The sequence below is a fragment of the Raphanus sativus genome, chromosome 7 (assembly GCF_000801105.2).
Source record: "Raphanus sativus cultivar WK10039 chromosome 7, ASM80110v3, whole genome shotgun sequence".
Lineage (NCBI taxonomy): Eukaryota > Viridiplantae > Streptophyta > Magnoliopsida > Brassicales > Brassicaceae > Raphanus > Raphanus sativus.
In genome coordinates, this window is record NC_079517.1 from 18,574,274 (window position 1) to 18,646,030 (window position 71,757).

General features: G+C 33.6%; 7 protein-coding genes, 1 long non-coding RNA gene and 1 other non-coding gene across 12 annotated transcripts; 5 read left to right on the forward strand and 4 right to left on the reverse strand.

Moving 5' to 3' along the window:
* The first annotated feature begins 777 nt into the window (after nt 1-777).
* LOC130498162 (small nucleolar RNA R71) lies at nt 778-884 on the forward strand. The gene has a single exon (XR_008937084.1). It is a non-coding gene; the product is annotated as a small nucleolar RNA R71 (small nucleolar RNA).
* A 13,288-nt stretch (nt 885-14,172) lies between these two features.
* Nucleotides 14,173-17,641, forward strand: LOC108816382 (uncharacterized). Its single transcript, XM_056991510.1, has 3 exons — nt 14,173-14,358; nt 14,639-14,959; nt 17,238-17,641. Exons 1-3 carry the CDS (start codon nt 14,292-14,294, stop codon nt 17,396-17,398), a joined length of 549 nt encoding a protein of 182 aa, XP_056847490.1. The 5' UTR covers nt 14,173-14,291; the 3' UTR covers nt 17,399-17,641.
* A 6,099-nt stretch (nt 17,642-23,740) lies between these two features.
* LOC108816817 (F-box protein At1g53790-like) lies at nt 23,741-25,060 on the forward strand. Its single transcript, XM_018589380.2, has one exon. It carries the CDS (start codon nt 23,813-23,815, stop codon nt 24,962-24,964), a length of 1,152 nt encoding a protein of 383 aa, XP_018444882.1. The 5' UTR covers nt 23,741-23,812; the 3' UTR covers nt 24,965-25,060.
* Nucleotides 25,061-25,840: 780 nt separating this feature from the next.
* Nucleotides 25,841-28,497, reverse strand: LOC108814576 (phosphatidylinositol:ceramide inositolphosphotransferase 1). 3 transcript variants are annotated; one of them, XM_018587176.2, is made up of 11 exons: nt 28,045-28,492; nt 27,851-27,940; nt 27,569-27,655; nt 27,426-27,494; nt 27,271-27,351; nt 27,127-27,198; nt 26,989-27,049; nt 26,795-26,897; nt 26,562-26,704; nt 26,369-26,483; nt 25,841-26,275 (listed from the first exon to the last, which is right to left on the reverse strand). In XM_018587176.2, the coding sequence occupies exons 1-11, from the start codon at nt 28,075-28,077 to the stop codon at nt 26,257-26,259; spliced, it is 873 nt and encodes a 290-aa protein (XP_018442678.1). In that variant the 5' UTR covers nt 28,078-28,492; the 3' UTR covers nt 25,841-26,256. The 3 variants fall into 3 exon arrangements, with proteins under 3 accessions (XP_018442678.1, XP_018442677.1, XP_056847287.1); XM_018587175.2 differs by having other exon boundaries at nt 26,374-26,483; nt 28,045-28,491; XM_056991307.1 differs by having other exon boundaries at nt 26,374-26,483; nt 27,127-27,351; nt 28,045-28,497.
* Nucleotides 28,498-38,949: 10,452 nt separating this feature from the next.
* Nucleotides 38,950-39,378, forward strand: LOC130497995 (small acidic protein 1). Its single transcript, XM_056991314.1, has one exon. The coding sequence runs from the start codon at nt 39,012-39,014 to the stop codon at nt 39,198-39,200; it is 189 nt and encodes a 62-aa protein (XP_056847294.1). The 5' UTR covers nt 38,950-39,011; the 3' UTR covers nt 39,201-39,378.
* Nucleotides 39,379-45,293: 5,915 nt separating this feature from the next.
* Nucleotides 45,294-47,067, reverse strand: LOC108830231 (uncharacterized). Its single transcript, XM_018603827.2, has 5 exons — nt 46,682-47,067; nt 46,330-46,608; nt 46,024-46,246; nt 45,883-45,936; nt 45,294-45,790 (listed from the first exon to the last, which is right to left on the reverse strand). Exons 1-5 carry the CDS (start codon nt 46,988-46,990, stop codon nt 45,687-45,689), a joined length of 969 nt encoding a protein of 322 aa, XP_018459329.1. The 5' UTR covers nt 46,991-47,067; the 3' UTR covers nt 45,294-45,686.
* Nucleotides 47,068-55,221: 8,154 nt separating this feature from the next.
* Nucleotides 55,222-57,118, reverse strand: LOC130497594 (uncharacterized). 2 transcript variants are annotated; one of them, XR_008936600.1, is made up of 4 exons: nt 56,925-57,118; nt 56,549-56,666; nt 55,878-56,468; nt 55,222-55,607 (listed from the first exon to the last, which is right to left on the reverse strand). It is a non-coding gene; the product is annotated as an uncharacterized LOC130497594 (long non-coding RNA). The 2 variants fall into 2 exon arrangements; XR_008936599.1 differs by having other exon boundaries at nt 55,878-56,666.
* Nucleotides 57,119-65,950: 8,832 nt separating this feature from the next.
* On the forward strand, nt 65,951-67,440 carry LOC108830230 (universal stress protein PHOS34). The gene is made up of 4 exons (XM_018603826.2): nt 65,951-66,221; nt 66,303-66,412; nt 66,498-66,616; nt 67,239-67,440. Exons 1-4 carry the CDS (start codon nt 66,047-66,049, stop codon nt 67,312-67,314), a joined length of 480 nt encoding a protein of 159 aa, XP_018459328.1. The 5' UTR covers nt 65,951-66,046; the 3' UTR covers nt 67,315-67,440.
* A 1,974-nt stretch (nt 67,441-69,414) lies between these two features.
* On the reverse strand, nt 69,415-71,212 carry LOC108814737 (probable proteasome inhibitor). Its single transcript, XM_018587359.2, has 7 exons — nt 70,973-71,212; nt 70,735-70,897; nt 70,498-70,653; nt 70,308-70,388; nt 69,992-70,171; nt 69,794-69,862; nt 69,415-69,706 (listed from the first exon to the last, which is right to left on the reverse strand). The coding sequence occupies exons 1-7, from the start codon at nt 71,148-71,150 to the stop codon at nt 69,628-69,630; spliced, it is 906 nt and encodes a 301-aa protein (XP_018442861.1). The 5' UTR covers nt 71,151-71,212; the 3' UTR covers nt 69,415-69,627.
* Nucleotides 71,213-71,757: the final 545 nt, after the last annotated feature.

Genomic DNA, 71,757 nt, shown 5'->3' on the forward strand with positions numbered 1-71,757 from the left:
GCTTTTGCTTCCTTGGGGTTTTGATCAGATTTTCCAGGTAGAGATCCTGGCTGGCGATTCTGGTGGGTGCTCATGGAAGCAAACTGATTCTCCAAATTCTTGACAGAAGAAGCAAGGTGGGAGAATTTGTTGTTGAGCTCATTGTAGCTCCCATCAATCTTGGAGTGAAGGTTCTTCAGCTCATAGCCCACATGTTTCTCACTTCTAGTCTGAGACTCTAAGATCTGTTTCAGTAAGGCATCAGTGCTGCTCTCTTGAGGGGCAGAGGAGCTAGGAGAGGGGTTTTGCTGAGGCTGATAGTTGCTCTGCTGGTTGTTTCTAGGCTGATAACCACTCTGCTGGTTGTTTGAATAGGGCTTCTGTTGGTAGTTGTTGTACTGAAAGTTGGGTTCCTTCTTGTACCAGCTACCATTGCTGTTGATGAAACACAATTCTTCTTGCCCTTCCAAACCCTCAACCTCATTGACAGTAGGAGGTATCTCCTGTTGTGGGTTACCAACAAAGTTCACCTGCGCTTGTGTGGCCTTATCAGCAATGAGTGTGTCAATCTTCTCCTGAAGAGCCTTTATCTCATTCCTTGTGTGCTTGTCATCACCTCTACTGCTTCTGTCATGGTCTCCACTGTAGACTGCATCACTCTTAACCATGTTGTCAACCAGAGCCTCTGCTTCTTCCTCAGTTCTCCCCAAAAAGAACCCATTGCTAGCTGTATCCAGTCTGGCTCTGTACTTAGGAAGAGCACCTCTGTAGAATGTGCTCAGCAAGCTCTCCTTGGAAAAACCATGGTGTGGGCACTGAGCTTGGTAACCATTGAATCTCTCCCAAGCTTCACTGAATCCTTCCAAGTTCTTCTGTTGGAAGCTGGAGATCTCGTTCCTCAACTTAGCAGTTCTTGAGGTAGAGAAGAACTTCTCCAAAAATGCCTTTTTGCAGTCTTCCCAAGTAGTGATGGAGTCACTTGGTAGAGACTTCTCCCACTGACGTGCCTTATCCCCCAAAGAGAAGGGGAATAGCTTGAGCTTTAAAGCATCCTCTGACACACCATTAGTCTTTGACATACCACAGTAGCTGTCAAACTTATCCAAGTGATCAAATGGGTCCTCCACAGCCAGACCATGATACTTGTTGTTCTCTATGCAGTTGAGCAGCCCTGACTTGATCTCAAAGTTGTTAGCAGCCACAGCCGGTGCTCGGATTCCCAGTCTAGGGCCGTGGATGTTGGGGCGGTCATAAGTGCCAATGGGGCGAGCTGGTCGCTGTTGAGGCCCTTGTGGTTGAACATTGTTGACTCCATTGGGGTTCTGAGGATTTTGTTGTTCTTCCATTGCAGCTTCCAGTGTCTGCAGTTGAGCCTGTTGCTCTTCTTGTCTTCTCTTTCTAGCACACTCTCTCTCTAAAGCTCTGATGTCTGCGGCTCTTGGAACAAGGTTTGATGTACCCTTGCTCCTCAAGTTCATACACCTGAAAATCACAAAGAGTGAAGAAGAGAATCAGTAACTTACAAAAATAAAAATGACTTAGTCTCAAGCAAATGACTAAATCTCAATGTTCAAATCAAACTCAGAATTTGGCAACGGCGCCAATTTGATGTTAGGAGTTTTGAGGCTCCTAAGTCAAATGATAGTATAGTGGAAATAAGTTGTCGAACCAGTTCTGAGGGATTTAAAATCAGAGAGAATGCAAGTATTTGCCTAATCTAAGTGCAACCAGTGATTTGATGAATTCTAAACTAATGATTAAAGCTAATGCAAAACAGTAAAATGATACTCTTAAGCTATTGGAAAGGAGAACTCATGGGTATAGGGATTTAGACCTTGGGTGATCAGTTTCGATCTAAGGAATGCAAATGATAAATCAAACTATCAACCTTAAGCCTAGACACAATTCTAAGCAAGCTCTATGTCTAGATGAATGCTCATTTGCTAACATATCTCAAACATCAAATGTCTTTGGTTGAATAACATGCAAGCAATCATTACTAACAAGTCTATTAGCTATCTTAGCATCTTTAACAACAAATGTCTTTGGCAAAGTACACTAAAAGCCTAGGAGAGTTGACTCAGGCATTTCATCAAACACCTGTCGGGTGAGAAATGCCTAGAGATCACCCTTTGAGTGGCCTACTCAAATGATGCATTAAGATCACTCTACTAGCAAGGAACAAGTATGATCTATACCTAAAACATCCTAGAACTAGCCTAATCACCCTTAATCACCCTAACCCATGAATCCAAAAGGTGATTACTCACTAATCTCCATGATTCCTCTTAAACCCATGATGGATTTCAGATTAATCATGTAGAGAAATAGATGAGAGATCACAAGAACAATAACAAATCAAGCCAAAAAGAGATGTTTTTCTTGAGAGAGTTTGTGTTCTTCAATAGATAAAAGATATCTCGTTTTCTTTTTGATTACAAAAGTATCAATATGAATCAAAAAAACCTAATGGTTCCCTTTTAAAATGTCTAAAATACCCTTTTAAAGTGTTTAAATTCGAGCAAGTAAATGACTTGACCCGGGTAGGAATCATGATCGACAACCCGGGTCATCCAACCCGCGTCAGTTTGGTCTCGACACGTCCAGCTCCAAGCACCCGGGTAAGGTACCCCGAGCACTCCAACCCGCGTCAGTTTCCTTGCGACGTTGCTCCAGGCGCCCGGGTACTCCATCCCCTGCACGAGCAACCCGAGTCGACCAATGGTGAGGCATGCGCCCGGGTAAGCTATCCCGGGTCATTCTACCCGGGTCCGATTCATCCAACTTCATGTGTGGCTTGACTAGACTTCATTCTTCGGTTGAATAACACGCAAGCAATCATTACTAACAAGTATATTAGCTATCTTAGCATCTTTAACAACAAATGTCTTTGGCAAAGTACACTAAAAGCCTAGGAGAGTTGACTCAGGCATTTCATCGAACACCTGTCGGGTGAGAAATGCCTAGAGATCACCCTTTGAGTGGCCTACTCAAATGATGCAGTAAGATCACTCTACTAGCAAGGAACAAGTATGATCTATACCTAAAACATCATAGAACTAGCCTAATCACCCTTAATCACCCTAACCCATGAATCCAAAAGGTGATTACTCACTAATCTCCATGATTCCTCTTAAACCCATGATGGATTTCAGATTAATCATGTAGAGAAATAGATGAGAGATCACAAGAACAATAACAAATCAAGCCAAAAAGAGATGTTTTTCTTGAGAGGGTTTGTGTTCTTTAATAGATAAAAGATATCTCGTTTTCTTTTTGATTACAAAAGTATCAATATGAATCAAAGAAAACCTAATGGTTCTCTTTTAAAATGTCTAAAATACCCTTTTAAAGTGTTTAAATTCGAGCAAGTAAATGACTTGACCCGGGTAGGAATCATGGTCGACAACCCGGGTCATCCAACCCGCGTCAGTTTGGTCTCGACACGTCCAGCTCCAAGCGCCCGGGTAAGGTACCCCGAGCACTCCAACCCGCGTCAGTTTCCTTGCGACGTTGCTCCAGGCGCCCGAGTACTCCATCCCCTGCACGAGCAACCCGAGTCGACCAATGGTGAGGCATGCGCCCTGGTAAGCTATCCTGGGTCATTCTACCCGGGTCCGATTCATCCAACTTCATGTGTGGCTTGACTAGACTCCATTCTTCACCCCAATTTGGATCACAAAGTTTCCAAACACTCCCAATCAATCCATAAGACACTCCAGCACCTGATAAAGACATATGTGTGCCAAATGCAACCTAAACATGCCTAAATCCTAATCTATATGATGCAAATGCTTATGAATGAATGGTTAAAACAATGCAAATATGCAAGACATCAGAGAGAGAGAGAGAGAGAGAGAGAGAGAGAGAGAGAGAGAGAGAGAGAGAGAGAGAGAGAGAGAGAGAGAGAGAGAGAGAGAGAGAGGGGTGCCCCATAACAATTAATGGGGCACCTTTTGTTTTTTCTCTTAATGTGTGTTTTCAGCTTATGTTTACTCATGTACGTTAATTCCACGAATGCGTGGTTCTTTTGGTATTTAACTAACATATTGCGTACTTATGTTTACCTTCACCTCGTGTCCACAGCCGTGTGTCCACTGCAAACCTAACCACTGATTCAATACGCACACAACGCCTTCACACAAATCCACGCCAATCCCATCCACACAAATCCACGCCAATCCCATCCAAGGTTTCCCAAAACTCAACGTTTTGTTGCCAACCTCGGTAAAAATATCCCCTATTGTTAATAAATATCTCTTCTTCATGTTTTCTTTTGTCCCAAGATCTAGAAAAAAACTAAAACTATGATTTACAGAGAAAATTCCAGTAAGCTTTCCTTAACGAGATCCATCTTATACGAAATTAGCTTGTACACTTAACATGTCCAAAAGCATAAGCATCAACATAACATCATCCACACAAGTATGCAACAATTTTACTAATGACTGCAACAATGCCCCCACATAAAAGCATATGAGCAACCACAAGTGCACAAGCATAACATTCCCAATAAAAAACAAAGTTCCAGCACATTTCCAAAGCACTGCATCAACATAAGAGCATCCACAAAGTTCACAAAGTTTCACCTATTTTCTCAAACTTCGCAACACATTAATTACACCTCAGAAAGCATGCTTCTTCTCAGCCGTTGGATCAACTTTCTTCAAAATAATCTGACGTACACGATATATTCCCATAAACTTATATACCTAACTTTTTATTTTAATATTTTACATTAATTACAACTACAAAGAAACTGATTTCTTTAATTACTGTTGTTTTATTAGACCAAACATTCTTACTTTTTACCAAAAAACAAGGTCATTTTAGTCCAAAAAAACAGCTGGTAAGGTAAAGTGTGTCAAAACAGCATTGTGTTTTATAGAACAAAGTATAATCATAAAATATTTTTTTAGGCAAGTCTCTCAATATTAAACATAAAGCATCCACAATGGTAAGCCCATTGTGGAGTCCTTCAAAAAATTTGTTTTATTATTTTATTAGTTTTTTTCGTTTAATTAAAAAAAAAAAGTTAACTAATCGTGGGCCACCACGTATCGTGGAGCCCGCGATACAGTAACCAAACTCGCCATGGATCAATCCTTACACACAGACTTTTTGAGACTGATCCGACACAGAAACCAACAAAAGTCATATTTTAATATTTTTTAAATATTATTTTAAGGATTGGGTTTATGAAACCCCATTGCACATGCTCTAATAACATTAATTTACATAGCAACCAGATAGAACAGAAGCTGAGGCATCAGAGTTAGGGACTGGAGCAGTCTCGCAGAGAAGCTCAGGAGCCTCACCGAAACTGAGGATTCAACATTGAACGATGAGGATTTAAATATATTAACGAAGTTTTAAGAAAATATTTTTTTAAAAAATTGTTGGTAAAGTGTGGCCCTTAACAAACCTAATTAAACTGAAACTTCTAAAATCGAAACTATATTTTATAAATCGGTAACTAACTCGAGTTGGCCCAGTGGTGATTACTTAAGAAAGTTACGGCCCCAATAAAGGAAACCACATGAGTTTTATTCGCGTTGGCCACACAGACTAACGTTAAATCGCAAGAATACGTGGAGTACCGTGGGTCTCGTGGGATTAGCCGGTTGACCTCGGTCGCTAGATCCTCACGGTTATCAAAAAAAATGAAAAATCGGACATGTTTCTTAATGAGTGAACCGAACAAAAGCTACTGGAGAACATGTATCGGGCTCTTTGTCGCGCGAATGGTTAATGAGTGATCACTATCTAGAATGCCTAGTACATGCAAATTTGTTAATGACCGTGTTGATGGAATATGCTAGAAACAAATTTAATGCGGGTGGTATAATTTGCTAACGCTATAAATTGACAGCCAATTAGGAAAGAAAGATTTGTATATGTATCAAGTTTCTGAAATTTACAATACGACAATATAGCTTGAGATGGAAAGATTGTATATGTATCAAGTTAGCAAGGTAGATGATTTTGATTTTTCATTACAATATTCTTCAAGCTTTGTAACGGACAAGAAAGATCTTCTTTTCCAAGCATTTTTGGCAAAAACAAAACAAAACTGTATCTATTATGTTTTTTACATCGAAAATATGTTTTCAATTTTTTGAATACATTATTTTACCAATACAGATTATAATACTTAATTTTATGAATTCTCCTTAAAATTATAGGGGCTAATCTATTACTTTGAACTAATTAACGCGTTGAGTCAATTACGGACGTGCACACATGTACGCGCGTTGCTTTGTTTCCAAGAAAGCCCACCTGAAAGTCTTGTAATGAAAAAGATAATTCAACTAAATCTTTTACACTAGTTTATGTCTTTGATTACGTCCGCTGAACTATATTAAATATATATATGCCAATTAACAGGAAAAGGGAATTTTCTTTTATATAATATCATGTAGCGAATTCGAAGAATCCGAGCAAAAGTCTAGATGTGAAAATGATAAAGATATGAATAGTAAAAAATCGAAAAATTGGGTACAAAACAAACACAATTGCTTTATCAGAAAAACAAACACAAATATATAAATGCTGAATAATGAACGGGAAAGCTTACTTTGATCATCGACTAAACAGTCGTATATATACATGATACATGTAGTTATCCTAACTATAAGATAAACACCAAACTAGAAGTAGATAAGGATGAAATAGAATATGTCGATCATATATATCGGTACATAACACTCCCCCTTGATCGACATATCTGGTTCAGGGTTCATTCATGCTTTTGATGTTGCCTTATTAAAACCTTTTCAGGAAAACCAAGTAGGACAAAACCATGGATAAGAAAAAAGAGTACAACATATGAACTCCCCCTGATGAATGCATCACTGAAGATCTTTGGATGATGCATTCCTATCTGGTCGATGAGCTTCTTGTAATACTTTGTAATTTCGTCGGCTTTCTGGAACTTCATTTGGACATGGTCAAGACGTGCTCCTTTGATGCTGACCACTCGACAATGTCTTCATGTTCTGGTCGGATGGATGATGCTCAATCAGTACTCGACCGGTACTTGGATGTACCTCTATCCTGCGATTAAATCTTTCTTGCAGGTCCTCTCATGTCCCACGGTTCCTCTAGTCTCATGGCTTTGCCATACCGTGGATACTTTCATTTTATTATTGACTCAGACATTCTTCTGGTCACTATCTCTGGATGATGTCTCATGACTTCTTTCATTTTGTCGTAGACAATGCTATGTTTTCGAAAACACACATGTTAAGTCATAGACCTTGTCATCACACGCCAATATACTCATATATGGCTAAGGTATTGCAGCCTGATATAAAGATATGGTCCGGATATGATACTGCAATTATATGGTTTGGTCCACCTTATACTTTGGTGGAACTTGGTCGGACCATAAACCTCGACCACTCTTATGATGATTGGTTCTTTTATTTCTTTACTGATGTATAGACATTCATTAGTCTCATGTACTTCATTTGGTACTTGACCACACGTTTTATGATACTACCATATGCTGGTCGATCTTTCCATTAGCTGCATTACATATGCTGGTCGATCTTGGTCGATCTGGTCGGTTCATGATGATACATCAATCAATTCACAAGTATACACTCGGATTTATTTGGCTAATTGTGCAGCAATGGTTTATAATTTGCCTGAACCAATTCACCACACTACTTTTGGTTATTCTTATGGACGATTGGGAAGTATGGAGCTGGATGGTCTTTGGCATGAGAATTAATGGTTCTCTTTGCCTTCTCCTGCGACCATCTCACATTACACCATCTAATTGTGGCGTGCTGATCTCAACTCATACACGGCTATGATTTCTAGTCCCATCATATTCCGTCCAAAATCAATCGATAACTTGTATCATTGAAATCATTGAACCATTGAACCTCTCTTTAGGTTGGTTTGATATAAACACAAACACAAGGAATTATAATATTATCTATAAGGATCTATGGACTGATTGTACTAAGTATTTTCTTAGTCTTTCATATCACTTGTAGCTGCTTTGTTTTCAGTCCATGAATAGCTTAGGAACAAAACTATTCTATGAGAATTTCTTTTCTCATCTTTTTGATACTTTTATCATTTCTTTATCCAGTGATCAATATGCTACTTACTACATTTCTTTCTTACTTATATCCAGACCTTTTCGAATTTGTAGTAGCATCCACCACATAGGAGTATATCTCCTTATAATTTGTTCCTTTGGTCTCTGTGAGTATCCTTGTGTAATCAAGCCATTCCTTGAATACTTTAAATAGGAAAATGAACACCTTAGTCCATGTCTTACGATTTCTTTTCCTTTTCCACACAGGACCTATTTTTCACTGGTTTTATCTTATCAGATGGTGTTTCTATATATGGCCAATACACCCATCTCTTTAATAGATTCTTTAAATCTTTCTTTGAACCCCCACGGTTTCCTTTAGTCTATGAATGCATTCTTGTATTCTCGTGGGTTCTGATCCTCGCTTATATCTTTTAAACTCAAGTACTATTTCCTTATGCATCTTTATCTTTTATGTGTCGACACTTCTTTTATAGTGTTCCATTGTGTTCCAGACATGAACTAATCGATTAGAGATTTCATTCTTACTAAGAACCTTCATTTACCTTGCAGTTTGGCGTCCCAAACTACATGGTTTGGTATCTTAGATGTTTAGCTGCGCAGCCTTATCTCAATGTCTGATCTGGTTTCTCTTATGACCTCGGATATGTCATTTCTATGCACCTTTCTTTTTATTTCCGAGGTTCCTTATCTTATGGAACATATTGGTCTATCTTTAGACTTTATAGCAACTTGATTATGTCTCTTATAGGACATTAATTTTGTGGTGCTTAAGCTGGTATGACTTAGTCATTCTTTTTCATTTCTTTTCGGGTCTAATCTGTCTGGCATTCTTTTAGCTAGCTTTGTATGATCTTTCTTTGGACGTCTTAAATCATATTCTCTGGTCCGAGGATCTTGCCAAGATAAGGATGGTTAATACCATTCCATTTCTCTTTATACTTGTACCAGCTTATTTCTTTCTCCCCCAGATGTTGGATAGTCGGATTCATCATGTAATCCGTAAACCTGGCCTTAATCTGATCACCCATATTTTGGCTCAAATAAAATCGTGGGAGGAAGACATTCTCATATCCAACATATATTCCCAATTTTATCTCATCTTCTTATGAGGTTCCATCCTAGACGGCACATATTATTGTGGTGGTCTAAACATAATCTCTTAGGATGGTCTATGTCTGGATCATGACCCTTTATCATTCTTAGATGGGAATATCTATGCTCACTTTATATGGCTTGATGCATATTTTTATTACATGTAAATCCATGTGTTCCCAAACATTAGCTAGTGATCTTTGTATCACAAAGAATTCGGCCAAGTTCTATCATGGTCATAGACCATGTCACACGGATTTTTAGTGTTGTTCATGTACCACGGGAGTGTCATTTCTCCCCCTCATGAACATGCTTATAAATCTTTTAGATGCTTGGAACATTATAGCCTATTGAGTTTCCCTTGTGTATATGTTACACACCGTGAGATTCTATGGGATAACTCTTTTGTGCCTTTTTCGATATCAATCTTTGCATCAATTTTAAAGACCTGGATGGCTAGTCTAGTCATGCCATAAAGTGTATAAAATTTTGTGGTCGACCTATCTGGTTACCTAGGCCTTTTGCCTTTATCATACTGATCTTTTAGCATAGTTCATATTAGTCGGGAGTACAGTCTCGACCATTTTCTATGCCTTGGGCGATTTTTATTTATAATTTTGAAGGAACTTTTTATTTCCTTTGTCTAATGGTTCAATGTGGAAACCATTCATTTTCAAAATTTTATAACTCAAATTGGTCTTTTATTTGGGTGAATAATTCATGCCCCCTTTAGGCAATGCCTTTGGTCGGATGATTTTAATTACTATACTCATTTTTAAACTTTCATTTTGTCATTTATCAATCAAGAAATTATCAAGCAAATCAAATAAGATAATATAAAACTAAAACAACTCTTATAATAATATTGTAAATGACAAACAAATCAAAACATAAATCAAGCCGACAATTCCCTTAATTATTCTGGACGTGGCTTCTTTGGATTCATCCTTATTCTCTCCAGCCTTATTGGCTTCAGGAAGTCTCATCTCACTAGTTTTCTTTAGTATCTCATTATTCTTCTCAGCTTGTAATAGATACGAGATCAAATTCGTATAAGTGGTGAAACCCTTTTTTTTTTATATTGTAACAATAGATACCTTGGATCAGCTGTGAAGAATGTCTTTTCCAGTAAATCTTCCTCTGTTACCTCTTCACCACATAGTTTCAATTTAGAAACAATTTTGATTAGAGCTGAGTTATATTCATCTACGGACTTAAAGTCCCGAAATCTGAGATTTATCTACTCATACCTAGCCTTTGGTAATAACACTATTTTGTATCTGGACTTTAATTCTGTCCAAAGGTCTAGAGGGTTCTCAATATTTAGATACTGATCTCTGAGATCCTCAGTGAGATGTTGGCGAATAATTGTTACTGCCCCATATTTTTCATTTTCAGTTGCATACTCGCCTTTGATGATACATCTGTCAAGTCCTCTTATCTTCAAGACACTTGCAGTGTTCATGGCCCATTTTAAATAATTATCTCCAGCGAGATTAAGGGCTGGATAATCCAAATTTGACATCTGAAAATATAGATTTTAGAGTCTTATTATTTGACTTATAATCAGATTCAAACAATGCATTTTGGTTTCTTTCAACCTTTTAGTTATGCAAAGTGATTTGGTTTCTTTCAACCTCTAAATTATATAATCTAATCCGATTTATTTTAGTCAATATAGCAATGCAGCTTTGGTTTCTTTCAACCTTTAAATTTATGCAATGCAATCCGATTTTTCTTTCAATCTAGCAATCTAGAAAATTTCTATAATTTTTTTTTTTTATCAATCCCTAATGATTCAAGTCAATTTCGACATTGATCAGGGAAATCATCTAGCAAGTAGACTAAAATTTAACAATTTCAATCGAAAAACACCTATTTGCAATCGAATTTCATAAAAAAAAAATAGGGTTTGTATAATTCACAATCCTAAGCAGTTCTAAACATCAAGAACAACTTTTAAAAAAAATCAAACTCGACAATCAGATCAATATTCAAGTCGGAATCATAAAAAAAATTAGATGTTTTTGGATGAAAACCGATCTTGTTTATGTTTTAGGGGATTGATCGATTTCTAGGTTTAAGGATTTGATTTGATCATTCAGATCAAGGGGGTTTTGAGATTCAGAAACCATTATGGTTTTGATTTTAATTGTAAAACAATCTCATATCGAACTTTTGGTTTAAGAGTTTCGATTTACTCATGGAAGGGTTTGGACCTATTAATCTTTGCTAGGGTTTGATTTGAGGTTTTGCAAAATTTTAATGGTCATTCCTTTATCAATCAACCATTTTCGATTATGAGTTCTTTTAGGGTTTCAAAGTTTACCTTTAGAACTTTGAAGTGTAGATTTGGACCACCGAGAGCTGGAACAAGTCGGATCGCGAACTGCATGACCGGAACGGATCAGGAGCTGGTCGCGTGTCTTAGGTTGAGCAAAAATCTTAATCAAAAACGAATCAAAACAAGTTAGTATAGATAGATAAAGCAAATCGCAGAAAGTAACAAAGTATAGAGAGAGGCTGCAGTTTAGGCTTTTGATTAGGGTTTTAGGGTAGTTAACGGCGCGGGTTGGAACGGAGCTTGAGAGCGCGTTTGAGATTGGATTCATACGAGGTTTGCGGCGATGGATTCTTCACGTCAAGAGCTTCAATTTGATATATTACACGTCGTCTGGATCCTTACGGTTTGAGAGAACGAACGGTTTGAAGTCGTCGGATGAGTTTTAGAATTTCAGGGTTTTAGGTCATTTGACGGCGTGTCTTAGAATAGCGCGTTAAGGCGCGTCCGCTGTCAGATAGAGACGAGGCCGACGGCGTTGGATTCGTCTCGTCAAGATTTTTAATTTGATATATTACTCGTCGTCTGTATCCTTACGGTTTGAGAGAACGAACGGTTTGAAGTCGTCGGATGAGTTTTAGAATTTCAGGGTTTTAGGTCATTTGACGGCGCATCTTAGAATAGCGCGTGAGGGCGCGTCCGGAGTCAGATAGAGGCGAGGCCGACGGCGTTGGATTCGTCTCGTAAAGAGTTTTAATTTGATATATTACTCGTCGTCTGGATCCGTACGGTTTGAGAGAACGAGCTGTTTGAAGTACCGCCGTCAATTAGGGTTTTTTGAGGTAGCTCAGGATTTCAGAGTCTCGTGCTGATAACGTGTTGAATAATGAACGGGAAAGCTTACTTTGATCATCGACTAAACAGTCGTATATATACATGATACATGTAGTTATCCTAACTATAAGATAAACACCAAACTAGAAATAGATAAAAATGAAATAGAATATGTCGATCATATATATCGGTACATAACAATAAATAAGTTTTAAGAAGCACATACTTTACAGGGAGCCCTACTTTACATAACAACCACATTTGTTTGATTTAAGCTATTTGAAGATCGACAAAAACTTAGTTCATCCACTAATGGTAATAATATATTTTTCTCTTTCATAATAACTATCACTTTACGGTTCAAATAAGTATATTTACTTTGAGGTAAAAATTAATTGCAAACTTGATTGATTTTATAAATAGTTTTTATTTATTTCAAATACTATTGGTTAGAGATGTAGAATTAATAACAATTTATATATATTTCCGTCATTTTCTTTATCTATGTAAAAAATGTCAAAATGATACTTATTTAGATACAAAGAGAGTATATATCAACTCAACAATACAACTAAGAGCTTGACTGGTTCAAACGCATCGTTTGCGGTTGTGGTTGCGGGAGTTTGCGGTTGCGGTTGTAGTTGCGGGAGTTTGCGGTTGTGGGTGGTTGCGGTTTCTAACATTATTTAGCGTTTTGTATGACTGGCACAACGTTTAAAAATTGTTGCGTCTGCAGAATTTTTGTTACTTGTTGATTATGAGATATTGCATCGGTTTAGTAATGAATCACCAATATAAACATATTATATTCCATTGTTGACCAAAAAAACATATTATATTACATTATAAAAATATAAAAAATATTATTGTGATAAAATGTAATAATTATTAATATAATATGATTAATATTTTGTTTATTTATTAAATTATTTTTAATTAGTTGAAATTTATAATTTTAATAATTTGTTTTTGAAGATTTATATTAAAATATTTAAAAAATATTTTTTTATATGTGTATATCTTTATATTTGTATGTATATTAATTTTTAAAAAAATTCTAACGAATAGCTAGTTTTAAGTTTTTATAAAAAATTATGGTATTTTGTGAATTTAAATTAATCTATAAAATGTGTATATATTTTCATTTATTATATTTGCATTTTAATAATTTTGGGAATTTGCAACCAGTACACACAGCTTTCTCCATAATTAACTAAATGTCCTAAATCTCACATATTGGTACCTCCAATGCTAGAGAGCAAAGTTGTCCCATCATGTGCACTTAGTTAATTTCATATTTTTGGAGAGTTTTCAGCAAATTGACTCTTTTACTTTTTAATTTAAAATTTTAAAATATTTTAAAAAAATAATTTTATATTTATTTATCCAACCGCAATCGCCCGCAACCACAAACGGTAGTTGTAATCAGTTTTTGATTTTAAAAAGTTTGAAGTAATTTACAGCGATTTGTAGTGGTTTATATGATTGTTTTAAAATACTGTCAACCTCTACCAACCGCAAAAACTGCATTTACAGGTGGTAGCAGAGAAACCAGTCAAGTCCTAAGTTGATACCATTACACAAGAAATATGTAGTACTACATACATATAATTATAGAGACATCCATGAACTTGTAAAGGATCAAATAATTCAAAGATTCAAATGAAAGGAAATGATCAAGCACATAACATAGAACAAATAAAATTGCAACTACTATGTAAAATATTTTAGCAAAAAAAAAATTATGTAAAATATAATCTTTATTGTAGCCAAAAAATATTATGTACTCTTATAGTAAAACCATTTATAGAGGGAGGTTACAAAGAAAAGAAAAATAGTAAATACAAATCATTAATTAAAACATCTTGTATATATATATACTCACAAACCCCCACAACAGCTCCTTTAATTCACGCCTCTCACGTTCTCTCTACATTACTCTTTCCCTTGAAAACATCAAAACTTTAAACCCCAAAAACAATAAAGGTGAAAGAGAAGAAGACAGAACAAAAACACAAAGAAGCAATGTCTTATTCTTCCCTCAAATTGCCAATCTTTCTCATCGTCTCATCTCTTCTCCATGCAGCTTTAGGTACGTACAGACATATCTATTTTGTAGAAATATCCAATCGTTAGAACCCAATATCATGATCAAGATCAATAAATACTTCTCCAATTTTAATTCATGATCAGGAGCGTTAGGTATTGGAACAATGAACATTTGATTTTTTCCTTATTCAGTTTATGTTTTGTATTAGGACTGTAGAGAATAATGAGACATGGGCCTTAACGTCTAAACCGTCAATTAGTTCTGGCTAGGCTGAAAGTTTATAGAACTTAATATTTTGTCTTTCTCATAATTATAATTGTAGGGGAGAACATCATTTGCGAGAATCTGCCCACGAATATGTGCGCGTTCTCAATATCGGCATCTGGGAAAAGATGTTTATTGGAGACAGCTAACGTCGCCGGAGAATACACTTGCCGGACTTCTGCGGTGGAGGTTGAAGGTATTGTAAACCACGTGGAGAGCGATGAATGTGTAGCCGCTTGTGGGGTTGAACGGAAAACAGTAGGGATATCATCTGACGCAATGATGGAGGCAGGATTCGCCACCAAGCTTTGCTCTCCGGCTTGTTTGGATTATTGCCCTAACATTCTTGATCTTTATTTCAACCTCGCCGCCGGTGAAGGTACGATCTCGAATTTTTTTTTGTGTGTGTCTCATGCGTACGTTGACATTTTTTTTGTGTGATATAATTCTTATAAGTTGCCGTTGCCTGCGTACCGGTCTGATGAAATATTTAGATGTTTTAATGAATAAGGGCTTGCTTAATTGTAAACTTAAGTTCTGTAAAGTTACAAAAAAAAAAAAAACTTAAGTTCTGTAGAAAGATAAATAGGTCAAAAAACTTAAATGTATACATTTTTAAAACAATTAACGGTATACATTCCTTAAGTTAAAAGCATAAACCTAATACCAAATAAATATATATATAAACGAAAATTTTGAATGGTGTACCATTAGGTCCATTACCTTTACGTGATTGAGGTTTCTTTGCAAAAATATTTGTAGAGAAATTGATATTGGCTACAAAATTGTATTTTTTGTTGACATATTCTTGGGTTCACCCCCCCCTATATTGAACCTATAGGCTTACCAACTAATAGATTTAGTTATTTCATATTTAGTATCCTTTAAAAAAAGAAATAAAATATTATCCAATTATATTATGTTTTTAAATAAAAAGATAAAAATAAATAAAAATAACAGTAGTTACAAAAACAAAATTCTTTTAAAATATTTTAAACACCCTCAACAAAACATTAAACCTACCCTAAATCCTAAACCAACCCTAAATCCTAAATCCTAAACCCAAGACTCTAAACCTTTGGATAAATCCTAAACCTTAAACCAAAACACTAAACACTAAATTTTAAAAACACCAAACCCTTAATCCTAATCTCTAGGGTTTAAAATTTATCCAAGATTTAAAGTTTAATATTTAAGATTTAAGTTTAACATTTAGGGTTTAGTGTTTTGCAGACGACGTTAAAAATATTAAATTTTTTTTAGCAACTACTATTGTTTTTTATTTATTTGTATCCAAGGGTTTAGTGTTTTTAATATTTAGTGTTTAGTGTTTTTGATTTAAGGTTTATGATTAATCTAAAAGTTTAGAGTTTAAAATTTAGGATTTAGTGTTTTGCTGACGGTGTTAAAATATTTTAATTTTTTTTGCAACTACTATTATTTTTATTTGTTTTGAACTTTTAATTTTAAAAACATAATATAACATGATAATATTTTGTTTCCATTTTTAAAAATATTAAATATAAGATGATTAAATTATATTGGTCGGTGAATCTACATGTTCACTATACTATACTTGATGAACCCAATAATACTTTTTCTTGTTTGCAAGTAACAAAATTGTATTTACCAAAAAGGAAAAGAAAAGACTAAGCGATTGCCTTAAGTAGATGTGGGAAAATGTGTATTTCATGCTGTTTAATATATGACTGATTAATGAAGTAAGGGCCGGATCCTACACTTGTGTGTGTGTTTTGTTTGTGTATATCAAATCCTTTTTTCTTGTGTATGGAAGAATCTCACTTTCATCTCTATGGTTTATCTTACCGTCAAAGCAAGGAATTTCGGTAGAAGCTTGATTGTTAATGCTTCTTCACTAACCATAATTATTATTTGAATAGTAATGATTTAATATTGCATCCTACTAGATTTTGACCCGCGCTTTGGAAGCGCGAAATATTTTACGACGAAAATTTTTACTAATAACTTAATAAATATTTTGTTAACTTTTAAAGAGTGTGTATTTAAAATATTTTTGTATTTAAATCAGTGTTTTTAAATTCAACCCGATTGTGATTATACCGGTTAATTCAGAGATCTAACAATTCAATTTAGTTTTTTAAAATATTCATATTAAAAAGTCACTAAAACCCGAGACTAACCGATTGAACTGATGGATGACCGATATGTAATTTAATTTGATTGAAATTGTAATATTTTCATAATTTGTAATCTTATAATCCAAATTTTAAAGTTCATTATTTTGTAATTTATGAAATTATGACGTTTCTACAAAATTTTAAAGAGAAAATGATAAATATAAAATAACTAAGATTAATTATTGTATTGTTTGGAAACATTGATAGTAGTATATAAAATATATTGTTTGGAAACATTGATAGTAGTATAAAGAAATAAGTATATTGTTTGGAAACATGGATAGTAGCATAAAGAAAGGAATATTAGTGATTTAATGTATGTTTAACTATAAAGTATAAAGGTGTATTTAATTTAAAAACTTACAAAATAAATGTTAGGTCCAAGAAAATATTTCTGTTTTAATAAGATAGATGGTTACGTTACTTACGTTGGTACTACAGAAAAATCAATGACGTAAAGTGTAAGCTTGACTTAACGTATCAATTGACCACATGCAGGTGCATTTTTACCTGATCTGTGCGATGCTCAAAGGATAAATCCTCACCGTTCGATGTTGGAAATCCTCAGTTCCGGCGCGGCTCCTGGGCCTGTCTCCGAGACTGCTCCAGGCCCTGACTCCGACTCCTCAGCTCCTGCTCTAGCTCCGGCTGCTATGTAAAATTAATGTTATTAATTTCACGTTTGTCAATGTTTATGTTTAATATTTTCGTTTGGTGATCTACAATGGATCATATTATAAGTTGGTATGATTTGATGATAGATCATCAATTGATACATACGTGAGAAGAGGATACAGAGTGAGTTTGTTTTTTGGCTGTATTTTTGTTTTAAACATTTTCCCATATAATAATAACTTTTGTAAAAAAAAAAAAATCTTTTGTAAGATCATTGTTACGTTTTATCGTATGATACATATACTATAAGTTTATGCAATCGCAACTTATATATAAACGATGCTTTAAACTCGACTTTAGTACATACTTTTAATAAATAGGATTATATACTATAGATATGCGAGCACCAACATGTGTTTCTGGTTCCATTACCCTTTAAGCTTATCGTGTGTTGCTTTTTATTCTTTTTTTTTAAAGTCCCACGTTAAGATGTTCTCGTTTTCCTTTAGGTGCTAAACCCTGGTTTGCAAGTTCTAGAAGGCAACGAGTTTATGTGGTACGTATTCATTACTTCATAAAAAATAAAAATAAAAAGATTTAGCTTAGCCTGTATGTAAAGTATAATTAGTTTCCATACGTAAAATGAAATAAAAACAAGAACATAACGGTTGAGAAAAACACAAGACCACATCAGCGGAAGATGCATTAACTCACCGAAGCAGCTCTTTCTATTAGTTTTGGTCAGAATCGCATCAAATATGAGTTGATCATTTTTAAAATCGCTTGTAGAGACGAGAAAACGATATTATTGTGTGCAGTTTGCCAAACTAAGGGTTTTTTTGTCATCAACTTATATAGCTCATATTGACTCTGTGAACCAAACATTTATCTCGGTATTCATGTAGACAACAAAGGTCGGTTGTTTCATGGCACTTCGTGCTAATAGTTTCATGTTGTGTCTTCTTACGATTCTACATGGCTAATATTCAGTCTTCTAAAGCCAAGGCTCTCTATTATGAACCATAAAATCTTGTGGGGTGACTAATGGGGAAGATGGGATTATTGTTGAGTCTGATCGGGTTAATAGATTTGGTTTGGATCAGATTAATTTGTTTTTAAATTAAATTTTAAGTTTAAGAAATTATGGATGAACCCCCTTTTTCTTTTTTTTAGAACACCACAGATTGACTCATCAATACTATTAAAACAGAATCCCTAATATTAATAGTGTTCCACCATTAGTTTTTGAAGTTATTTGTACAAAACTATTCCATTTCATTTTTTGAAATATTTTAATCATTTTGACAACAATTTAATCATCCAATTAGAATCAACGATTATTTTGACCAATCATATTGAAGCTTATGACTATTCTCTCGATCGACCAATCCGAAGACCCATCCAACTCCTATACTAATAAAGGTTTATGATGTTGAAAAAAAAGAGTTTGTGGGTGAGAAAAAAGGAGATATCACTATATTTATGGTAACAAATATATTTATTTTAATACTATACGACTTTCTTACAAATCAAGATAAAACCATAAATGCTTATTAACAATAAGCGTTTATTTTCGGTAAAAGCTAAGCATATCCATCGTAAAATCCTTTTTAGCCGTTTTTTGAATAATTTGGTTTTAATAATCAGTTACATATATTACTTTGCGGATCTTAAATAATTTAATCTAATATCACTTATTTTGTGATACAAATCAAGTGATTTGTCTTTTTGTAGTGTAGTTTCCTAATTTCGGGCCATAACAAAATTGTCAACTTTCATTTTTGACATTATTTTATCGTTGTGTTTTTTATATGTTTGGAACAAATATATGAATCTAAGTAACTAAAAATATATAAAAACTTTTTTGAAAATTAAGATGTGCAAAGAATGATATTAAAATATGCTATGAGAATTTTTTTTAGTATTATATTTATAAATATAATTCTTTAGAATAAATTAAAAAATAATTCAATATTTTTCCAAAGTTAGCTTCTACAAATATAAATATACAAATTTTGTAGCCTATCTAACATCTCTGATTATTTTTCAAATGTAAACAATCAACACAATTTTAGGTATATCAGATTATCTTATATAAAAACACATAATCTTATAATTAACAAATTTATAGAATTTTAAAAGAGAACATTTTCCGCGCTTTTAAAGCGCGGATCAATATCTAATTAACTAATATTAAAATCAATTGAACCTTATTATGTAGTTTTTACTATATTATTTTTTACTTCCTACATGCGACATGGATTAACATAAACATGGTGATGTTGACATATTTTCTTACCTTGGATGTTTTCCACATGGAGTTTTTACTATATTATTATGTAGTTTTTACTATATTATTTTTTACTTCCTACATGCGACATGGATTAACATAAACATGGTGATGTTGACATATTTTCTTACCTTGGATGTTTGGTATAGATGACAAACTATTTTTCAATTATTATTGTAAAAAATATTCTTTATTCTTTCTTTAAATAGAAGATATGACATTACCTAAGATGATCAATATATATATATGATAATCAATGCTTTTAAATAATAAAGATTTGATAATAATTTTACATTCTCTATCATTTTTATTCTATTTTATTTTATTTTAGTAAAATAAATTAAACAATCACGTTAACTATATAGTAAAAATTTAGATTTTTCTGTATATGTTATATTTTAAATTTTTAAAAGCCACTGTAAATTAGTAAAACTGTTAAAAATCTCACTTTAAATTTTTTGTTATCAATGGTTTAACTTTTATATAAAACAAGATAAAAATGTTCAAAAAATTATATGAATAAGAATTATATATATCTATATATATTTAGTACCGTTTAAATTAAACTAGATATTATAAAAAATACATAAATATTTAAATTTCAAAATTTGCATTGAACAAATACTAAGAATTTAATATTTTATTTTCAAATTTTCACTAGATTTGTAAAAAGATTATAAATTACTAAAAATATTAAAATTCCATATTGAAAAATTAGTTATCAATGGTTTAAATTTTTTGTTATGAAAAAATACAAATGATTATAAAACCGTACTGGAAGCTCCTCTGGTCCAGTGGTTTAACCAATAGTTCATTAATGCTTTTACATTTGTAAAAAGATTATAAATTACTAAAAATATTAAAATTCCATATCGAAAAATTAGTTATCAATGGTTTAAATTTTTGTTATGAAAAAATACAAATGATTATAAAACCGTACTGGAAGCTCCTCTGGTCCAGTGGTTTAACCAATAGTTCATTAATGCTTTTACACTAGAAGGTATGAGTTTCAATTTCTAGAGAAGGCGAATTATGCAGAATATTGGAGAAAAATCTTACAAGAGGTCTTCGGCATGACGTAAAGCGTATCTTTATGAATGAATCTCATAAGGCGGCTCGGACGATGTAATCAGACAAAAATCCTTATAAGACATGTAAAATTGTCAGCTGTAGTATCGGCTCTGTAACGTTTCTTATAGTTTGTAATAGTATAACTAACTGGTGTTAAAAACACCATACTAGAGCTTGATCTGCACACCCATGTAAGTATTTATTTTGTTTTTTTATAAATAAATATATCAACATCTACATTTTATTTTATCTAATATTTAAAATAATCATGTATAATAATATTTAAATGTTCGATAGTACAAAATGTATGTTATACAAGTGAACTTGATGTTGTTAAAAATGGGGTACTGAAATCATAAAGAAAATTGACTTCAAACATGTAAATATGCCAATATAAATCATTTTTTATTTAAAAAATTATAACCCATCAAACCATTATTAAATGTTGATATAATATGGACAATAATAATAGAATATTAGAATATCATTCATATTATTGTTAGTTATCAAGTATGATGTTACACTTATACCTAGTAGATAAGTGTTTGGATTAATTTATCAATGATGGTTTTGATTTATATATTTGCACCAATTTAATTATATACGTAATAGTCATTGATCTTTCATTTATATAATATAATATAAAATATATATATATATATACAAAATAACACAAATAAATAATAATACATAAAAGTTTATGTATATACTAGATTTTGACCCGCCCTTCAAAAGGCGGGTATATTTTTTGTTTTAATCTTTTTTTTGAAAAATTATTTGTTTGTATTTGATTTATTTTATAATCATATTTGTGTTTGTTACTAATTTAATTTGATATAATAGTTTTTTAAATAAATGAAATATATAGATGGATCCAATATGTCACATTTATTGGGTTTTTAACCAAAGATTTAAACATAAGTAATTTTATGTTAAATTTAGATACTTGTTCATGTATTACAAAATTTATATGTGATTTGTTCTTTTTATTTTTAATTTGAAATTTATATATTTTAGTTTATAGAATTTTATATGATTTAAACGGATAGTCAAACCCAAACTAAAACCCATAAAATATGAATTGAAACAAAAATTTGAATTCTGAATAGACTTAAACCAAAATCTCATCATATAATTAAACTTCTTAATTTATTAATAATAAATATTACAATATCAACAACTTAAAATATTTGTGTTCAAATATTAATAACATAAACAATTTTTTGACCCACACTTGAAAGCACCATATATTTTATGATGTAAAATTTCATTAATAATTTTACAAAAATTATGTAAACTCGTAAAGATTTTGTCTATTTTGAAACAGGAAAATTCGGATATGTTTTCAAATCTATAGATCTAGTGATTCAATATGTAATCCGGTTTGGATTTCAAGAGATATTCATCAACTAAAATTTTGATAAAACCCACAAAAACCGTTAAAACCAGAGGTGCATGTTGAACCTATAGGTGATTGATATAATTAAATTTTATTTAAATTGTTATTTTTTATAAATTAAAATTTAATTTCAATGGTTTAATTAGATATTTAGATAATTATTAATTGATAAAAGTCATGTCCAACATAAGTATTTTTATCTCCTATTGGTATAGGTGAACATATGAACATGACCTATTGACCTATACCAAACATAACAAAACTTATAACCGCGGATCTTAAAACATGAACATGACCTATTGATATAGGTGTGGTCAAACTATTTAATAAAATAGATTAAAAACTATTAACTATTTAGAAGAAATATTATACAAAAAAACACAGATACGATTAAAACACACAAATATAATTTTTTTTTAAAATATAAAACAAAAAATATACCCGCCATTTTAGGAGCAGATCAGAATCTAGTTGTATTTGAATTATATACCGTAACTCTAATTTGTTGTAGAAAATGTTTAAATTATATTTTATGTGAAATGAAATATAAATAATTTAAATTTTAAAAAATTTCTAAATTTTTAAAAATTACTTTTTAATACTGATATATTTATAAACTATATTATTAAATTAGAAAAATGACCTATTAATAGTCCATCTATTTTATAAAATTATTAAAACTTTTTACTAATCAGTTAAGAAAAATATTCTACACAAATATGATTACAAAGAAAAACACAAATATGATTAAAAAAATACAAATATAAAAATTGAATTTTTAGAAAATGTAAAACAAAAAATATACTCACTCTTTGAAATGTTGATCAGAATCTAAATTGTATTATATTATCTTAATTAAACCACAGTTTATTTCCATTAATTTTTATAGTGGACATAATATTTATTAATGTAAAGTATCAATATTATTGTTTCCAAATGATATAATTTTTATTTATTGAACTACGTAAGGTTGTCCACAGTTTGTAATAAGTAGTGAACCACTAATATTTTGGAATTAAAGGGTGACTTTACAAAATATGCATACATCTTAGAAGCATTACAAAATTATTTTATGAATAATAATAATTACTGGAACTGAATTTATTCTGATGGATCCCAAAAGAAAAAAATAACCGCATATTACGTAACATATAAGTGGAAGTTACAGATTTAGGAAACCAACGTGGAAGTTACAATTTTTTTAATAAAGGTAATTATATAATATATCTAGATAATTAGTTAGATGCATTATATTTTATGTTGGACACAACCTTTAATCAATTGGACATGTTGAAGAATTAATATAATAGATAACATTCATTCCACGTGAGGTGCAACTCTTAATTAGTTAGTATATATATGAAGAGTGGAACAAAAATAAGTTATACGAAGCTTTCTGTACAGGGATTGGGGCAAAAGCCGTAAGTTGATATTAAGCCCATGTTTGAGATCGTTGCTATGCTTTTATAAATGTAGTTGAAAACTCAACATATTAAGCCCATGTTTGAGATCGTTGCTTTGCTTTTATAATTGTAGTTGAAAACTTAACAAGCCAAGTGGCCCAAACTCCAGATACACTTTCGTTAGTCCATAACATAGCCTGTTTTCTTTTTCTTTTTTGTCACGAATCCATAATATAACCTAAACGAGACTTTATCTAGGGTAGTAGGGTTTAACGCTTTTGATCTCCAGCCTGCCATGAAACTGAAGCAGCTCGAATCAGTGGATAACCTAACCATCTCGACATCCACTACACAATCTTCAATCCCAGTTGATCTCCTTATTGATATATTCTCGAGAGTGCCGTCAAAGTCTATAGCTAGGTTTCTTTGCCTTTCGAAATCATGGGCTTCCATATTTAGCCGTCCATATTTCACTGAACTGTTTCTGACAAAGTCCTCGAGTTATCCACGGCTCTTGTTCACCACTGAAGTTTATGACAAGTTATTATTATTCTCTGCACCTCAGACTCAAAACCTAGGTCCCAAATCTTCTGTTGTAGCCAGACCTTATCAAACACATTCCTCCAATCTTGAAATAACCTCCTCGCTCCACGGACTGATATGTTGTCAAGTTAAGAGCGGTGATTATACGACGCCGGTGATTTGTAATCCCGCCACTGGAGAGTTTCTTAGATTACCCAAATTGAAAAGGGATGAGCAAATGCAAACCCCGATGATTTATTGCGGGTATGATCCGACCGACAAAAAATTCAAAATGCTGAGTATATCTGATAACTTCAACACCAGCCAGGCTCGGGTTTTGACATTGGGGACTGGAAAGCATTTATGGAGAAAGATCAAATGCATACCCCATAATCCTGTGGTCTCTCAAGATCATATGATTTGTATAGATGGGGTTTTGTATTACCTAGCTTACGCTGATTTCGAGCCGATGGAGTATGTGATAGTTAGCTTTGATGTTAAATCTGAGAAGTTCAGCTTTATCAATATAGATAATGAAAGAACGAGATTAGGTTCCACTTTGATAAACTACAAGGGTAAATTAGGTTTAGTTCATTTTACAGATTACAATGGAAAAACTCTCCGCTTGTGGTTGCTAGAAGATGGTGGGACAAATAAATGGTCATCGAGTATCCATGAATTGCCGCTTCCGGGTACGCATCCATATACCAACAAATATCAAATTGTTGGAATGACTCGTACATGCGATATTGTGTTGTCGCCGCACCTCTTCTCAGACCCTTTTTATGTTCTTTACTACAATGTCGAGAGGAAGACTCTGGCAAGAATTGAAATACAAGGGTTGCAAGAGTTGAAATGTTACGGTGCTACAATTTATACCTTTCACGATTATTTTGAGGATCTGCAGCTTATGAAATGTCTTTAAGGCTTCGGTTTCTCTTCTTCTTATTAGTGTTTTCATTTTGCGCCTATGTTTTTCTATTCAGACTTTTTATTTTATTTGGGTCCATTCATTCAGGTTTTTTTTCACTTCCCCATATTTTTAGTTGTTTTTAAACTTACTTACTCCAAATTTTCTCACTGGTTCGAACATCGACGGAAGAATGCGATTTGCGATTAGACAACATTTCACTGACGATACATATATACCCCGACCTGCTAGAAAAATTAAATTCTAGTTGGGATTTGCGAATTTGTTCAAATGTATCACCCTCATCATAACAGCATTCTTATCAAACCCATAGATTAGGGCCGATGGTTCTCGTCTGTATAACTCCTATTAAAGTATTCTTTAACCTTTCCAATTTATCTATACGAAACAAATCTGACATGTGGTGTTCACATCAGTTAGCGATCTCTTTGAAATCATGGCATCCATATAAAACATGGCTAGGAGTCGTATATGTATTATACAAATTATACTCAAGATTTGAGTCCGCAATGAGCACGGTAAACTTGAGAGAGATGTCAACTAAATAACTGCCCACTAAACTAATATGGAACATGGTAAACAAGTGGAGATGATCCCACTAATATCAGAGAACACACGACGCCATGGTTCTTGTTATGATCTTATCACGTTCCTTCTTCAAAGCGTAGCAACATTTTCATTTTTGTTGTTGTTTTCCATATATACTGAATCCCATATGGTTTTGTTTGCTAGACTCTATCCCCAAGTATATTTAGTATTAACCTCCAAGTCTAATGAGAATACATTTTCTTCGACGGTAATATTTTTATTTAACTGTGAACTAAATTTTAGATGACGTGATTTCTATTCGAATAAAACGAATGACTGGTAAAAAACAGTATGAACTGCAATAGACTGTTGGAAAAATGACAAAAATGTAACAATAATACAAAGTTTAATATAACTAGATGTTTATAAGTATATAAAAGTTTCTCAAACGTCATTTACTATTTAGTAAAATGCTCTACAATCTTGCGATTTTCTCGTTGCTGTTGGTAAATGGCAAAATTAATAACCTAAACTGAAGTTTTAAGAAACAGTTGTAAGTTGTAAGATGGTGTTAAAGAAGACTTATGAACAAAGCACGCAAAGAAAGAAAAGGTGGCTGGTTAATATGTATAAAGAGAACGTTTCGTGTTACCCTAAAATACTTGACGAGCAAGAAACTAAACCCGAGCCGAGTCCTCAGGCACCATTGGTAGCGTTATCGTTGTGAACTCCATTGCTGTCTTCATAAATCTTCACATTCACTTGAGCCCTCGGTCTCTAAACAATAAAAGAAAGGACATTAAGATCAAACTATCAAGTTATCAATCGGAGGATTTGTCAGTGAAGTGAAAGCTGATTGGGAATGTGTACCCTACCCTATCTGCAGTAGGATCAACACCGTTCCCGTTCAAGAGTTTGTGATTCTCTTCCTTGGTTCTGTCTTTGGAGCTCAAAGGGAGTAACACCGTGGTCCGATCAGGCAACTCTGTTTCGAAAACAGAATCATATGAGAATCGAATCTCTCTGCAAAAGTAAAATCTGGAAGTATAAAGAGGATGGAAACCTGGAAGTTTCTTGTCGAGGAAGAAAACAACCAAGTTGACTGTATACCACGCAACGACAACATCCACTGTGTAATGTTTACGGGACGCAATAATCAAGAGGCTTTGCAAGATGGCAATGACCCAACCTAACAGCTTTATAAACCTAATAAAAGAGAGAAGAAGGAGAGACATTTGTGTAAGCTAATAAAAAGACATTTTGTAGAAGAAAGTAACTGTGTAACTAACTAACTACCTTTTAGAACCGTATTTCTGGTAAGTGAGGACAAAGACAAGTGTGAATATCATATGAGATGAGAAAATCAAATCTCCACATCCGTATATCACCCCACGAGGAACTGACATCAATCAGAATGTTATCCACATAAAGAGCGAGGAGAAGTTTTACAACAGAAAATATGTGTTAAGAGTGAAAATGTTAGAACTCACAGTTAATCAAGAGCACCTCAAGAACGCTATGTGGGCGTGGCAACGTGGCAAGCTCAGAACCCTGTAAGTAACAACACACCAGAATAAACACATGGATATGAAACTTGCATAGAGCTTTTTATCTTAAATTTTACCTACCTCTCGACAGTGATAGTTAGGGCCAGGAAGCTGAGTAGCATAGAATGTTATTACTCGGAGAAACTGACAAGCCTGTTTAAACGGAGCAGGCCTTGAAAATAGCTTTTTTTTTTTAAAGTAGCAAAGGGAAAAGGGTAGACTTACAACTAAGAAGGCGAGAACCCTGCACCATATCAAAACCGTGTATATCTTCTTGCTTTTCATGATGAATGGATGGAAAGTCCACTGCAATTTTTATTAAGGTCATTCATATAACATCTGCTCTGCTTGGTCAGAACGGAATCAATTAAGAAACTCACCAGTAAAAACGAAAGAAATACACAAGTGAACACAGTTTCACTTATGTAGCTTTTATCTTGACCAAGCTCCTACAAATAAAAAAATTAGAAACTTCAATTCTGAATAAAAAAAGGGATCAAGCTGAAATAGATGGGAGACAAACCGGAAGAGCAATGTATCCAAGATCTTGAAGCGTTGGTCCAGGCCGATGAATATAATGAACTCCCCTAGCAGCTAACCCATGAATATACTTCCCACATAACAACAGATCATCAAGTGTCAAAACTAACCAATTAAAATAAATAAATAACTTCCAACACTAAACTAAAACTAAAGCAACCAAAAGTAGTAAAACCATAAAGGGTAATATATCTAGTCTTATCTACGCAGCTCCAGCTATTTCAATTACAGAGTGAAAGTTATCAAACGAAAAGATTGGGAAAACCTGACAGAGAAGACCAGCAAGAAGGTACTTCCAGTTCTCAGCGAGGAGACCAATCTCTGTCGTTACTTCCGAACAAACTCGCTTCCATAGCTATATATTAACAAAAACACAATGAGCCTATTTACCAAATCAGCTACTTATTATAATTACCAAAATAATTACAGAATTCGAAAAAAATAAAATAAAGGAAGAACCTTTGAAGCTTCGCGGCGAATGTAAAGCGTCATTATTCTTTTATTGATGTTCTTCCACTTCCATACTACTTCAGACCAAACCAAACCAAACCAAAAAAATCAAAATTTTCAACAACTGATTTCGAATTTGATCTGTGGAATCGGAAAGAATGTCGTAAATTCTCCGAACGTATGCGCAATAATCGTCTGATCGAAAAGGGTGAAACGAGAAGGACGGTGACACCAAAAGAAGATCAAAAGACGAGAGACAGAGAGAGAAGAATCTAAGAAGAGAGAAGCTTTTTTAAATTGGAAAGGAAAAAGGAATATATTTTTGCTTTAGGAGGATCTGAGACGACGATGATCAACAAAAGCCCTAACTACAATTTCCCCTGGTTAAAATCAGCGTTTTGCTAAAAAAAAAAGGAAAAAAGAAGAAGAAGAAACATTTAAGGATCGTTTGGGTGTGATTATAAAACGCGAGTTCCACGCGAAGAAAACGGTTGGACATTTTCTTTTTAAAAATGGCGATTTTATGAACATTTTCTTTTACTTTTATTTGATCAAATTATATTAGCAAGATTATAAATATTTGCTTTTGGGGGTAAGATTTACCAATTTCTTTTCTTTCTCGATTAATCCGGGGTATCCAGACCAATGGGAAAGTCCAAACTAATCCACAAATCTATCTTATTATTAAAGTAGAATTACTAGGGATGGCAATCAAGGACCTGGACCGCGGGCCTGGCCCGTAAAGACTTGCTGCGGGGTGGGATTAGGCCTACATTTGATAAACCCGCAAAATTACGGGCCTCATGGGACGGGCTCAAAGCGGGACGGGTTCAAAGCGGGATGGGCTTAAAGCGGGACTGGCCGAAAGCGGGATTGGTTAAACCGCGAGATTTTGAAGCTTTCTGAGAGAGAGAGAGAGAGAGAGAGAGAGAGAGAGAGAGAGAGAGAGAGAGAGAGAGAGAGAAGGGATTAGACATTATGGAGCTCCGTTGATGGTGGTTTCAGGGTCGATGATGCTTCCGATCTCCCAAACATCTCTGATCTGCACTGGTGGAGCTTTTTCAAGCCATCATAAATGATAACAAAAATATTTGTTTTGTATAAGTTTAATGTATTGATCTTGTAAGATTATGCTCGATCATGTGTAAGCTCAAACTCAATTATTGTCTATGCTTGTTTGTGCATGTAGAAACAAGCAATGTAATATTCAATGTCCCGCGCGACGGCCCGCGAAGGCCTACATATTTCGCGGTACGGGATTGGGCAGCTAGTTTGAGGAGCGCATCCCGCGCGGGACAGGCCCGCCGTATACCGCCAGAAACCGAACCCGCAGCGGTTCGGGACGGGATGGGACGGGAGAGCCCAATTGCCATCTCTAAAAATTACCTTTTAGTTTTGTTTGGCAACATGAATTGAAGAGAAGATAATTAAAATATTGTTTGGATACAAAGATAATATTTATCTTGGGCTTATAGAATTAAATTATTACTATATAATTGGGTCATATTTGCTATTATGAACCATTTTAAAGCATGAGTCCACATCCGTATATGTGTCTAGAAGCAATGTAACTTAATTTCGTGCAGCAGGTGGATCGAACCACCTGAAATGTGTTAGCGTCCATGTGCACCTTCATGAACAAACAATGAAATAAAGAGCTATCTAGAAAGATCTCGCAGTCCGAGCTAAAAAATCTGAAATTTGATTTTGTGTTCTTGGAATATGAGTGATCTTGAGGTCTGGGAGTATATCTTCAGTGTCTTTATCCTCTCTAGTTCTATTGTAAAGTGTGGTCAAGCATGGAGCTCCTTGATCATGGAAATCAAATCCTTGCAGTCTATACTAAAATCTGATATGTCGAAAGTTGAAGCATATTCTCCATTGCCCATCATAGTGTTTCCAACTCATAATGCAAAGCAAACTCTCTTCAACTACAACTCCGTGTACCAGAACAGCTGTTCATAAACCGATCTCGTCGTGTTGACAAAGTCGTATTGACAGACGAGCTCAGTAATTTCCAGGTAAAGGGAGCAATATAGGCACTACTACGGCTCTTTCGGTCAAGCTCAACCACTGTTAGGAAATCATCTCCCTCGAAAGTCGTGTTGACAGAGTCGTGTTGACAGAAACCGATCAAGAAAAATCACAGCTAAGAATTAGATCGCATCTTGTGTATGGAAGATAGAAATCAGCGCTTATCAAAGATGAGATAAGGTCTGGAAACTTGAGAACTTTAGAGAAACATTAGAGAGAGAAACTTAGAGAGAGGTTTTTTAATGAAATTATTTAATGGTATTTCACAAAGGGTACACACATATTTATAGATGAGGATAAGGCGCTGACATATACGCTTACACTACAAGAAAAATGCGTTTTAATAGCAGACCAATATAGCGTTTTTTCGCTTTCTGCTATGGTTGACATATCCGTTAATTTTAGATAGCGTTTGTATTTTTGAAAACGCTATGTTATAGCGATATAATTAGAAACGCTATGGTAGCGTACATTTAATAGCAAACATAATTAAAACACTATATTTACCTTTTTGAATCCCTAAACACTAGACGAGTTTTAAACCCTAAATTTTTAAACACAAACTTTAAACTCTAACATTCTCATATTATAATTTCAAATCTTAAACATAAACTCAAAATTAGTTCTCTTTTATTTTAGTACATAACTTTCAAACACAAACCCTTAAATCTCCAACCAAATTCTATACCCTAAATCTTAACTTCTAACTTTAAAGTTATAAACATAAACACAATGATATAATTTTAAAATTTTAGTTATATAAATTTAATCATAATTACAAGAATATAAGCATTAACTGAGATTTATAAACTTGAAACATAATCATTTAAGTATAATTCATAAGTTTTAGATTGTGAAATTATAAATACATGTTTTTTTATTGTTCAAAGTAAAAATACATGTATAATAACCAAAAACAACAAGAGTTTCTCGTTAGAAAGGAAACAACGAAGAGGTCTTCTTTTGTGTGTAATGAAGAGTTCTCATTGGCCAAAATTTTAAGCACATGGATCACTTTTTCATCCGTTGGATGAGATTATATTTGACGGTCCAGATATGTTCCTATTCTTTTTCAGATTTGTAGACCTTTGGTCTTCTCTTTCTAAAGATTATTATCAATCTCCCGTCAATCTCTCTTCTATTCTCTTTACCACAATCTCTGCTTTTATTCAATCACATTTTATGGGTTTTAAAAGATTGATAAAGTTCATGGTTGGTTTCTCATCAGTTTTATTTTCTAATTGTGTTTGTGTGTTTTGATTCTTCTGCAGAGAAAGGAAGCTGACGAAGTCAACCGCATCTTGCGACGGAGCCTCTCTTGTCTTCAACGATGCAGGATCTGAAGAAGCTGTGGTGTGGAGATGTCAGAGGAAGCTAGCGTTGGTTGTGGAGGTGGAATCAAACAAGAAGAAGAAGAAGGGAGGCGGAGAAGAAGAGAAGATGCGTGAGGACTTGGTCGACACGCCGGATCTGAAGAACCTGTTGCGTGGAGATGGCAGAGGTGGTGGAGGTGGAGCCGGAGCCGAGCAAGAAGAAGAAGAGAGAGAGATAGAGAAGGATAGAAGACAGAGACGTGAGGGTTTGGTTGACACAGTGAATGGAGGAGGACGGGATGGACACCGACGACTGTATAGACTGGAGGGAGACGGCTTAGGGAAAAGTAGTTTTAGTTTTAGGTTTAGTTAGTAATTAGGTTTAATCTTGGTTTAGATTTTTGGTTTATATGGTTTAGTAAGTTTTGGTTTAAGACTTTTAATTTGTAAATCATATTTTGTTTTTTTAAACCTGTTTAATTATAAATCATTTTATTTAATAAAAAAAATTTAAATATATAAACGAATTTAAATTTTAATTATGTTTCTAATTTTTTTTTTAATTTTTTTATGATAGAAGTAATAACAAAATTATACGCTATCAAAGAATATTTAATTGCAGAAATAAAAATGCTATCGTAGCGGAAGCAAAGATAGCACAACGAAATACCGCTATTTAATGTCCTCGACCTATTATGACGGGCGATGATACAGCGCTTGGAAAAGCGCTATCGTATTGTTATATAGCGTTATTCGTCCGCTATAAAAACGCATTTTTCTTGTAGTGTTACCTCATTGCTTGCATTATACTTACATTGCGATTACATCATCGCTTTATTTCTTTAAGCACACATATTTTACATAATTATACATTAATAATGGATGGCTTGTTTAATAGTCGATCTTGAACTTGATGATATGCTTATCGCAGCATCCGTAGTATTCGCCTGAACAGTCAAATTCTTCATTTATCTTTGAGGGATCGTCGTTGATTTCGATATTGAACTTTTTACCTATTACGTCGATATTCATTTCATTTTCGGGAATCTGCGCGTCTTGAAAATACTCTAGAGGACATTCGTGGGGTTGCTCGTTTTCTATGGGTCTTTTTCTGGAGCTCCAAATTGGCCGGCGAAGAGTCACGTTTTTCCATATAAAATTGAAGGTTTTCCCATGGAATGCGTGCAACTCCGGCTGAAGTCGCGCAGCAGATCATGGCTAGTAAGGACGCTGATATTGCATTCAAAGGTCTCCTTGAATTCTTGGAAACCAAGAAGATCAAAAAGGAAGAACATACCAAAGTGGAGGAAGATGGAGACATTGAATATTCTGAGACTAAAGAAGCAGAAAATCAAGTACATCTCTAGTGCTAATGATTATATATCTCGAACACTTATTTGAAGTAATCTCAATTAGTCATTGTAACAATATTAAAATCTGCTATTCTTAAAAATAAAAATATTACTTTAGATTTTCTTCAACTATATCAGATTGAAATAGAAATCAAATAGAAAAATACTTTCCATTATTTTCTAATTTAATAATTTTTGTTCTCTAACAAAAAAATGTTAGGAGTTTTTTCAACTCAAGCCCACAAAATTTAATAAAATTAAATATATAATCTTAGAATAAAAACATATTATATTTATTATTTTTAATATAAAGTAAATTTTCAAATGTTTTATAAAATTAAAATATATTTTAATATAAAATAGTTTTATTGTAAACTGATCCGTCTGTAGAGCGGATCAACCTATAGTATAATATACTAGAGGTGTGTCTTTTTATATTTCTAAACATAAAAAATAACTGTTATTATAATAAAAATAAATTATGTAATAATAAATTTGTAATTACAATTTAATCAAAATAAATAATTATTTTAATTAAATACAGTATAAATATAGATATGAATGGCCTGTGAGGTGGTTGCATTCAAACTAAAATGTTGGGAACTATAAAAAAAAACATTTCTTGTATTTTAAAAAAAATATAAAAGTACTATATTTGATTCACTTGTTTTCTTTGTATTTTTCTTGTAAATAAATATTCCATATAAAGCATAAGTTTGTATTTTTGATCATAAAATAGTTATAAAGAATATATTTTGTATAATTAAAATTACAGTTTATTAGGTAACTAAAATTATTATATTTTTAGTCTTTGATTCTCATATATATTTTTTTCCTTTAGTTATATCTTTTATATTTCTTCTTTTCAAAGTTATATTTTCTCCCACATTTTTGTTTTCAAATGACTTTACAAATATGGTAACACTATATAAGAACTAAAGCAGTATATATATATATATATATATATGTATCAAGCGAAAAATAAACAAAATAGTATCTTGACTGTATTAATATAATCTAAACACATAAGAAAAACAGGAAGACCAACCTGATCAAGTTAGGCTTTTATCCATACAATTTTTCTATCACCCGAGTTTCTTAAGTTCCATTTGTTGTTTTCTAGCTATCATCACATTTCCATCTTCGGTGCGTCTCACGTTAAAGGCCATGTATATGTGCTTTACTGTGAGTCTCTCTTGCTCTTCTTCCCTGAATTATCACCACCACGCAAAATAAGCATATTCCAGCAAACTGGAACTGATTTAATCAATTTTGAAAATGTTATAGACTTGTTTTGTTTATGTTTATCTATTTCACCATGCAGTATTAGGGGTGTCAAAATAGGTCAAATGGGTCAACCCAACCCATAACCCAAATGGGTTAACTGTTAAAGGGTCATGGGTCAACCCAATCCATTTATTAAATGGGTTGGGTTGACCTATGACCCATTAAATTGAATGGGTCAGATGGATTAATGGTTGACCCATCAACCCAACATCTTTATAATGAATCATTTTTAAGTTAATACCAATTTGATCGAATTAAAAAAAAAAAAATTCTGCTTTTTTGGAAAATTGTGTTTTTCCGCTTTCGAAAGAAAATTACGTTTTTCGGTTTTGGCGGGAAATTGCGTTTTTCTAGTTTTGGCGGGAAATTGTGTTTTTCTCGGTTTTGGCGGAAAATTGTTTTTCCCGGTTTTGGCGGGAAATTGTTTTTCCGATTTTGGCGGAAAATTGCGTTTTACGGTTTTGGCGGGAAATTTCATTTTTCCGATTTTGGCGAGAAATTGTGTTTTTCCGGTTTTGGCGGGAAATTGCGTTTTCCGGTTTGACATGAAATTATATTTCTCGGTTTTTGCGGAAAATTGCAATTTTTTCGGTTTTTGCGGAAAATTGCGTTTTTCCGGTTTTGGCGGGAAATTGTGTGTTTCTCGGTTTGGCGGAAAATTGTTTTTCCCGGTTTTGGCGGGAAATTGTTTTTCCGATTTTGGCGGGAAATTGCGTTTTACGGTTTTGGCGGGAAATTTCATTTTTTCCGGTTTTGGCGGGAAATTGTGTTTTTCCGCTTTTTGCGGGAAATTGCGTTTTCCGGTTTTGACAGGAAATTATATTTCTCGGTTTTTGCGGAAAATTGCAATTTTTTCGGTTTTTGCGGAAAATTGCGTTTTTCCGGTTTTGGCGGGAAATTGTGTGTTTCTCGGTTTTGGCGGAAAATTGTTTTTCCCGGTTTTGGCGGAGAGAGAGAGAGAGAGAGAGAGAGAGAGAGAGAGAGAGAGAGAGAGAGAGAGAGAGAGAGAGAGAGAGAGAGAGAGAGAGAGAGAGAGAGAGAGAGAGAGTTTTTCCGATTTTGGCGGGAAATTGCGTTTTACGGTTTTGGCAGGAAATTGTATTTTCCGGTTTTGGCAGGAAATTGCGTTTTTCCGGTTTTGACAGGAAATTATATTTCTCGGTTTTTGCGGAAAATTGCAATTTTTCGGTTTTTGCGGAAAATTGCGTTTTCCAGTTTTTGGTGGAAAATTGCGTTTTTCCGTTTTTGGCGGGTAATTGTGTTTTTTTCGGTTTTGGCGGAAAATTGTTTTTCCCGGTTTTGGCGGGAAATTATTTTCCGATTTTGGCGGGAAGTTGCGTTTTACGGTTTTGGCGGGAAATTGCATTTTTCCTATTTTGGCGGGAAATTGCGTTTTTCCGGTTTTGACAGGAAATTATATTTCTCGGTTTTGGCGGAAAATTTCAATTTTCCTGTTTTGTCGGGAAATTGTTTTTTTCCGATTTTTGTGGAAAATTACATTTCTGGTTGTGGCGGAAAATTGTGTTTTTCTGTTTTTTGTGAGAATTTGTTTTTTGATTTTTTGATTTTTTTTTAATTAAAATTTTTTAAGTGGGTCAGATTTGATCCAACCCAATAGACCTATTTAACTTGTTAACCCATTAACTTGTTAACCCATTAACCTGTTAATCCATTAACCTGTTAACCCATTAACCCATTGAATCAAAAATAAACAGTTCATTTGGGTTAATGGGTCAACTTGGATTGGGTCAACCAATGGATTATGACCCATTTTGACACCCCTATGCAATATGTAGCTTTTTACTATTTCTATAAAATCAGAAGTCATATACAGATTTGAATAAAAAAAGTTTATGAGAAATGTTTTTTTTATGAAAAATAAATTATCATACCGCAAATATGCTTTGAGCATTAAGAGTTTGGTATTTTTAGTTACTAACCTGGCGTTCAACTTTGGAGTATGCATTACCTATCCCATCCATTGCAAATTTGTGTTTCTTCTCAATCTATTGAAATATTTATTTTTAAGACTACTGTTGCCACCTTTTGACTATACTGATATGGATCCAGAATTGTAGACTCCGAAGATTGAATATGCTCGTTAGAATTTTTTGATTTATCACACTTTAGGGAGAGTTGAGATATGTTACGTACAAAGAATAGAGATTCTGAAAGGAAATAGAGATGAATTTAATGGCGTTGTAAAAATGTAACGGTTGCAAAAATTATGAGATCATGGTGAGAAAAATAAGGAATTTTGTATTTTATAGAAAAACTTAAAAGAAAATTGAAAGCAGTTAATAACAAATGGGTGAAAGGCACGAAACTTGAAGATACCATATATATCTATTATACCATATATATATTTATTTATTTATTTATTTATTTATTTATTTATTTATTTACCCATATATACAAATGGGTGAAAGGCATGATACCATATATATATACTATATATATATATATTTATTTATTTATTTATTTATTTAATATGAATATCTATTAAATAAAAATTTATATTAATACGATTTTATGATCATTTGTATCTTGTTATAACAAAAAATTAAGTCATTGATCACAACATTTTCAAAGGGATTTTAACATTTTTTTTTGTAATTTAAAGTCGTTTTAAAAAATTACAAATATAACATATAAGAAAAATCTAATTTTTATTATATGTTTAATGTGATTGTTTATTTTTTTAATAATATAAAATTAAACAAAATTGAGGAAGGATACAAACTTGTTATTAAATATTTGTTATTCAAAATAATTAATTGCCATATTTATGTAATCATATCAGGTAATATCAGGTAATTCTGTAGTTTTTATTTAAAAAAACAATAAACACTTCTTATATTTTTGGTTGATATAATGTTCCTTAGCAATTGGATTTAGGACCAAGACTTTTTTTTTAAAATTGATTATTAAGCTGTCAAGTAAGATTAGTTGACACCTTAATTAAGTGAAAACTTAGTAAGGTTCTTTTGTAATTGTTACAAACTACATGTTACAAGTTTTTAAATGTTTTACTATCTCCATTATTTGTGAAGTGATTTGACAAATGTTATCACCACATCCAATTTCAACAAAAAAATGACATGACTTACAGAAAATATGACATGACATTACTTAATTATGACTTATGCAATTTTCCTTATAAAACTTTATAGTTTTTGGTAATATTATTTATTTCATGTTTTGAAAATTATATATCTAAAAAAGTTTCTCTTAAATTTTATAGAATTTAATTTAATATATTTTAACCAAAATAAAAATATTTCCAAGATTATAATTTTAAATATATACATAAATATTATTAAATAAAATTTTATCTTATATAATTAAATTATTAATTATTTTAAATATAATTTAAAATTTAAAACTTTTTATTTCTGCACAGATTCAGGAAAACACCTAGTTGATATTGATATATAGAGGATTGGGTTTAAGGTTTAATTGGCTCACTAGATTTTGATCCGCGTTTTAAAGCGCGGGTTTATTTTCCTTTATTTTTTTCTAAATTGACAAATATTTAGTAAATGTCACATTTTCATATATTTGTTTTTTATAAAAGACTTAAACTTTTTATCTTTCTTTATCGTATTTCATTTTAAATGAGTATAGGTCTGAGCACAATATCCGGACCCGAAGAACCAACCTGAACCGACCCGAAAATTAGGATCCCCAACCGATCAGACCCCGGGTAAATATCCGAATGAGTTCTAAATTGCTATATCCGAGAACCGGTCCCAAACCCAACCCGAACCGAGAACTAAATGAGTATCCGAAGATATCTGAAATGTGAATATATATCTAAAAACATATGTTATAATTATATTTATAATTATTTTAATATTTTAAATTAATATGATAAGTTAACTATAGTAGTTATTTTTAGTATTTTTAAAAAAAATTGGATAAAATATGATAATTTGGATAAAATTTTACCCAAAAAACTGTATATAATGGATATTTTTGGTTTCTTTTGGTTACTTTTGAGTAATTTGGATACAAAAATTTGAATTGAATCAGATACTTTCGTTACTTTGAGTATAAATAACCGAACCCGTTTTAGATACTTTGGTTATTTGGTTATTTTCCAGGTTTTATGCATGAGAACTGAACCCACCCGGACCCGGAAAGACCTGATTCGAAACCGATCCAAAATTTTATAATACCCAAATGGGGTTTAATTTCAAAACCCGAAAAACTCGATACCCGAAAGAACCGATTCGTACCCGAATGAGTACCCGAACGTCCAGATCTAATGAGTATTTATGTTTAGAAAATTAAACTTTATTTTTAATGAATTAATTAAGTTGATATAACTCTAATAAATTAATTTTATTATGTGGTTAATTTTTTTAATAAAAAAATATATACTTTTAATAAAGATTTATACTTTTCAATGAAAAAATTCAATTTTTATGATGCTTAAAATACATTAAAAAGAAAAAAACATAATAATTAAGTGATTAATTTTTGTTCACTACACAAAATATTAAGAATGATTGAAAATAAATTATTTGAACTTGGAGAAAAAAAATAAGAATTGGATCTGATTTTTTAATCGGCCCAAATGGCCCAAAAAAGATGATGTGTGCAGTGGGCTAGATCCAAAAAAATGACCCAATATAGATTTGTTATTAATATTACTTGATTACACTTAATGAAATATACAATGTTAGTAAAAAAAGATATTTTTAGTAAAAAAGACCAATACTGCTTTAATAGTATAGATTTTGAATCAAAGTTGTAAATAGTGTGGGATTTGGTTTGTGATATGTTTTCTGTATCTGGACTGTCAGGCCTTTTAATATAAAAGAATAAAGAAGACATTATTCCATGTAAAGGGCATTCGAATGATGGGCCACATCATTGGGCCTAAACAAAATTACTAAACTACGTCCGTCTCTGTGTGATACCCTAGAAGATCGTTACAGGAGAGAGAGAGAAGAGAAGAGACGAGAAAAAGAGGAGAAGATAGATGAGGCCGATGCAACTGGATATGTTGGCGGAGATGGAGGATGCAGGTTCTTCGATGGCCATGGACGTAGATGACATCGAAGCCATGGAGATGCTGAGTGAAGGAGGACTTATCGCTGAGAACAAGCTCGCCGACGCCGATTTCTTCAACAAGTTCGACGATGATTTCGACGACACCGATATCAACTGATCTTCTTTAGTTCTCTAAGGTTTCAGATTTCCCCTTGTTGCGGTTGAGTTTTATGTAATTTTCTGGAATAATCTATAAAACCCGTTAATTAGGGATTCTGTGTTTGGGAATCGAAGTATGTGTTCATAAGTATGACTTTGCGATTTGGTTTTATGGGGTTTTGATTGCTTATCCGATTCATCATTTGTGTACCGTAATTGTTTTGTCTTTGTTTCTTTTTTTTTCTTGACTAGAACCTAATTCAGGTGTGTCTCGTTGTATATGAGACGTAAACTTTGTTGGTTGTTTAAGTTTGTCCCCCCGCTCCCCTGGATGTTTGTTTGTGATTTCTTCACATATAGGTGTTATATTCTTTCTCTGGCCAACTTGTATCTTCGCTTTAGATCCTTTGGTTCATCTCGCTCTTTGTCACGGTAGATGGACATATAGTGTGTGACTGATCTTGATCTAAATGAAAAGTGGGGCTAAGCAAGCATAGCCATAAAAACTTTGATAATGGCTTAATTAGGAAGTTTTCTGCATTCTCTTTTGATTTAGCATTGTTTGTTTAGATAAAAATGAGATCCGCTTGATGCTAAAAATTGTCATATTATTGTAACGTGTTAGATTGATGAAGATTTGTGTATCTTTACATAGACTAAGATGTGTTAGCAGTTGACATAATATGTGTGACCCCCACATGACATTTCGAAAATGAAAACATCCAATCTAAGCCGTCAGATTCACCAAGGAACAGGGAAATGAGTAGCGTCCAAGGAGTTTATGTTTTGGTGCAAACTTGGGTTATTAGTCTCAGTTTGATCACTCTTAAGACAGCGATGAAGTTAACATGCTGTATCGGCGTTCCACAATTTAGAGCGCCGCCAAGTTTAACGAATCATCATGGTGCGTTCTTTCTACAGTTTTTGCCAATGCTAATCCATCAAAGCCTCATCGCCGCCGTATAGAAATGATATTTAATAATACTCCAACATCTAGTTTTCTTCTTTTTTTTTACAACTATCATTATTTTTTAACACTGAAAGATTTCATTCATCCATAGAAAAATACATTTTTTACACACTGAAAGACCAGCAGTATAAAGAGATGACTCTGGTAAAGATGCTAGCGAAAACAAAGGTTTTCCTAGAAATTAAGCCCTAAACCAAGGGAAACAGAGACACAAACTAAACATAAATAAACAGAGGTTGGAACTCTAGACTAAAACCGTTACATGCACTTCGGCAAAGATAACAAACTGAACTTCAGAGCAAACAAATGCCTTGTGAACCTTGATAAAAAGCCACCAAAACCTTTGTTGATGACTGACTCCTTCTATGGAAAATAGCACAGACAATTCAGAGCACGGAGCTTCGATATTCGGCAATCATGGCCGAAGGCGATGTCGAACCATAGACGACATAAAATACGCCAAGAAGAAGCAAATTGATATGGCAAAAATTTCGATCAAATCTCAGGGGTGAAGACAAGGAGCGAGCCACAGCCCAATCCGGACAGAACTAATCACAATAATGAGACTACAAAGGATCGAAACCAGATAGGATCAAGAAGAACAAACAAGGCAGAGAGAAAGATTGAAGATCAATATTGAACTATTAAAACCACAAATCGGGTCTTGCATGTAAGATCTAAAGCCAACCAGACCTAGTAGAAGGGAGGTTGAAACATCAAAGAGCCCAAAAACGAAACCTTTGAGTCTTCGAACCACGATCTACCATAAACGCCGTTTACAACAGCCTAGAACCACATAGATGATAAAAACCGAAAAAAGAAACCAGTTCTGGTGCTGAGAAAGCCACCGGAGCCGTTGGACGGAGAAAACAAGATTGAAACTCAGAACAAGAAAGAAGGTGGAGAGTTCGTAGAGAGAGGAGCAGAAATTTGTGGTTATAAAGAAAATATACCATTATTTATTCATATATGAAAATTCCATAAAAGTATAAACAATAACAAGAAATACATTGAAATACATTGAAAGACATAATTAACAAGAAGGAAAAGCAACACATCATAAGTAAATATTGTAGATGCTTTTCCAAAATAGGCCATGCTTGTTCTTTGAGCTTCGAACAGATTACTTGTTAGTTTTCTTCTGCATATTCACACTCATCTCATACAATTTCCATACTTGGCTAGCATCCTTGAGACAAAACTCCAAATTTTATACTCTCTATAAATACCAATACTTTTTTTTTGTATAACATTGGCCAATTTCAAGTTTGGATCTAAAAATATCTTCTGATAATAAACTGATTCTCTTAAAAGGAATGAGAATTAAAACTGTCAATTTTCAACAATTATACAAATATTATCATACAACAAAAGGATTACGTCTTCAAACCATTGTCTCCTCCATAACCTTTCCCATGGTACCATCAATAATCTGGTTTCGCTCATGTTCCTATACCACGTATACAGTATATGAATATGAACATTAACAGATTTTCCCTTTTGTGTTGCAAAGAAATCCTTTTCAATTTTTCTAGCTTGAATAATGTTTTGTAAGTAATACAAAATAATATTTTTCAGTATCTGGCCATTTGTAAAAAAATAGTGATTATATAATTAAACGATGATTTATTCAGAAACTCCTACGCAAATATAGTACTAATAAAATTATAAATAAGTACCATTTAAAATTTCTATATATAACTAAAACAATACTTTTATGTTCAAAGTGAATACATAAATTTATTATAGCATCATTATCCCTAAACCTCAATTTGGGATTCTTAAATTTTTTGTTTTTTTGTCTGATTTAAAAAAAAAGAATTTAACCAACCGCATACCGTAACGTGTCAGTGGGATCCGCAAACAGTACAAGAACCCACCAATTTTATCTCTTGCGGAAGATGTGAGAAAGAAAAGTTTTTTAAAAAATGTGAGCCCCTTAAGAGGTGGGGATAATCCTGTTCTTACACATATCTAACTTTTCTTTAGCAGTAACCAGGATGTGTGAACTTCGATCTAAATGTTACCCAACAAACTATACCGGATTCAAAACACGGAATGATAATGTGTTGGTAATTGTTAGTTGAACAAATATGTCGGACTGTTCGACATTTATACATATGAGAATCGAACCCAATTTACTCAGCTAATCATTTCTTCATGCATTTAAAAACCAATACCAAGGCGATTAAAGAAAATCCAGAAATAATAAAAAAGAAAAAAAGAGAGACCGAAAAATTTGCATACAGGTTAACCTATTTGGTAAATTGGTTGCAAGAGCCGTAGTAAACATACAGGGTGACAGAAGAGTGAGTGAAGACTAAATCCAGAACAAACAGAAAAAAGTATTCATCAATGATGCGAATATGCCAAACATTTTTTTCTTAATTGGCCTGCAAGGAGTAGTAAGAGCAGAGTAGTAAGGATCATTTGTAACCACACTCTACTTTTTATTTTAAAATGAAATAAAATGGAATGTAAAGTAAGAAATATTCAACTCAACTCTATATCATACTCCATAAGTAAAACTTACTTTATAAATTGAGTAATCTATAATTTTTTTTCAATACTCCATTATAGAATGAGAAATGAAGTAAGATTGAAATATTTTTACTCTAATTTTTTTTTTTTTGGAAAAAAGTATAGTTTTATATTGAAGATGCTCTGAACATACAGTGTGGCAAAAAATAAAAAAATAAAATAAATGTTTTAATTATTTTTCCTGTCGACGAAAGAAGAAAAAAAAACATTTCAAAGCTAGTAGTATTAGTTATTTTGGAAACATTTCGTCTCCACAATAATCAACCACCAACGAATACATTTTGTTCTCAATCGGTAATTTATAAAACGCCTCATCGCGAGTACCACAATTTTTTTTGATAAACCCTATCGGCTAATCCAGTCGGCCTCGGGAGGAACGCACTTAGTGCTACAGAGTGGACTGGCTACCACACTGCCTAACCCGAGTTGGAATACCTTCTGACTAATGCCAGGGGGTGAACTGATCATCTGTTACGATCCACCATGTAAACCACTTGGGCCAAAACCCAAACCCAGACTGACCAAATGATGATAATTTAGTTCCCAGGGAAAATTGAATCGAGGACTGATGTGGGTACACACCAAGCCCCAAGAAATTACTACTAGGCTACCACAAATTTGTTTATTAGATGCAATTATTTGGATACTCGAGTTATTAAAACTCTTCTTTAAATATTGAATATCTTCGGATCATTCCGCTGGTTCTGGAAGCATTTTCATCAATTAAGTATAGTCCACGTCACATAAAATTGTCTTAAATTTTTCATATTTTCCATTTCTCAAATAAGAATTTCTACATTTGAATGAAGAGAAGAGAGAATGGTTCTCGTATTCCTTACCCTCACCAACCCGACGAAACTTTCTAAAATATCTGCCACATAGTTAAATATAGTGATTTGTTGATGCAGATGAGGCGACAAAAACAAGTGCAGAAAGTAAAACATACAAAGTTTATTAACGGGGTTCGTTTCCTACATCCCCGGGACCTTGTCCAGATTTCATTGACTTAGAATAAGGATCAACCTACAATTTCTATATAGTACAACACACACACTAGTATTTACCACTCTTTTCTAAGGAGCAACCTAGAACAAGAATGCAAATACAGCATTATTTGCTAACACATACATCAGGCACAACCCTCCTGACACGCTCTTTTTTTAGATCTCTTCAATGAAACCGCCTTTGCTAAACTCCTCTTGAGTCTAGGCTTCAATCTTTCACTTCTCGGAAGTACTTCACCAAGTACGTCAGCACCCAACGCGCACCAGTGACACAAAACGCTTGATCCCCCAAGCACACACACAACTCACTACGAGCTACACACGATGGAAAACTCCACCACACAAAGCGCCAACACCAAGGACACCAAACTAAGTCCACATCAGACTCCATCGAAAACTACTACAGACACTGCTTCGACACCAAGCAGATAACACCAATATACAATGAAACCCCTCTCTCTCTTATGTGAGGTCTGGCTTTCTCATAAATCATGTATCTCCTTATATAGCAGACAAAGCGCCAACACCAAGGACACCAAACTAAGTCCACATCAGACTCCATCGAAAACTACTACAGACACTGCTTCGACACCAAGCAGATAACACCAATATACAATGAAACCCCTCTCTCTCTTATGTGAGGTCTGGCTTTCTCATAAATCATGTATCTCCTTATATAGCAGACAAGAACTTGTTCTTCACGTCTTCAACTTGCTTTCCAAGTCTTCAACTTTCTCTCCAAGTCTTCCAACTACACATATGGCAATTTTCCATTATCTTTATTGGAAAACTTCACCTTCAAATAAACTTATTTTGCTTTAAGGAAAACGTCCATATGTCTTCAACCATATATCATCTTTCCTTTTCTAGCTCAGGAATCCCACACTCATCAATAAACCCGAACTCCCATTCAGCTCCATCTTCATGACACACGCCTGTACTATCTCATGTAGTACTTCACGAACTAATACAAAACACCTCTGCAAACTGCATCTTCATGATTTTCACTAAAATCACAAATTGTTTCGCCAAATAGAAAAACTGTATTTTCCACCAAAAACTCTGTAGATTGATACCATTTGTTATATGTTTTGATTCGAATCAAAAATTTCGAATATACATAAATCTACCAATCAATGCAATACTAAGCAAATCACAAATAATAATATTTTTAAGAACATATATCCGATTAATCCATTATACATGCATATATATATAGTGACGGAGCTAGAAAAATTATTTGGAAGGGTCATTCTGTTAAAAATAACATATATCACAGAGGTCATATAGCTAAAATTATCAGTAATCACATAGTTTATATAGAATTATACAAGAAAAAAAAATTAAGAAAAAACCTACTTGGATCAGTTGATCCATGTGCCAACAATGTGGCTCCGCCACTGTGTATATATATAAGTTATAGACATATTATATTTTATATAAGTTTTATAGTGTTTTTTATTTACTAAATTTTTTATATTAGTTATTATAATTTTAAAAGTATTTTTGCATAAGGCATTTGTGTATCTCCCTTTAAATACGTCTTTGCTTGCGAGTTTTTCTTATGGACAACATTAAAATATGATTCAGCATGCAAAAACTCAAGAAATGATGCATTCATCGATTGTTGGCAAACAAAATTATTTAACAATCCTGTTGTTAATAATTACCTCTCCATTGCTTAAGAGTTATGAGATTAAAATGGAGGAAGGAGAATACTAAAGCAACAATTAATACCATAAACAAACAAAAACCCAAGGGAAAAGGTCATCTTCCTCTATCAGCCATCAGCGGTGGTTAAAACGATCCAAAACCTCGTCTTCTCCACATCTTGATCTTTATTTTCTTCTTATTCTTCCACAATATCTACATAAACCCTAATGTTGCCACTAATTTCAATACCCTGTCATCAAATCTAATTTTATTCTTCATTTTACTTCGTCCAAACCTGACCTAAAACCCACCCAAAAGCCATGGAAACCCAAATCGATCAGTAAGCCCAGTCCGAAGGTAAACGAGGATCGTTCACTGGCTGCTCCATCTTAATCTGGTTCGAGAATCCGCTATTGTTCATCCTCTGTTTCCACGACCCATCTATTAATTAACCAAAACAAAATTAAAAAAATAATTCTAATGATTGTAAAAGAAATTTGATTACTTATTCAGATAAAAAAATAACTTTATACCATTGAGACTAGGCGATGGTACCACTCTAGCCGGAACCAAAACCGTCGCAAGCACTAAAATCCAAACAGTAAACAACATTTCTCATCAGAAAAAGAAAAAAAAAATGTTGAGAGGAAGGAATTGCAAACTTCTGAACTTACTGGGCTTCTCTGCGGTTGCATGGTTAACACAACGGGGCAAGAAGACGCCGGTTCCAGTTGATCCACGGTTCCCGGTACGGTGGGTTTGGAGGAAAACGTCAGGCCTCTGCGGCTGGTTAGACCATGCAGACGTCGACAAGTCCACAGTGGCAGCGATTTTGTTGTTGTCATTAGCTCCTACTAATCCTCTGCTCTGCTGCATCAACTGTTGCTGCTTGAGAAACTTCACGAAGAAAGACAAACATCAACACCAATATTCATCCAAAACTCAGGAAAAAAAACAAACAAATTTTGAGATTGATTTACTTGGATAGCCTGTAGCTTATGGTAGTGGAGAGATTGACGGTTATAGTAGCTAGAGACCGCGTTAGTGATTTTAGCTGCGGCGAGCGGATGTTGATGTTTTCTAGGAAGATCCAGAAGTCCTCTGCCGTTATGGTTGTTGTAACCGTTTATATTCATCAACGTCAGTTCCTCCGCGCCGCCCGCGTAGTGCCGATCCCACACCACCGTCTGAGAAGAAACTTGCGTCTGGCAGTTCTGATTCCGACAACCAACGGCCACACGCCGAGTCGAGTCCCACGCCTAAACAAACCATAAGCGACAGTTAGAACTGAAGACTTCCCCCAACGAAGGTTAACAGAGAGAAGATGATTACCTTGGTGCCGTTGTTTCCCGTCGAAAAAGCGTGTCTACGGAAAAATCCACCGGAGAGATCATCTTCCAGAGATGACTGAGCCATTTTCCTGCTCAATCCGGCTAAGAGCTTCTCCTTGTCACCGATTGGTTTAACGGTAGAGCCAAAATCCAAGTCCAGCTCAAATCCATGACTCGACTCGTACGGGAACAAACAATTTCTGAACCGATCGCCCTTGTTCTCCTTCTCCACGAGGAAATCATCGTCCGTGAGAAACTCAGGCGGAAGGGAGAACTCAGCGTCGTCGATCAAGCTAGTAGGTTCCTCCATGGCTCTCTGATCTTTCACGACTGTCGTGAAGTCAATTTTTTAAAAGTGGAGGTTACTGCTTGGTTAAGTTTTAATAATGAGTTTCATTTTCAGGAGAGGTATTTGTAGGCCAAGGAAGACGATGATGTTGTTACTCGTGGACTGGTGGTGGTGGGGGAGAGGTTTCGTATCCACGCGCCTCTGGATTTCACGCGCATTTGATACAGCGTAGAGGGACTGTGACTCTGGGCCTATTAGTGGGCTACAACGAGGGAGTAATGGCAAGTATGTTTGTGGGACCTCCCCTCGCTATATCTTTGAAGCGGGTTGACTGTAATTCTCTGTGGCACGTGCCTTTGTTAATTTACCAAATTACCCTCTGCAACTTGGTGTCCCAGATTTATGATGACTTTATCCTATAGTGTGTATTATACGTTTTTGATCCCAGTATAGATTGTGTACCGATGTATTCTTCACACAAATTAACGTCTCTTCTTTTGGTACGTTGAACATCTACATGATTTGAATCATGATATAAAAATACGTTGCACAAAAAGACTAATACTTGTATGATAATCTCAGGGCTATTAACGTAACAAAAGATATGGTGTCGCACCAGCGCATACCGTCGTGCAAAGCACGCGTTTGTTTACAGAAATGACGGTTCGCCCATCGATAGATATATAACGGTGCTGAAATCAGATGGAAGTGGAACCAATCAGATTTGATTCTTTCAACTGCCATGCTCTACGGATTGACGTGTAAATATACGTGTCATTATCTAATTAGTCGGGTGACATTGAGCCATGTCATGTCCACTTGGCAGAACGGGGAACGGGATGTGATTCTTCGCATACAAGTAAGTCAGTCCACCCTGTTTCCCACTACTTTTATTAAATCTCATTTAAATTATTATTTTTTGGTCAATTATATTTTTTATATGATAAAATATTTGATCTAAAACAAATTTCGTAGATTGATAAAAGGTAATCATTTAAATGGTGAGGGATATTCCTAGTTTTATATATTTATCATTCAAAATTAATCCCTGTTCCCTTACACTTGATGTGGACTAGCTTATGAGTTATATGAGAGTCCAAAATAACTCGAAATACATTAGAGTTTTGCATATCGTTTCATTCCTGTAATGACTAAAGTTTAAAGCAGATTATGATGTGTCGGTTTATGCTCACGGGAGAATGAATGTTACCATGATTAGCCAGCCTCCCACAAACATCTTGAAAACTTTTTTTATCAACCACAAACTTCTTGAAATCAAGCAACACATTTCCGCAAATAAAAAAGGTGAAGCAAAGTTGTATAAACCAGTGATTACACTAACAACTCAATTATTATTTGTCCAGAGGGAAGCTCAAATACAGTAAAAATTCTATAAATCAATACTCGATAAATTAATAAACACGATATATTAATAATTTTTTCGGTTTTTAATTAGATCAATTCAAAATATGACACAGGCCTATAAAATAATAAGATAATATTTTTTTTTAGAAAATCATATATAAATAATTGGTCCCATTAAAATTATAAATTAATATATATACATGTTATATAAGTATAAATCAACCATTATATTATTTGTTTTACATTCATAATAGAATTATCTTTATATTTTTAACACTTAGTATATCTTGATGGGATTTAGTAAATATCTAAAACCGTATTTAAATTTTATGAGACATATTTTATATACATAAAATAATATAAGTGTTGAATTTCAAAAAGTTAACTAATGTATATACACTAAAATCAAATATCTTTTATTTATAAAATAAATATATCTTAAAGTATAAAAATCTTTTAATTTTTTTTGTAAATTAATAATTCTATTTTTATCAGAATTAATAATTCTATAAGTTAGTAAAATATCAAAATCCCAATATTATTAATTTATAGAGTTTTTATTGTACTACTTTCTATTGGGCATGTTTTCCACTAGTGTGAAAGACTCCAACTCCATTATCTCTGGTTAGCCTAAAATCAGAAAGGCCCTTATATTTTGTATAATGATATAATTAAATAATTTTCTGTATTAACTAAAACAATATTACACAATAAACATCATAATTAACTGCCTGATTGATTGAAACACAACGGTTACTAGTAAGGTTGTGCAAGTTTGCGTATGTGGGTGATTTTGGTTTTTCGTTGAATTGTACCATTGGTATAACGGTTAAAATTTGGTACATTTGCGGAATATTTGTTACTGGTTGATTATGAGATATTGCAGCGGTTTAAAATAAATACCAATATTAACATATTATAACAATTATAAAAATATAAAAACATATTATTGTGATAATATATAATAATTATTAATATAATATGATTAATAATAATATTATGTTTATTTATTTTATTTTTTAATTAGTTGAAAGTTATAACTTTGATAAAATTTGAAGATTTATATTAAAACTTAAAAAATATTTTGTTTCGTTTATATATGCATATATATTAATTTTAAGAAATTATAATGAAGTCTTAGTTTAATATTTTTATAAACTAAATTATGATACTGTTTGCGAGTTTAAGTTAAATTTTAAAATGTGTATATATTTTTATTTATTGTTGTGACGGATGTGAGAAGATATAGATTAACAGATGAATGAATAAGAAGGATTGACACAGAGATTTAACGTGGTTAACCCTTAGGTTTAGTCCACGGGCAAAGAGAGTACTTTATTGATGGAGGCAAGATTTTCAGAGTACAATTCGTGCTACACAATAGGGTAAAACCCTAGATGTATATATAAGAAAGTCTTTAATGAAACTTTCCATATTTCTCGGATTTGGGTAGTATCGACCGATACGACAACATGTCTATCGATCGATACTCCTTTTCATATATTGCCCGATCCATGACGTCTGGATCGCCCGATATAACTCAGCTCGCAGATTCAAGGCATATTTCAACAAATCTCCACCTTGACTTGAATCCTCCATAATCAGATGTACCAGAATGCACTTCTTTGTGCTCTGAATACAAATGTACCAGACTCCCTCTTTGCCTCAAATGTTCCGTCGAACTCAGACGTCAGATGTCCCGTCGGACTCAGATGCTCCTCAGAGCCAGATGCCCCTTAGGGCTAGATGCCCATCAGAGCCAGATTAACAGCTTGAGATGTTCAGCAAATCAAGACAATGCTTGAACTTGCTGTGAGGAACCGCTTTAGTGAACATATCTGCAGGATTATCAGCTGTTCCTACCTTCTTCACTTCAATCCTCTTTTCTTCTCTCAGAAAATGGTATCTTACATCAATATGTTTGGTTCTCTCATGATGAACCTGATCCTTGGCTAAACAGATAGCACTCAAGCTATCACAGAACACAGTAGCCTGATCATGATGAAGACCAAGATCACTGACCAGTCCTCTCAACCATATCGCCTCCTTAGCAGCTTCTGTCAATGCCATATACTCTGCCTCAGTAGTAGACAAAGTCACCGTCGACTGCAAAGTCGCCTTCCAGCTCACAACAGAACCACCCAGAGTAAATACATAACCAGTCATAGATCTCCTGCTGTCCACATCTCCTGCATAATCTGAATCGGAATACCCAGTAACCAGTCTTGGATCCTTATCTCCATAGACAAGACCAACATCAGATGTACCCTTAAGATACCGGAAAATCTTCTTCACAGCCATCCAATGCTCCTTTCGTGGTTGAACCATGAACCTACTCACAACACTGACTGCATGTGCAAGATCTGGTCTTGTACAGACCATAGCATACATCAAACTTCCTACAGCGCTAGCATAAGGAACTCGTGACATATAATCGATTTCCCCTTCAGACATTTCATCACTCATGGTAGGATGGAAATTTGTAGCACATGGAGTATCAATAGGCTTAGCATTAAGCATGTCGAATCTTGTCAGAACCTTCTCAATGTAGGCCTTTTGAGACAAGAACAACTTCTTCTTTTTCTTATCCCTGAAGATCTCCATTCCTAGAATCTTCCTCGCAGCACCCAAATCTTTCATCTCAAACTCAGAACTCAGTAGCTCTTTCAGCTTCTGAATATCACACATCTTCTTGGCAGCTATCAGCATGTCGTCTACATACAGCAACAAGTAGATATACGACCCATCCTCCACCGTGCTCATGTAGACACAACAGTCATAAGGACTCCTTTCATAACCCATCTTGACCATATAGCTGTCAAACCTCTTATACCACTGTCTAGGAGACTGCTTAAGTCCATATAATGACTTCCTCAACTTGCAAACATGATCTTCCTTACCAGGAACCAGAAAACCCTCAGGCTGAGTCATATAGATCTCCTCCTCAAGTTCTCCATGAAGAAAAGCAGTCTTTACATCAAGTTGCTCCAACTCCAGATCTTGACGTGCTACCATCGCCAATAGCACTCTGATAGAAGTGTGTCTGACCACATGTGAGAAAATCTCATTGTAGTCCATGCCTTCTCTTTGACTGAAACCTCTAGCAACAACTCGACATTTGTACTTGGGTCCTTCTTCTGGTGTTTGACCATCTTTTATCTTGTAAATCCACTTGCAAGTCACAACCTTTCTCCCATGTGGTAGTGTGACCAGATCCCATGTGTGATTCTTTTCATGAGATTCCATCTCATCTCCCATTGCAGCAAACCATCTCTCAGACGCATAACTCGAAATAGCTTCTCTGTAAGTGGATGGCTCGTAAGTATCCACTTCCTCTGCAACCTGTAGGGCATAACCCACCATATCTTCAAATCGATATCTCGCTGGTGGCCTGACATCAACTCTCCTTGGTCTGTCTTTAGCAATACTGCGTTTTTCAGACCCAACATGTTGATTTCCAGAATAAGAAGACTTTTGCTGCTCGTCAGTCAACGATCGCTCGATCTGTTCTTGCAGATTGACTGATCTCGTGCTGTCGGACATCGATCGATACTGTTCGTCTGACGTCGATCGACACTGACCATCCGACGTCGATCGACACTGTTGATCTGTCGTCGATCGACACTGATCATCTGAAATCGATAGACACAGATAATTTGTCGTCGACCGACATTGTTGATCCGACTGCACTTCCTGCAGCTCCACCTGCTTGTCAAAACCCTCTGTAGCCCATAACATCTTCTTCAAACCATTATTTGAAAGCATGCACCTCACTCTCTCATACAAAGTTTGGTTAATTCTCTTTGCTACACCATTCTTCTTTGGTGTATCCCTGATTGTAAGATGCTTAGTAGCTCTTGCATCCTTACAAAACTGACTGAACTCTGATGAACAGAATTCCAGACCATTTGCTGAAACTGTAGAACCTTCCAACAAATACAGAGTACCATGAATGAAACCTCTCAGAATCACATCTGAACCCCTGTAGACACTCAGAACCCCATCTCCACCTGAATACTTGAAACCTCTGCTATCCAAAAGACTAACTGAGATCAAGTTCTTGGACATAGCTGGAACATGTCTAACTCTGGTTAATGTGCAAACTTTACCACCATGTGCCCTGAGCTTTATAGAACCGATTCCTGCAACATCGCAAGCAAAGTCATTTGCCATCTTGATCTTGCCATCAGTCACTGCCTCATACTCTGAGAACCATTCTCTCCTTGGACACATATGATAAGATGCTCATGTGTCTAGAACCCACACATCCCTAGAATGTGTATTTCCATGAGCAACTAGAGCAATATCGTCATCAGACTTAGCTTCATTCTCTGCTACAGCAGCGGAATCAGCTTGCTTCTTCTTAGGACAATCAGATTTCCAATGTCCTTTTTCATTGCAATATTTGCAAATATCAGTTGGTTTAGGACCCTTTGAGAATGACCTTTTATCTTTCGACCTCCTGTCTTTCCCATAGTCCTTTCCACCACCTACAAACAACCCAGAAGCTTGATCGTCTGTACCAGAACCAGATGCCTTGTGATGCAACTCCCTACTGTGAAGTGCCGACCTGACTTCCTCCAAACTCACTGTATCCTTACTCCCTATGAATGACTGAACAAAGTTCTCATAGGAGTTTGGTAGTGAAACCAGCAAAATCAGCGCCGCATCCTCATCCTCCACCTTAACATCAATATTCCTCAGATCCAACATAATGGAATTTAGACTGTCAAGGTGATCCTGAAGATGTGTACCTTCCTTCATCCTCAAAGCGAAGAGACGTTGTTTCAGAAGTAACTTCTTAGTCAGAGACTTTGTCATATATAGACTCTCTAACTTAGACCACAAACCAGCTGCAGCATCAACACCAGAAACTTCGATGATGATCTCATCTGCCAGACACAACAAAATAGTTGAAAACGCCTTTTCTTCAATAATCTCCATCTCAGCTGTAACAGTTTCAACCTTCTTCCCTGACAACGGTGCCCAAAGACCTTGTTGCTTCAGCAACGCCTTCATCTTGATTTCCCAGAGACTGAAACTGTTTCTTCCAGTAAACTTGTCAATCTTCAAGTTCATCCCTGACATCTTCTCACCAGATTCAACCTGAAGCTCTGATACCAGTCTGTTGTGACGGATGTGAGAAGATATAGATTAACAGATGAATGAATAAGAAGGATTGACACAGAGATTTAACGTGGTTAACCCTTAGGGTTTAGTCCACGGGCAAAGAGAGTACTTTATTGATGGAGGAAAGATTTTCAGAGTATAATTCGTGCTACACAATAGGGTAAAACTCTAGATGTATATATAAAAAAGTCTTTAATGAAACTTTCCATATTTCTCGGATTTGGGTAGTATCGACCGATACGACAACATGTCTATCGATCGATACTCCCTTTCATATATCGCCCGATCCATGACGTCTGGATCGCCCGATATAACTCAGCTCGCAGATTCAAGGCATATTTCAATATTTATAGTATTTATATTTAGAATTTTAACCAAAAATTTTAAAATATTTTAGAAAATAATTTTATATTTATTTATTTATCCGTGACCGTCTCCAACCGCAAACACTTGTTGGAACCAACTTTTGATTTTAAGATTTTTGCAGCGGTTTATGAATTCTAATGTTTTCTGTTATTATTTCAAGACGTTAACCACTATAAACTACAAAATTATGTTTGCGGGTGGTAGTGAGAAAATCAGCGAGATCTAAGTCTTTAACACATATAATTGTGGATGGATCTTTTTACCGGCCAGAATACGTGCATTACATGATTTCCTGTCTTTGTCTGTTTATAACACACCATTAACTTAATGGTTCATTAACTTCATACCGATTACATGTAATGTTGGTTTATTATCTTCATTGCAAAAGTCACTAAAAGAAAGATCCACAAGACTATTAATGGTTCTCTCGTTCTTGGCATCTTTATTATATGCTTAGACTAGAATCGGCCCGCCCTACGGGCGGGTTATTAATTTTGAAATAATTTTAACAGTTTTGGTATTCTAGTAAACATTGTATTGTAAAAAACTCCCACGCCATTGTCATATGAGTTGTTTATAAGTGCTTCGGAAAATAAAATTGTACGTTGGTTCTCAACCCTCTCGGGTTTTTCTTATATTGTTTGCTTAAAATAAAAGTTATCATACTAAAGCAGGTGTTGAAATCATAAGATTATATAAGGAAATATTGCATTTGTGTGTTTCCTTTTAACTTCATAAGCTTATCAAGACTATCAAAAAGTCAGCAAAGCTTAAGATTTAAGTTCAAAAGCAGCTATGGAAGGTGGAATTGTTCAGTATCTTAGAAAGTTTGATAAACAGAGAACATGATTCATGATTAGCTAAAAACTTTTACCATTAAATAATATTTAATTTTACCATTATTATCTGAATTAATGCAGCTGAAAATTTTCGGTCCAAAATTATAATCTAAAACCATTATTTTCATATTTTCATTTTTAGTAAAAACATTTACTGTTTTGAATTAATATCACATTCAAATTTGATATAGCTTCATTGATTTATATTTCCGTTAAATTTCAGTCATTTGAAGATTAGTTTTTTTTTTCTTACTTCTAATTAACTTTAATTTTTTATTGTTTTTGTTAAACTTACAAAGGATGGGTTGTTTTGTTTCACAGACTGGAGGAACATTAGATTTCTGGTGGAGTGAGGCAGTCAATATTGTCCCGGTGATCCCACAAGAGACATAATTGTTAAAATGATGTCAGCGTTCATTATAGAACAGTCGATTAGTCAAAAATGAAAAAATGAGAACAGTTGATGATTAAGAGGGGTTCAAGTCATGGTTTAGTTGCAAATAGCTGCAATGGTCAAGTTCAAAAAAAAGAAATGAATGCTGTGAACTGAATCTCAATCAATTAAGATCAATATGTAGAAATCACCAGTTCAGATAATGGTGACTATTTACATTAGACTTGTTTTTAATTTGAATACACTGATTTGAGAAGAACTTGATAAGTGCTGTACATAGAGTATACACTCACGCAAATATTTGTTGTCTCCTCACTCCATTTCAGGATCTCTATAACTAAATTGAGAGGTGCTGTTCGAGTGCACGCTCTTGCTCAAGAAACTTGAACTTAACTGGCATGTAATTGAGTGCAAGCTGACCCAAAGTGGAGTGACCACTGTTGAAATTGAAACGGTAACGACTGACCACGTGATTAAAGGTCCTGGAACTCAAATGACTTCAGAAGTGTTACATCCCTTCCGCCATATGGAAACTTTTTGAATTCTGAGAATGATAGATTCTTATCACATAAGGTTTTCAATATGCTACTACATAGATAAAAAGAGAGTGGAATTTAAAACTGTAATAGGGAAAAATACTTATAACTTGGAGAAAGATTAAACTTGGGAAGCCTGACGATGGAACTATAGAGAACCTCTCAGACATTTAAGAGTTCAATTGCGATGAACCTTCAAATTAGCATATGCATTTGTGTGCTTAGAACTATATGAATTCTGTTTTAAATGGCAACATAATCCATATATCTATTTATACCTGAGAGCAGATTTTTTTCCTCCAGACACCAAAGAGCACAGTGTGGTACTTATAAAACAGGGAGCATATTCGATGGGTCTGACCTGTAGCGCAAGGCTTAATGATGATAACACTCAATGAAAAAGTTAAGCTAGTCCCTCTCTTTTGGGGTAAACCAAAGTGATCATTCAGTTGAAACCTGCAGTGAGCATCAATTAGCCACCTGATCAAAAAGCATCAAATCTTAGCCACCTTATCATGGAAACAAAACAAACTAATGCCACGATGGAAGCATAACAGATAGGTGGAACATGTATGGCGTATCTCCTCGATAATGGGAACATCTATTTCACAACATTTGTACTGTGGAGAACACATGACTAAACAAAGGAAGGGTTGGGCAGTAGTTATTTCACATACATGGACACAAAGGTTCATATTGTAACCAGTAGCAGTTAAATAAAGCCCCAGACTAATCCGGAACACTAATCAAAGGGCTTGAGTGGAAGGAATAATTGTACTCACGGATAAGGCAGATAATATATATGCTATTTCCATTTCTCTCAGCTTCCTGAAGAGCTAGAATAAGCAACTTCTTTGGTGTCAGCGTTTCTACCATCAGAGGAGGTCAACACAAAGGAGTTTAGATTAATCTAATCAGAGGAACATGGTAGAATCCTTTTCATACTTACCCGATGAGCGATGATGTAAATATCTGAAGGGTAATCAATATAAAGCCAACCGTCAATCTAGAGATCATCGTAGTGGCGTTTTCCAGCAATATTCCGTTATGCCTTGCCCGCGCTTTCTCTAGTAAATTAAAATAAATAGATTCAGGAAATATAAAAACTCACCTCTACTGTATTTATTTCTGAATTCCTGAATTACTCCAAAGCTTATCAGCAATGTGAATACATGTTTGTATAAGCAAAAGTACTGCACTACTGTACAACGAAAGCTTACAATATCTAAAAGGTTATTCATTGCTCTATCACTCTTCTTTAATAAAAGAACATAAAATGAAATCAATAGATCATAAAACATAACAAATATAAATGTTACATTTACCTAATTAGAATGTCCAAATCACCTTATATGCCAATACATGATGCAAGTAAACATGTTGAGTCCAAGCACCGCGAGCACGAAGCCTAAGCATATGAGGTGGATCACAAAGATAGCTGACCCGAAGACGTCGTGCCAGTGACGGGACTCGCGGACGATGGCTCGGTTGGCATCTCCGATCTTTTGACTCCTCTGAAGAGACTACAAAATCATCAAAAAAAAAACACATTGGTTGCCACAAAACAGAGATAATAGGCTAATTTCTGATGACATGGAACAAAAGCTACAGAGAACTTTGGTTGATATTTGATTTCATTCACACATGGTCTAAGCAAGGGCTCTGGTTCTTCTTAACAGTACAATGCAAACACTTTATACAAAAAAGAGAGTTCTTTTTATAAAAAAGAAGTAATTTTGCAACTGAACCCGTGAACAACAAAATTTAAGTTAATAGGTCTTATAATGTGCGAAATAATATTAATACGTTGAGTTCAGGCAAGACCTAACTCGAGGAAAAAGACAAAGACTTTATGCAATGAAGTAGCGTAGAAAGCAAAGACCAGAAAAGGGATTCTTCAATCATAGACAACTTATCAAATCAAAAGGGAAACAGATTTCCTCAGATCAAAGGGTGATAAAAAAGCGGGGAACCTGGTGGCCAGAGGAAAGGGAGGCGTAATCAGAGGAAGAGAGACGCTGTTGGTGGAGTAACTCATGAAGAAGTAGGAGAAGAAGTTTCAGAGAAGAGGGAGAATAGTCAAAGATGAGTTCAAGGTGAGGGATCTCACATATATTTATACCGAAATCACACCGACCCTCAGATCTAAACAACGCTTTGAAGACAGATATTGGAGCTGTGAATCAATGGGATTAAAGATAGCCATTAATCAGACAGTTTCACGTCGCGGGAAGAATCCCATACGTCACCGCCTCCGTCGCACATAGAGAAGTGATGAACTCAAGACGGGCTCACGACATCTTAAGCCCGAACGGAGACCAAAATGAAAAGCCCTTCACGCAGACCTTTAAGTGATACGGTGCGGTTTGGCGGAAATGGACACGTGTCGACGCGTGGATAAACGAATTTCCAGCCTGTCTGTCGACGTGTCAACAGGAGGGAAAGAAACCTTCTTTTATATAAATAGATACTTCATTAGAGTTTGCAATGGAGCTACTCTTACTTAATAAGAAATTTAGGCCATAATTGAATGTTAATATGTGTTCAAAAAAAAATTGGATGTTAATAAAAAGAATAAGTGAAGTTAAAAGAATGTCAATTAATGGAATTATTATTTCATTTATTCTCTAACTAGTTTTATTGGGAATAATGTTTTTAAATGAATGTTGTTATTTTTTTGGAATGATAAAAAATTAATATAAAATGAGATAAAAATATAGTCATTGCATTGATGAATATTTCGTGAGATAAAAATGAATTATGCATTCAGGAAATTTTTATTCCAAAAAATACATTCCAATTATATCCTTAGATAAATTTTCCAAATAATATAGTAAAAAAAAATAAAAGAAATCTTCACTTTCCTAAAGAACTTGAAAACATGTTTCATACAAATCATGTAGGGGGTGTATTCAAATAAAAAATTTAGGTGATTTGTATTAAAATAAAAAATTCACTATTATTCAAGCATGAATTTTAAAAATTTATTTAAAATCCACTGTTATTAAACTTGATATTTCGTAAAGTACTATGAAATTCATTTTTATTAAAAATATTTTAAATTGTAGTTTTAAAGTTTCCAGATGATTTTAATGTGTTTGGGTGGAGTTTCCTAGTTAAAAAAAATAAAGCTCAAATTTCATAATTTTATATGATATTCTAGAGTAATTTAACAAAGATCACCTAAATTTCTACAACTTATGTAAATAATCTAAAGTTTCGTTAAAAATCAAATCACATCAAACATTTAATTGAATACATCCTGAGATTCCATTTTTAATTCATAAATACACACAGCAGCATTGAGTTATAATATTATTTGACACAGAAAAGAAGCAATGATTATTTTTCTTTTATTAATTTTTTTTGAAAAAGAGTTCTTTTATTAATTATTGCTTCTCGTTATCTTGTTTTCTGGGTGAGTCGTGGAGTCCACTTGTGATTTCGGTGACAATAATACATGCTTTTAACGACATAAATAGTATTCTAAGCTTGTTTGTTTCCAAAATTTCCTAATTTGCTTTTGTCTTATTTTTCTCCTTTTCTAAACCTTTTAGTTTGTTTTTGAAACTAAAAATATAATTTTCTGCAGCTTCTATTCCCAACCATATGGGACATTCTGCTTGTTTCCTATTAGATTCAAGTTTCAACCATTTCTTTCTAGTTGTACCTTACAAAACGTTTGGTTGATCCATTAAGCTGCTAAAAACTTGCATATATGCAAGCTATTACTTTCTAATCGCATACACAAACTCTGTCTATACCTAAGGCTTTGTGAATTGTAAACAAAATACTAGTATTATTTTTTTACGTCTGATTAATTATATATTACATCAATGAAAAATATTACATATACGATTTTACAGCCGACAATTCTATCACAATATGAGAATACATGTGTGATTGCGCTACTTGAGCCATCCTGTGAAATCTATGTCCGATAATACGCTATACAACATGTTGGAGATCTCTTATAACCTATTTATCTATAATTTGCAAAATTTGCGTTTTTTAAAGTTTGAACCTCAAGCTTCCTGTATAAAAGCATTAGTGAACTGTTAAACTGTTGGACTAATGGAGTTTTCGGAGACAAAGTACCATTATCTTATCTGTGTGAGAATATAATTAGTTATTTGACTTACCAGTTGTGAATCATTTGTCATGTTATCTGTTAGTATATCCATGTATATATATTTGGAAATTCATCTGTGAATTTTTTTTTTTTAAGGAAGAAAATGTTAATATCAATAAAATATGTTTTTCTGTACGAAGGTGAATGGTGACAATTAGAAGATGCTCATAACTATTGTAGAATTTTTTAGTAAGATGAAGTAGTTTACACTACAAGCAAAAAATGCAAATATGAAATATCAATCACTAGGCATGAGTACGGACCGGATATCCGGGTTTTTGGAAGTATTTGTGATTTACTTCGAATTTTACGGATATCTAATTTTCCGATTTGCTTTGCTTCGGAAAACTACGGATATTCGAAAAAACGGATATCCAAAAAATAAATAGATATTTGCGGGTATTTGCGGATACTTACGGATATCTCATTTGCTTTGATTTACACAAATATTCTCATATATTGTAGAGCGAATCAAGAATATGGCATGCAGATGGCTTAACATGTACTTCTCTCGGGCTAGAAAAATGACGATGCTACGGAGTGTACTATCTCCTATTCTATCGCAGTGCAGTGTTCTGTTTCAAACTGTCGATTTCTCTTTTCAAAAGGATCCAACCAGTTCTTATCCGATTTTGGTGGGATAAACAAAATCTAAGAAGAATTCTTAGATCTCTTGGGACAAACTAACACTCCCGAGATATCATGGGGGACTGGAATTCAGGGATCTACAAAGTATCAACTATGCCTTCTTCACTAAGTTAGGATGTAGATTGCTTAATCACCTGGAAATCCTTCTTGAAAGAACCCTGCTGGGAAAATACTGCTATTCTGAAAGCTTTCTTTCTTGCTAGATCCAAAGCTCTTGCTCTCATGGATGGAGGGGGATCATGACGGTGTGATATCATCTTGAACAATTCCAGATAGACCATTAGAAATGGTGACAACACTAATATTTGGAATCCCAGTCTTTCCGAACAGACAAGACCAATGGGACCACCACCTGTGCACCTTCATAATCTCTCTCTTTCAGACCTTTCCTACAAGAGGTGAATGACTGGGATATCAGAAAGATTAGACTAGTACTTCCTTTTGAGGAACACATGATCCTATCGATTAAACCAAGCTTGACTGGGGCTCCGGACACTACGTCTTGGGAGTTCTCCACGAAGTCTGGATACAAGGCGGCCCTCTCAATGCAATCCAAACTAATTGTTCCACCCCACACTGATCAGAGCTTCAACTGGAAGAAGCATGTTTGGAATCTTAATACTGCTCCTAAAGTTAAGATTTTTATATGGAAAGCATTCCATGAAGCCTTTCCAACAGGAGAAAAACTAGTCCAAAGACATAGATGTTGATAAAAAAGGCAAAAGATGTGACTTACATGAATTTATAAATCATCTGTTTCGTCACTGCAACTTTGTGAAACAAGTCTAAACCTCTGTTCTGAAGACTCTGAACTGAACATTGATTACATCAGAACTATTATTTGCGGACTATTTGGAATAGCCTCTGTTCTAGACAGTGTTTACCTCTGACATGAGTGTTGACTGGATCTCTAGGCCTTGGCTCCTCAGGAAAATTTGGAAATCAAGGAACACTCTCATCTTAGATAACAAAAATTCTCGATAGAAGACAACATCTCATTGACAATTGCAGCAGCAACATAATGGTGTAGAATCCAAATCAATAATACAAATTTACCATTACAATATCAACACAAAATGATTGAGTTGTTGTCAGGTCAAATACAGCTTAGAGTGAAACAATGAAGATTGCATGATTAGGTTAGACAACGAAAAATCATACGAAACTTCCTCCTTTTCTTTCCCTACGCGATTTGTCAACTCTCTTCTTATGGCTGAAGATCTTGTTCTCAGATCAGCCATCCTAATATATAGAGAACTTTCCATCTTTCAAATTTGTTGTGAATAAGACTCCTCTCAGCTTATCAAAGCTCTAAACTCAAACAGCCACTTTGCTAAATTTTATGACATTATTGCTGATATTAGATCTATTTCTATCTCTCTCTTTTAAATTTGTTTTCTTTGCCTAGATCTCTAGAGAGAAAAACGAGGTTACATACCTTTTAGCAAAACAAATTCTGCATAAGTGCATATGAAACTTGTTATTGTGTCTTCAACTAGCCATGTTTAAGAGCATTGAATGAATGAATTTTTAAAAAGTTGTTTTATGAAATTAAGGTAGTTTGACAGTTATATTAACGTTGAAATTTATAAAAGTTATTTTTTTGATCAAAAAGTGTATTTAATTTTTAAAATGGCATTTAAGATGATAAAAAGACGCTCTACTCTATCCAAACAATCGGCTAAACTTTAATTGTATACTAGATTTTGACCCGCGTTTTAAAAACGCGGGATTATTTATTTTTAAATATTTAATTTTATGATATAAAATTTAATCATAAATTTTATATAATGCATTTTGAAACAATATTTAATAGTTATTTCTAAAAAAGTATTTAATAGTTGTTTTATATGTTTTAGGATGATCAATATCTAAAAAATGTTAACTTTTTGAAAATAATTATTATTTTTTTGCAAAATTTAAATCGAAAACAAAGCCCATATACTAAAACGTTTAATATGAAATAGAGAATTAAATGTACGGATTCAGATCATATACAAAATCTGATAGATTTATTGAACCTGAATTATAGATTTACTTAGGAAAATTTGCTCCTATATAAATACTTTTTTTTTGTCAACCTCTATATACGTACAAAAATTTCAATTTCACTATCTAAAAACACATTCTCTATCTTCATTTCCCTTTATATCTCTGTCCAACCTCTAACCAAAAATCTAATTACTTTTTCTGGTTATTTGGCAAATAAGTTATTTTACTAGATTTTTGACCCGTCCTAACAAAGGACGGGTATTTTCTGTTTTATTTTATTTTTTGAAAATTTTAGTTTTATATTTGTGATGTTTTTATAATCATATTTGTGTTTTAGTATTAGTTAAATATAATTTTTGATAACTATATTAAATATGTCAAATTGCATAACTATACATTTGTGACATATGCATTTCAGAAGTTAATTTAAAATTTTTTTCTAAAGTATACAACATATTATAACATATTATATTTTTTCATAGTTAACTAATATAATTAATCAAGAATACTCGTATCCAGAAAACCTGACTCGTAATTGACCCGAAAATCAAGTTTGATACTCTATTAGACCTGACCTATATAATCGAATGGTTCATAACATGTTAAATCTAAAAACCAATATCAAATTCAACCCGCATTGAAAGCCGAACAAATTTTTTGAAAAATGTTCAAAAATAACCTTATATATATATATATATATATATATATATATATATATATATATATATATATATGGGTTAATATGGTCTTCACTAACTTTAAGTAGAATCACATTTAAAAAAGGTTTTTAACCGAAAACCTATTTAAAAGTTGTTAAACTTAATGAGTTTATATTAATATTTGTTTCTATAAAAAGTCCACTTAAACAATGTTAAACTAAATTTTGACATTATGTGCTTTGTTAATTTATAAATTTAATGTCTATGTAAAATATTTAATAAATTAATGTATGTTTGATAAATCCTAAATTTTTGGTCTGAGATATAAGTTATGTTGATGTATGGTTGATAAATCCTAAATATTTAAATATTTTATTTTTATTAAATAAATATACAATGATTTAAATTGTGACCGTATTAAATTAACTGATTTTTTTAAAAAAAAATTTGCCTAAATCATATATATTGATCTCAATTTTAATTTTGGTCGTTTCTTGTAAAAATAAAAAAAAACAAATTAAAGCTAATGTTATATTATATATTTGAAAGGTTAATTATAAAACCAAAATATGAATCAGATAACATAAGAATTAACATTAATGTGGCCATTTAAATGATAACTGCAATACATAAATATTTTAAGATATTAATATTTTCACATTTTCTAATAATAATAATTTAATTTCGTATATTAAAAATATATTGAAATATTTTTATGTTTATAAAATAGAAAAAAACAATATACAATAAACAATTTCATGCTAAAATTAAAGGCTAGTTTAAGTATATGAGATTCTATTGTTAGATTAAGTAGATTTAGTTAAGTTTAAATAGATTTAGTTTTGATTTAAATTAAAAATATATTAAAAATATATCAATGGCATGGAGTTATAAATACTTCAAAACTTCAAGATGGTTTTAAAAAAGTTCCTTGTGTTTTAATAGTATTGATTTTTCTGATAAAATTATTAACTCGTTTTTAGATCACAACAGAAATGAAAAAATTAAAAAATAGAAAAAAACAATATACAATAAACAATTTCATGCTAAAATTAAGGGCTTGTTTAAGTATATGAGATTCTATTGTTAGATTAAGTAGATTTAGTTAAGTTTAAATAGATTTAGTTTTGATTTAAATAAAAAGTATATTAAAAATATATCAATGGCATGGAGTTATAAATACTTCAAAACTTCAAGATGGTTTTAAAAAAGTTCCTTGTGTTTTAATAGTATTGATTTTTCTGATAAAATTATTAACTCGTTTTTAGATCACAATAGAAATGAAAAATGTATTTGTAAGACCTGTTTGTACTCGATAAATATTTTACATGTTTAATGGAAAAACCTGTAAATAATAACTTAAAAATTGTACTCATTAATTGTAGATTGATTTTGGAAATTTTAGATATTTTAAATATTGATTTTAAAATTATTTAAAATTTATATAAAATTATAATTTCTAAGCGCATATATTTAGCAAATTAATGTCATATTGATTTAGAGAATAATTATTTCTATGATTTTATAATATGTATCAGTATTATGAGTAGCTGTTAAATAGTATGTTTGAAGTTTACAAATTTATTTATCAAATAAGTTCTTTGTATTTTTTTGTTTCAAATTAAAAATTCACATTTATGTAGTAATTTAAATGATAAGTGCAACACATATAAATAATTAAAAATGTTGAAAATATTTTTCACGTATTTTGTAATTATAAATTAATTTCAGATGCTAAAAGTATTTTTAAGTTTTAAAAATAGATGAAAATAATGTAACAAACAAATCAATCCTAAAATTATGGATTAGTTAAAATATGAGTATCTATTTTCGATTGATTATTTAAAAAGTTTAAAATTAAATATTGTTAGATTAAATAGATTTTGTTATAATTAAAAGATTTGTTTAGGATTTTAATAAAAATCATAGGTTTTAAATAATGCAGTGGAAAAGATCTGTAAATACTTTTAAAAAAGAAAGACACTTCAAAAAGGGTTTTCTATTTTAATAGTATTGATGTATCTGTTTGAATATTTTCAGATCTATTTTTTTGTAATGCAAAAAATCTTGTAATCATATTTTGAAATATGTGCAGAATCGGTTATAGATTGTTGCTTAAAACTATTTTATGCATTTTTAAAAAATAAAAGAAACTTACATTAGTGAGTAGCATGTAATTATAAATAACTCAAATAATTAAGAACATAATCTTATGAGGAATTATGTTTTAATAGTATAGATATATGTGTATTGCATAAATTAAAATAGTGAATGATCCCATTAGATATATCTTTGGCACTGACATAAACTTTTTTTAAAGGAATTAATAAATGTTTTGGGATAGAAAAAAATATGTTATGACATGGATGTATGAATAAACTATATATAATCTCACAGTTGCAAAAAAACGTTAAAGTGTATATAACCTCTATCATATAATTTATTTTGAATAAAAATACTCCACCTATTTAAATAATAACTGATCTAGTATAAGATTTGTTGTGATTCACTATGGTAACAAAATCTTTCTTTGGCAAATATTTAGGAATTATTATGTATAATTCGTATTTTTTGATTTAGCAGCAAAAATATAATTTTTTGGTCAAAGATAATTAATGTTATTAGATAAATATAGGAATGACACAAAGTTGTAAATATGATTGAAAACTAATGGCAGAATCCTAATAAGGATTCTTCTTTAATAGTATAGATTAAAATTTTGTTTCTTAGTGCTTAAGACAACATCTAAAGTCTACTATTAACAATCTTACTCACGAATAAAAAATCTTGTACTACCGTAGGATATTAAAAATGGACGGTTTAGATGCAACCAATGGATCCCACATCAGACGAAACTTCGAGGAAACTTCATTCTTTGTCTGTCTCTGCTTTACTCAAATCCTATAACTTGAAACATTCGTAGCCAGAAAGCAACATTCTCACAACTCTTCACCATCTCTCTCTGTAAAAATCTAAACAAAACTCATTTCAAGTTCGATCAAGAAAACCAAGAACGATGCCTAAAGACAGGAAGATCGGAATCGCCATGGATTTCTCGGAGAGCAGCAAGAACGCACTCAAATGGGCCATCGAGAACTTAGCTGACAAAGGAGACACACTTTACATCATCCACACGTTACCTACCTCTGATGCTGAATCTCGCAACGCCCTCTGGCTCGAATCCGGTTCTCGTAAGTCTCTTCTAATCCGGTTATGGATTTTTTGCAGTTGAAATATCGGTTTAATCCTGTTTTAACTTGGTGTTGTTGCAGCTCTCATACCGTTGGATGAGTTTAGGGAACCGAAGATCATGGAGAACTACGGTGTCAAGATCGACATCGCATGTCTTGACATGCTCGACACTGGTTCAAGGAAGAAAGAGGTTGTTTAAATAAATAAATATATTTCTTGATCTTCGATAAAAATACATTTTACTACCTATTAATTTACTGGTTTGGTTATAATAGGTTCATGTCGTGACAAAACTATACTGGGGTGATGCAAGAGAGAAGCTGGTTGATGCTGTTAAAGAACTCAAACTGGATTCTATTGTCATGGGAAGCAGAGGACTCAGTGCCCTTCAAAGGTTTTTCTTACTTCTTTTATTTCAGAAAAAATTCCATAAAGTATTATTCTTACCAAAATGCCACATTATATATCGATTGCATGGTTGATGGTTTTGTCTGTATACTCGTATTATAATTCGTTGAAATAATAGGTTGATTGGTTTAATTAAATTGTTAATGTCCGTCTATGCTTAACATAATTTGTTATCTAAAAGACAATGTCAAATAACAATAGGATCAATTCCTTTTTGGTTAAGAGGTTTGTATTTAGAGGAAGAATAAATTAAATAAATAAAGCTTCAAGGACAATGACTTCCCACCGAAAGTGGATAAGGTCACGGGAAAACGACAACTAATCATGTTTTAGGTTTAGTTTTGAAAATCTTGGCTTATCTCTTAACTAAGAAAACAACCTGTTTAGATACTTAGATAATATGATCAATGTTTACACTTGCATATTTCGATCAAAAAAAGGTTACACGTTTGTTTAACATACTTGTCTTTTACTTCTTTTTCCTAGGGTGAAGCTTATCAACGATTAACTTTTATTTTGTTTGTTTTAACTATTAGTATTTGCTGCAAATGTGTGATGAAATTACTTCCGTGTAAATGGCTAATTTCTTAGTTTTAATATTGAAACAGAATAATAATGGGAAGCGTGAGCAGCTTTGTGATCGACCACGCGCCTTGCCCTGTCACCATTGTCAAGGATGACTAGAAAGAAATGTCTTCTTCGCGCGTATAATCTACCAAAAATAATGTCGCAGTTTATGTTTTTAATAAAGAACTTTTTTTCTTGCTTGTGTTTGTTCTATTTGAAATATTGACACATAATTTTCGCTTATGTGCGCTGAGATAATATTGAGAGGTGGCCTATAAGAGTCCAACGCTCATTCTCAACTTAACTTTCGTCACCATTGTCTCCGACGCTTCCAATTCATCGTTATCGGTTTGCAAGAACAACTTATTAACCATTAGCTTCTTTCCATAACCTTGAAGCAAATGAAGAACGATTGATTTAAGAGATCCAATAAAATCTTATCTTGCATCGACCAAGCAAGGGTGAGGATATGCGAGAATGGCATACAAGGCCTGCTTAATAATGAGTTGAACCACGAAGACCCTTTATTACTATTTCGATGACAACAACAAAAAAAAATTCTATTTGTTTGCAAGTCATATACACCAATTTGCTAAATTCTCTTAATTATATAATCACACGAAAACAACTAATTGAGCATTGTAGAAACGATTCATGTTAAGTTTGTGATAGGTTGTTGCATAAATTGCAGTATTTGCGTGTGACATCCCAGAAGGCACCAACTTACTTCACACTAACTGTGTTTCAATAGTCTCTCTCTCTAGAATCTTTGTTAGTGCTGACTGCCTTTATAAGAACATATGAGATGATTTCTCTTCACTTTAAGTAAACGGAACAACTTCCTCTAAAATTTCCTTAGAATGTCGGTATGGATTGCAAGCTTCAGCAATACATGGTGTAAATCTTGCTACATATCAACGATTTGATTTCATGGTGCTATGTGTGGTCAAATCTGTTGATGTTTGACCTTGTGAGGTGGATATTTACAGGTGATACAACCAGAGTTGTTAATTGCATTTCATGTGTTCACAATTGCTACATGCTTCTTCATTCAGCTCCACTACTCAAAGCCATACACAAGAAACTTCATACATGGTATCTTTGTTCCTCATCTCAGAATAAAGTACGCAACTGGTCCCATAATCTCCTCACTTAAGCCTTTGGTTATGTTGTAAGCTCACTTACTCTCTCCACCCATCGGCAAAAGAATTTTTTTTTTTTTATAAATTCTTATGCTAACATGTCTTTTCCACACCCACAAGGCTTCGTTTCTCCTACAGGTAAACTGCTTCATTGCTGCTGATTTAGTTATTTAACTAGTGTTCAATTGTCAAAACTTCAAAGCTTTCTATGTTTCAAACAAAACATTGTGGGTAAATGCAGCTCAAGGCTATTAGTAATCACTTCTCGCTTCCTGGCAGAGCTCAATCATAACCACAACTTGTGTTGGACAAAACGTCAATACGTAACATAATGCATGAGTTAGAAGCTTCCTAACAAGATTTTAGCTATGTTCTTGAGCCTAATAATTGTCATCATTGGTGTTTATCAGGAGCCGGAAAGTTAATCAGCATTGCTTCGGTAACACAAGCATTCCTATCTCTAAATAAAAAATGTCCTTGGAGATTGTTAGTGATGAGACGGCTTGTGTTACAGAAGCAATAGATGATTTAACTTTCCGGCTCCAGATGAACCACCAACGATGACAACTATTAGGCTTAAGAATATAGCTAAACATCTTGTTAGAAAGTTTTTAAGTCATGGTTCGAATCTTCGATAAAGCAGCGTCTTAAAATGTATACTTTTTGACCAAAAAAAATGTACTACTTTATCGGGACAAAAGAAAATTGAGAATTTATAACAAGGGATGATAAGAAGTTTATGTGCAATTATCAAACACTCACTCGTTGAAAAAGGTTATCGGATGCAATCAGTGCGTAACGCGAACAACGCTCTATTCTAGTATCAATAAAATCTTAAAAGAGTCAACTAGAAAGCAAAGTAGTTGAAATGTCAGAGTTTCTTAAAAAAATGTAAATCTAACCAATGAAAAACACACTGGTAACAACAACTATAAAATGTCTTCGCGAGGGTCAGCTCGAACGACAGATGCATCATCAAATCCACATTCATATAACAAGAAGCAAAGTAGTTGAAGCGCAACAAGACGATGCCTAGATATGGCAACCGCTAACCAAACGAAATTCAAAAGCAAAATATCCCAAAACTTTTATTTATATATATACTTTCAAAGTTATAATAAACACAACCAGCTGGTGGAATAAAAACCAAAGAAAGAAATTTCAGACAAAAAGCAAAGCAAACTAGATCCTATTATTGTCTGTGCGTAGACACAACCACCGACTTTTAAGACGGATACATAACGTCATTAAGACCACAAGTTTCTTTTGAAGATGGCTTTACTTTGGACTATATATAATCTGAACCAAAACCGCGGGGAAAATGCTCAAGATCAGGATGAATATCCCCTGGCCTCCTTGGAGGTTGCCTATCAAAATTCAGATAAACAAGCGTCAGATAATAGATTTTTGTTATGGAATTTCTGTTCGGTTAAAAAAAAAAATAGAGTACTAACCTTCCTAACCGGCCTGGCTCAAAACCTGGGCCAATAGGATCATAACGAGCACCAGGAGGTGGCACACCCCTGTCAAAACCAAAAGACGTCCATGGTTAATTGTCAGAAAACAATCTGAGAGGTTTTCTTGTGTTTAACTATATCAACTGTGTGTGCATATTTGCATTTTGTGTTGTGTAGAAGAAAAAGATAGCTTACGGTTGTGGTGGTCCCATGAAGCCAGGTTGATGATCACCAACTCCAGGGAACATGCGAGGATCGTTAGGTCCTACAAGCATGCTTCCATCGCCAAAACCACCCCTAACAGGGTATACTCCAGCACCTGGGCCAGGGATTAGATCACTGTAACCTGGTCCGGGTATAGGAGGAACTATCACCCTAAAAAGTAAAATCCAATAAGCAACAAGTTTTAGTTTTTCTAAATTATGTTATAAGAAAAACTATCATGACAACAACACAATGAATAAAACTAAGCAGAAGAAGAAGAAGAAGAAGTGGTGGATGTAATTATTACCCTGAGGGGTGAATCTGAGGACCTAATGGACCAGGCCTTCGAACGTAATATCCAGACTCACGCTCTTCATTTGTCTCCGAACTGCAAGCAAACCAAATATAAAGATGCATGTTTTAGAATACACTTCAAGAACTATAAATCATATATCATTCTGGTCCAACAACTAACGATTGCTTCCAAAAAAAATTACCTGGACTGGGTCCTAGGAGTAACAGGTTTAGGTTTAAGGCCTTCATCAACCTTGTACAGAATCTGATTCTGCAAATCAGTGACTAACTTTCCCAGATTCTTGAACTGTGCATCGTAGTCACCTTCCTCTCTAGACTCAGCAACATAGTTCCCAACTCTACCAAGAAAAAAAGAACTTTTAGCTACCATACCGATCCACCACAGATACAAGAGTATTAAGAGAGAAAGGATTACATACTCAATCTCGAGATGAGAAGGCTCTCTTCCACCTTCAGCTATAGCATCAACAAGAAGCTTATCATCTATCACCAAACACTTAACCAGAATCTTCTTCGATCCTTTCTTCGCATACACAAACGCGTACTCCTCGAACTCGTTCCACCCCTCGATCCCTACCTCTCCTATATTCAACAAAACTCGAGCCAATCAGAATCATAAGCAAACCCTAGTATAAAGTTTCTAGAGAAATAACGAACCTTGAGAAGGAGAGGAAGAAAGAGCGTCTTCGGCGAACGCAGGCCTTCCGGTGGCAACGAGTTTGTAACCTGAGGCGATAAAGGAAGCGTGAACCACGAAGGCGATCTTGTCGCTGTTGTTTCGAAACTGTGGCCGTGAGGATCTGATCACGAGCATCACCGTATCTGAATTCGCCATCGATTCGGTCGGGAAGTTCGAGTGTTTTCGTCTTTTCCTCAGCAAATCGATCCTTTTTTTTGTGTTTTGACTTGAAGCAGAGGTTTTGTCTTTCTAAATATTGTATAGATATGGGCCTGTGGAGAGATGTTGGGCCTAACTAAGGCCCTGAAGTGATATAAATATTGAGCCTACTTCCAAACAGAATCGGACTCGCCAAAGTTTAAAAAGTAAGGAAATAAAAACAAACTAGATGATGAGTTTTTTAAAATATGTTGTATTGAAATATTACAATTACAATGCATCTTGTTATCAAGATTTTTTTTTACATTTGATTTGGGGTGGACATTCGGATACCATTTAGTTCAGTTTGGTTTGGCTCGGTCCAGTTATGTTTCGATTTTTTGTGAGTTTGATCCGGTTCGGATCTGCGGGTTTGGTTTGGATTTGGACTCAGATAACTCATTTTATTTTTAAAAAATAAAAGTTGTATATACTTTAAATTTCTCAAAATATAAAAATTATTTATAACATATAAATGTGTATAATGCAAGATAAAATACTTAAACTTAACATAAAATTTGGTTAGCTTCAATATTCGGATAAGAAATCAATAGATATTTGAAGT

Bases quoted from the DNA above. Each gene is read 5' to 3' on its own strand.
- LOC108814576 (XM_056991307.1), bottom strand. From the start codon at position 28,077: ATGACGCTTTACATTCGCCGCGAAGCTTCAAAG. The intron at 27,941-28,044 runs GTTCTTCCTTTA...GTTAATATATAG, and splicing joins TTCGCCGCGAAGCTTCAAAG to CTATGGAAGCGAGTTTGTTC. The intron at 27,352-27,425 runs GTGAGTTTCTTA...TAAAAATTGCAG, and splicing joins TATTTCTTTCGTTTTTACTG to TGGACTTTCCATCCATTCAT.
- LOC108816817 (XM_018589380.2), top strand. From the start codon at position 23,813: ATGAAACTGAAGCAGCTCGAATCAGTGGATAACCTAACCATCTCGACA.
- LOC108830231 (XM_018603827.2), bottom strand. From the start codon at position 46,990: ATGGAGGAACCTACTAGCTTGATCGACGACGCTGAGTTCTCCCTTCCG. The intron at 46,247-46,329 runs GTAAATCAATCT...TTCTTCGTGAAG, and splicing joins ATAAGCTACAGGCTATCCAA to TTTCTCAAGCAGCAACAGTT. The intron at 45,791-45,882 runs GTATAAAGTTAT...GTTAATTAATAG, and splicing joins ACCATCGCCTAGTCTCAATG to ATGGGTCGTGGAAACAGAGG.
- LOC130497995 (XM_056991314.1), top strand. From the start codon at position 39,012: ATGAGGCCGATGCAACTGGATATGTTGGCGGAGATGGAGGATGCAGGT.
- LOC108816382 (XM_056991510.1), top strand. From the start codon at position 14,292: ATGTCTTATTCTTCCCTCAAATTGCCAATCTTTCTCATCGTCTCATCT. The intron at 14,359-14,638 runs GTACGTACAGAC...TTATAATTGTAG, and splicing joins TCTTCTCCATGCAGCTTTAG to GGGAGAACATCATTTGCGAG. The intron at 14,960-17,237 runs GTACGATCTCGA...GACCACATGCAG, and splicing joins CAACCTCGCCGCCGGTGAAG to GTGCATTTTTACCTGATCTG.
- LOC108814737 (XM_018587359.2), bottom strand. From the start codon at position 71,150: ATGGCGAATTCAGATACGGTGATGCTCGTGATCAGATCCTCACGGCCA. The intron at 69,863-69,991 runs GTAAGCTATCTT...TGGTTTTGACAG, and splicing joins TTCATGGGACCACCACAACC to GGGTGTGCCACCTCCTGGTG. The intron at 69,707-69,793 runs GTTAGTACTCTA...GAATTTTGATAG, and splicing joins GAGCCAGGCCGGTTAGGAAG to GCAACCTCCAAGGAGGCCAG.
- LOC108830230 (XM_018603826.2), top strand. From the start codon at position 66,047: ATGCCTAAAGACAGGAAGATCGGAATCGCCATGGATTTCTCGGAGAGC. The intron at 66,413-66,497 runs GTTGTTTAAATA...TGGTTATAATAG, and splicing joins CTGGTTCAAGGAAGAAAGAG to GTTCATGTCGTGACAAAACT. The intron at 66,617-67,238 runs GTTTTTCTTACT...ATATTGAAACAG, and splicing joins GGACTCAGTGCCCTTCAAAG to AATAATAATGGGAAGCGTGA.